Genomic DNA, 63,979 nt, shown 5'->3' with positions numbered 1-63,979 from the left:
CCTGACCTGTCTCAACTCCGCACTCTCTGCAGTACTTCTGGGGGTCACCTGTACCTGAATCTGTGGCTCAGGGGCAGCCCCTGGGGGACCTGGCCTCAGACACCATGTGTGTAAATGCTTCTGCGTGGGTGTGCCTGACCCTATAGCGTGCACATATGGGAGCTTGGGTTCTGACAAAGGGGGAAAGAATTGCCTTTTATGGGACGGTGATATCTCCAGATGTCCAGATGGAAAACGTCAACTTGACTTGACCCCTCCTTTGCATCACACACAAAAGGCAGTTCCAGCTGGATTATGCATCTAAATGTAAGATAATAAAGCTTCAGGAAGGTAGCGATCCCGAGGTAGGAAGATTCTTTCTAAATCAGACATTAAAAAGTACTAGCTAGGGGAAGATCCCACATGCATTGGATCAACTAAGCCCAGATGCCACAACTACTGAGCCCATGAGCCTGGAGCCTGCGCCCTGCAACAGAAGTCAACGCCATGAGAAGTCTGCACCGCAACTAAGAACAGCCCCCGCTCGCTGCAGCTGGAAAAAGCCTGCATGTGGCCAAGAAGACCTCAGTTCAGTTCAGTCGTTCAGTCGTGTCCAGCTCTGCGACACCATGGACTGCAGCACCCAGGCCTCCTCGTCCATCACCAGCTCAAACTCAGGTCCATCATGTCAGTGATGCCATCCTACCATCTCATCCTCTGTCGTCCCCTTCTCCTCCTGCCCTCAATCTTTCCCAGCAGCAGGGTCTTTTCCAATGAGTCAACTCTTCACATCAGGTGGCCAAAGTATTGGAGTTTCAGCTTCAACATCAGGCCTTCCGATGAACATCCAGGGCTGATCTCCTTTAGGATGGACTGGCTGGATCTCCTTGCATCCAAGGGACTCTCCAGAGTCTTCTCCAACACCACAGTTCAAAAGCATCAATTCTTTGGCGCTCAGCTTTCTTTATTGTCCAACTCTCACATCCATACATGACTACTGGAAAAACCATAGCCTTGACTAGATGGACCTTTATGGGCAAAGTAACATCTCTGCTTTTTAATATGCTGTCTAGGTTGGTCATAACTTTTCTTCCAAAGACCTAGTGAAGCCAATAAATAAACAAACACACAGACAATAAATACCACTAGCTAGGAAGGAAAAGATGGGTAAATTGGGCTATTAAAACAAACCCTCTCTTCATCAAAGCAGAGTGGAATTGAAGACTACAGAGACAGGGAAGCTATTTTCAGCACAAAAAAGGCAAAAGCGGGGTCATTTCTACAGGGCACGAAAGAAGCACCAAGCCATAGGGAAAGGCCATTCTGGAGACTAACAGGCAAGAAGCGGAAGGCCCTGCACCAGAGAAATGTAATCGACCAGCGATGTGGGCAGAGCTGCCCTGCCCCCCAGGAGTCTCGGATTCACAAGCTGAAACCCAGAGCTACGGCTCCGTGGCCACAGAATGCCTCCCACTCAAAGCTGACCACATCAAGTGCTGCCGAGGGTGTGAAGCAGCAGGAACCCTTGTACACACAGCGGGGGAGCGCAAGTTAGTAAAACCACTCTGAAAACTTGTACTTCTACCCAAAGGGGATAGCCATGCACCCGATGACCTTGAAGTTTTTACCCCTAGAAATGCACCCAACAGAAACGAATACCCAGTCATCAGAGACACACACTCACACAGACGCTCAGGGCTGCATGGCCTGGGGGTGGGGGTGGGCATGGCCCGCAACTGCAAACAGCCTGGGTGTCCATCACCAGGGGGCCAGAACTCATGGACCTGACTCTCTACAACGATGAGCATCGCTAACTACTGTGGATGAACCTCACAACACAACATTCTGCAAAAGACACCAATGAGGACACGCAGTGGGATCCCATTTGAATAGTGAGAGAAGCAGGCAAAACTCACCTCGAGTGAGTGACACAGACAGAGGAGGTGACACCTCAGACAAAGGGAGGAAGCAGTGACCACAACGTGAGGGGAGGAGGGGGTGTCCAGAGAGGGGCTGCGGGCGTCTGGGGGCCGGCGGGGCTCTGCTCCTGACTCGGGGGTGGGAGGGCGGTGTGGCTTCGCCTTCGGATGGTGCACTCCTCCGCAGGCCTGGGTCCTTTCCTGTCTGTGTCACACTTCACAGGGAAAAAATTTTGAAAAAATTAAAACATTTCAAGCATGTCAGCTCTCCTTTCACACCTTGTGCTTCTTTTAGAAAACATTTACTTGAGAAAACATTTCAAAGAAAATGAAAAAGAAATTATAAAAGAAGACGACATTGAATCCAACAAAGGTGGGCATAACGTGACATGTGGTATGAAAGGAGTTGTGTACAATGACCCGGCACGCTAACAGACAGGGCGATGGGGAGAAGGGTGGGCACATGGGTGTGGGCTGTGTGTGTACACACGTGTGCCCGTGTGTGTATTCACATGTGTGCCGTGTGCATAGTCACATGTGCAGTGAGTGTGCTGTGTGTGCATGCACACGTGCCCATGTGTGTATTCACATGTGTGCATAGTCACGTGTGCTGTGTGTGCTGTGTGTGCATAGTCATGTGTGCAGTGAGTGTGCTGTGTGTGCATACACACGTGCCCGTGTGTGTATTCACGTGGGCCATGTGCATAGTCACATGTGCAGTGAGTGTGCTGTGTGTGCATGCACATGTGCCCGTGTGTGTATTCACGTGGGCCATGTGCATAGTCACATGTGCAGTGAGTGTGCTGTGTGTGCATGCACATGTGCCCGTGTGTGTATTCACGTGGGCCATGTGCATAGTCACATGTGCATAGTGAGTGTGCTGTGTGTGCATGCACATGTGCCCGTGTGTGTATTCACGTGGGCCATGTGCATAGTCACATGTGCAGTGAGTGTGCTGTGTGTGCATGCACACGTGCCCGTGTGTGTATTCACGTGTGTGCCGTGTGCATAGTCACATGTGCAGTGAGTGTGCTGTGTGTGCATGCACACGTGCCCGTGTGTGTATTCACATGTGTGCATAGTCACGTGTGCTGTGAGTGTGTGCTGTGTGTGCATAGTCATGTGTGCAGTGAGTGTGCTGTGTGTGCATGCACACATGCCCGTGTGTGTATTCACGTGGGCCATGTGCATAGTCACATGTGCAGTGAGTGTGCTGTGTGTGCATGCACACGTGCCCGTGTGTGTATTCACGTGTGTGCCGTGTGCATAGTCACATGTGCAGTGAGCACATACTGGTCATCCTGGTTGTGTTTGCCCGGGTTTGGAGGGTTTGGAGGGTTTGCAGGGGGTCAGGGCTGGCCTCTAGCCTCCCCTCGGAACCTGAGAGGTAGAGGGCAGCTGTTGGGAACAGAAAGCTGTGTGTGGTTTGTGACCACCCTCTGAGGAGACGCTGGAAGTCAGAGAGGACTTGGGCGATCAGTGGTGAGGGGTAGGGTGAGGGGCTCCCCCTTGGAGCCCTGGGGGGCCCAGAGTGGGGGTCTCCTTTGAAGTGGGGGGAGGGAATGGGGCAGAGGCTGGGGCTGGCGGGTGTGAGGAGGAGGGTCCATTCCCCCTGGAGGCTCCCTGGCCGGGGGTGTCCCTGGAGGCTGCAGCGGGTCTCGGGCAGGGCTTGGTGACCCCGAGTGGGTAAGGGGACAGCATGTGGCCTGCTCCATCTGCAAGGACGCCTGTGGGGGGCGGTGCTTGCTCCTGGGATTTAGAGAAATGCGTGGCGATAAGGAAGGTGGTGCCCTCCCCTCCCCTCCCCGGGCCCTGCCTGGCACCTGGTCTCCCCTGATGTGGAACTGGGAGTCTGGTCTGCAGTGATGCGGCAAGCATGGGTTCTGGAGGGTTCTCCCTAAGCACCCGCTCTGCTGCGGGGACAGAACTGGCTCTGGGGACACGGCTGGGACTTCAGAGATGTTCACAGTTTGCCTGATCCTGGAGCCAGCCTTCCAAGGTAGGAAGCGGTCGGCATGGGGCTGATTAATGGGACAAGCGGGATGCGGGAGAGGTGGACGGGCTTCCGAGATGGTTTGGGCTTCCTGCTCTCAGGGGTCACAAGTACGCTAAGTGAACAAAGCCACTGACTGTCACGAAGGGTCAGGGTCAGGGTCACTGCTGGAGTCCAGGTGTGGGCGGGGCTGGTTCCGCTGGGGGTCTCCAGGGGAGACCTCGTTGTCAGCTTCCAGAGGCGTCCACAGTCTTCAGCCCCTTCTTCACGTCACCCCGACCTCGCGTCCACTGTCTGACTCTCCTGCCTCTTTCTCTAAGGACCCTGTGGTCTCGTGCCCTGGCCCTGGAAAATCCAGGGTGGCCTCCCATCGCAGCATCTTACATCGGATCACACCTGCAAGCTCCTTTGGGCCAGGTGAGCTGACAAGACAGGTTCCCCGGGGCTATGATGTGGACACTTTGGAGACCACTCCTCAGCCCGTCACGGAGAAGATGGTCAGTAGAAAGAAGCAGACACAGAGCAGCTTGGAGAGCGTCCCGAGAGAAGGGCAGCTTCCACAGAGGCGGGGAAAGCACAGGAGATGGGAGCAGAGCCAGACCCCGAAAGACCCGAAAATCGTGGATCGAGGGCAGGACAGCCACGGGGGCAGCAAGAAGGGGGACCAGCGTCCCGGCCTGCGGGGGAGTGGAGGCGTGGACGGGAGGCGGGAGGCTGCCTGACGCAGACCCGGAGCTGGGCAGTGTTGGCAGGCGGGCCCCAGCCGTTCCCCCAGGTGCCGCCGCCCGAGACTGGGGGAGACGTGCCAGGCCCCCTGCTGTTTCCCTCTCATCTGACCCATTCCAGAACTTCCATCTTTGGTCACTGTGTTCTGGATTCACTAATCCCAGAGAGGGAGGGGAGGAAGATGCCCTGCAGGTCCATAGCTCACAGGAACAACAGCCATCCACCCCCGGAACGCTGGCTCCTGGAGCTCCCGGCCTGGGCCGCACACACTCGGGCAGATGGATGTTTGTCCGGATGCAGCTGCGGCCACAGCTGTCTGCTCCGGCTCAGCCCGGTGCCCTGCAGGAGCCAGTCCCTGGCTCACGTGTGACCCTGTGCGTCCTTTTCCCCTCTGGGCCTCAGTTTTGGCCTCTGTGCAATGGGTTGTTCAAACCAGAGAAGCTGTGATGCCCCCTTCCAGTCCTGTCCATCTAGAGATCCAGGTGTTTGGGTGGGGGAAACCCCGAAGTCAGAAGTGAGGGGCTGCCTTTGACCTTCTGAGAACCTCGTTTGCAGCTCCCAGGACTGCGGGCCCAGCCACCAGGGGCTTGCGTCAGGAGCCTGAGGGTTGCACAACGGCTCAGGCGGCAGCTGGCGGGCTCTGAAAAAGTTGTTTTTCACCAGGAGCTGCTGAAACAGCTGTGCAGAGGCCAGGTCTACCCGGCTGGGGGTGGTTGGGCAGAGTGGCGGGTGGAGGTCAGAGGCCTTGACCCCTAAAGAGCCTGCTGCTGCAGAGCCAGCCCAGGGGCAGGGGAGCGGGCTGCTCCTATCCTCAGATAAGAGGTCTCTCCGCCCCAGAGGTGGTATCCATGGGCCTCCCTGAAGGCTGAAGCACAAAGTCAAGGGCGCCTGCAGAAGTCAGGCAGCAAGGGGCCTGAGCTGAGACCCTCTCATCCCACCCCCCATTTCACATACAGATGGCCTGAGGTCGCAGAGGGCAGGGTAGCCCTGTCCCCCAGGGGCTGGTGCAGGAAATGACCGGATATGAAGTGATATTTTGGGCACTCTGGGGCCAGACTGTGAGTCAGGAACCTCCTTTGTAATCTTTTTTTTTTGATTACACACAGGGCTTGCAGGACCTTAGTTTCCTGACCAAGGACTGGACTCTCACCCCCTGAGTGAAAGCTCTGAGTCCTAACCCCTGGATCACCAGGGAAGCTCCTCCCACTTTGGGCCGTAACCATGACTCCCCTCCAAATATGAGGGTTTCCGGGTGGTGGTGGAAGTGGGGGCGCGATGCTGATGGACTAGTCATCATCAACACCCGCAGAGGCCATGTCAGGGAGCCTGGTCCACCCCAGCGCCAGACCTCAGGGGAAGATGGTTCCAGAAAATGCCTGGAGGGTGCTGGCAACCCATCCTGGGCACTTGCAAGTATGTGACCCTGCTGGACCTCTGGGCAGGTGCTGGGCATCCCGCTGTCTGTCTCTCCAAGTCTCGGGCGGGAGCGGCTGGCCATGTCCCCCCACACCCACACCTCTGAGGACACCTGTAGCTGCAAGGGACAGTTCTGGGCTCAGGGCTCCCTCTAGGCCTGGGGGTCCCCTCTGGGCCCAGGGGACACTAGCTACACCCCCTGGGAGGAGGGCAGGCGGGACCACCACTGCCACCAGCTTTCCACCTCACAGCTCTTCAGAGGGGCTCAGCCGGCTTCGTCATCCCCTGATCCCTCCAGCGCAACACCTGTCGGCTTCTCTCGCTTCCCCCTCTGTTCCTCCCCAACCTGCGCCGCTGTGCTAAGGACTGGATGGTGTCCCCCAATTTCACAAGCGAAGCCCTCCCCTCAGTGTCATGGGAAGTGGAGGCAGGGCCTTGGGGGAGCGAACAGGGTTAGATGGGACGGGGAACTTCACGGTGGGCTTGCCGCCCCTGTAGGAAGGGACTCCAGTCTTCTCCCGCCCCCGCCCCACCCCGACCTCGCCTCCTGGGCATAGAGCCAGCAGCAGCCTCTGCCAGGCCAGAGAGCAGCTCTCACCGGGAATCGAACTGACCCCCTTGACTGCAGACCCCAGAGCCCTCTCAGACGCATGGCCCCGCTCAAGTCCAAGGCTCCGCCCTGAGTGCCCTACTTCCAGCTCATCATCTGCCCAAGCCCAGGCCCCCAGACCAGCGGCCTTGACCCGAACAGCTGCCCCAGCTCCCCGGGGCTCCCTACCCCGGGGAAGGACCACGTGGCCGCTGGGCACACAGTCAGGGGGCCAGAGATGGAGAACAAGGACCATGCTCTGCGCGCTGTCGTGGGTGCGCAAAGCAGGGGCCCGCCCGAGGCGGGTGAGACAGAGACCTCAGCAAGCGGACCAACCCTGGGCATCAGGACTGTTCCAGGTTGGGCAGTGGATGGGCGAAGGGGCAGCGGGGATGAGATGGCACAGGCCTGCTCTCTGGGGATGGTCTGGTCCACCCTGCATGGGCGAGGGGCACGGGGGCTCTCTGCGAGGTGGGCGGTCCCACCGTACTGGCTGGGCCAGGCTCTGGGGCTGTGCTCGGACAGGGACCTCAGGGACCACCGCGTGGTGGAGCTGGGAGGCGCCTTGCAAGGTGGCCTCTGTGCCGGGCCCCTCCTTCCCCAGCAGGGCCTGGACGTGGCCTGGGGGGCGGGTGGGGAGTGTGCTCAGTTCTGTGATCGCCTGAACCCTGGGATCGCAAAACTAGGATGGTGAACCAGATCACGGCATCGTCAGATGGTCTCGGGTTCTTTTATGGCTGTGGGTGCTGAGAGCTCTTCAGTCTGATTCCCTATCCCCCACCCCGACCCCATTCATCCAGCCAGCCCGCGGCCACACAGTCAGCCCCACTCAGCACCTCCAGCCCCCTGCCCTCCCGGCCTGTCTCCTGTGAGTCCCTCTAGGTACTGACCGGGATTCCAGCCACCGCCATGGCCATCCGAGGCTAGCACCTAAAATTAGCCCCCTTGGCGGGTCATTTAAGTCTGGACCTGTCAAATCTCAGGCTCTTGGAGTTGGGAAAGCGTGAAGGCTGTAGTTTCCCCACCCCCATCTCCGAGGGACAAGCTGGCTATGGTCACACAGAGGTCAGCTGGGGGCAGGCCCTGCCGCTCTGAGAGGTTTGGACCAAAGGGGTCTCCATCTTTTCAGGGTGGTGGTCCAGAACTCCGGGCTGGGCTCTCCTTCTCAGCCCGGCTCAGCGCCCCTCACCCTCCCGCTCATGCGACCCTGGAGGCGGGCTCTGGGCGACTTCACAGCTCTCGGTCTCTGCCTGCAGCCCCCGCTGGGGTCCTGGGCAGCTGGCTCTGTCCCGCCCTCCCCGGTTCTGCCTCGAGCACCCTTGCCAGGTGGTCGGCAGTGAGGATGACGCAGCGCGGACACTGGGGGACTTCACCCCACGGCCTGACCGGGCCCGCACTGCACACTCGGTGGGCTCGCCGTTGCCAGCCGGGCACCTCTCCAAGGGCTCTGCCCGACTGCCAGGAGGCGGGTGGTCTCAGGACCCTCCTGTGTCGGGGGAGAGGCTCCTGCAATGGGGAAGGGAGGCACCTTGCTGGGGACCAGGGGCCAGGAGTCAAAGTGGGGATCCTGGGGCTGAGGGCAGGGTGGCTGGGGCGTGGCAATGCCCGGGTGCTGCTCCAGTGGTTGACACCACCCCCCATCTCCGCCTACTGAGGCATGGGTCAGCTCTGGGTCAGGAGGAACTGTGCAGGAGTGGGCAGGGGGCCCCAGATGCGCCCTTGCTGGCCCAGAAACATGTGCTTGTAAACTTTAATTTCCATACAGTAGAGAAACATACAGTACAAGCAACTCGGGGACCGGACTGCACTGGGAAGCTCACGGGGTCACCTGGAAACAGGCTCCCCGCCGAGAGGGGACCACCTGAGCTCCTGGGGACGCCACGAGTCCCCGCTGCCTGCAGAGCGGCTCGGGGGGCCGGCGGCTCAGTCCTCGCCTCCCCTTGCCCACGGTCCCAGCTTCCTCCGCAGCTCCCCACCCCACCCCACCCCACCCCAGGGTCCTCTCCGGGAGGACAGGCCAGCCTCCCGGTGGCGGGGGGCGGGGGGCAGACACTCTCTGCTCCTTCTCTGCTTGCTCCCCTCCCACCTGGGCAGCCCTAGGGCTCAGCTAGGTCGTCAGGGGACGCTTCACGGTGCCAGCTGCCGGCCAGACCCGCCATGCCCGACTCCTCAGTGGGAGTGGGTGAGCCAGGCAGACAGCCCTGGTCATTTAAGGTGATGGGCGCTCTGCTGGGGGTGCAGAGGGGCGCCCCGGGGAGAGGAGGAGGCTGGGGGCCCGAGACCTGGTCAGTGAGAGCTGGGGAGGTGAGGGTGGGGAAGGAACGGCGGGCATCTACAGAGAGGTATCCTACGCTTGGGTGCAAAGGCAGGAAGGCGGGAGAGAGGAGGGGCTTTGCGGGGAATATGAGAGTCTTCTAGATCCGGGAACGTGGAAGGGCCCTCCAGAGCATTTGGTAGAGATGGTGGGCATTGGACTGCCACCCAGGGCACTGTGATGCAGGCTGAGATGCAGGCCCCTGGCCACGCCCAGCCAGCCTGTGGTTCCAGTGCTGGACGCCAGGAAGAGTCCGCTGGCTGTGCTGAGGACCGACCCGGGTCCTTCGTCCTGATCCCGTGGAGGGGCAGCGGCTCTGGAGGGAGCTGGCCCGTGGGCCCCAGTTCTCAGCGATGGGCGGGGTTGGGGGGAGACGGCCCCGCCTTCACAGGACCACCTCGGGCGCGATGCTGAAGAGCAGGTCGTCATTGCCCCGCCGCACCTCCAGCAGCAGAGGGGACTCGGTCAGCACAGCCTCCTGCAGCTCGCTCGAGTCGGCCAGGGGCCGCCCGTTGACCTTGACGATGATGTCGCCATCTTGGATGCCCCCCCTGCCAATGGGGGAGAGAGAGGCGGTCACAGCTCATCCCCGAGAGGCTAGGGCCTGCATGCCTCTAACAGCCGCGGGTTTAAGGAAGGTCACTCAACAGGTGAGAACAGGGTGCTGACCACCAGGCTCTCACCCCAGGCGGAGACCACTGTCTGACCAGCGGCTAGCGCTTTGCTGGTCGGCTTTTCTGTACAGCAGAGGGGCTGGGGTCACGTTCTGGCTGTGGCCTCCCCACCTGGGCCAGGGACACGGCCCCGTGAGCCTCGGTTCCCGCCACTGCAGCCCTGGGTGGGGACACTCTTTGCAAATTACAGTGATGTCCAGGGTATTGATTCCACCACTGCTGCAGTTGCTAAGACCTTCCCGTCAGGGCTGGAGCGAGCAAGGCCAGCGCCCTTCTGCACCTGACTTGCCATGACCTTCCCCTCCATCCAGAGGGCAGGCAGGGTGGCACCGAGGTCAGGTTCACGGGTGACAGGACCCAGATCCACATGCTCGAGCTGCGTGACCTTAGAGGAATGACTGCGTCAAAGCTCAGTCTTCCCATTTGGGCTGAGAGCCCACACCTCACGGGCTCCAGTGAGAAGCCCCTGAGGGGACGCACCTGGAATACCCAGCTCACAGCCCAGCCTGGGTCAGCCATGGTCACTGTCCCCAACGAGCTCCCCTGTCCAGGGTGCCCTGCATGTGGCCACTCTCCCTGACGCCTGCCTGCTGCCCCAGCACCCCCGAACAGAGAGCTTGAGTTGGGGGTGATTATTCTTTGGCATCACAGATCTGTATCTCGACAGTTTTTACTGCAGGCCGGCTGCGCGCTGAGCACGCGGGCCGTGTTCAGGGCAGGAAGACCCCAGGGATCCGCGTCTTCCAGCCCAGCACACAAAACAGAGAAAACGGGTCCTGTTGGGTTGAAGGGGTGGGGGGACCCTCCTGCCTGGCTCCACGTGCCCCCAGAGGAGCCCCAGACCCCACATGGGCTACGTCTTGGTCCCGAAGCTGCAGTGTAGAAGCAGGATCCCAAGGAGCACCCCCCCCACGGCACAGATGGACCCTGGAGGAGGAGGGGTGGGCGCGTGTTCAGAGCCAGCCCAGGGCACAGGCTCACGCGTGCCATCACCCCCGCACGGCCTGCTTAAGCCCACCGTGCTGCAACATTCGACCTTTCTCGCGTATTCAGTGGTTTCCGAGGAAGCAAGCCTTTGTCCCCCATTTGATCTTGACAGTGTCTCGTGGGAGAGGAAGAGTAGGCAGAATCATGCCCATTTCACAGATGTGGAAACTGGCCAGGAAAGACCCAGGCTGACTCGAGAGGCTGGTGAGAGTGAGGCTGGCGTGATGTTCTCAGCTCGGGGAGGGGACCTCCACTACTCTGTCTCTCCAGACCCAAAGGGAAGGACACTCTGGGCCAAGGAGGGGACGGCCTTCACCCTCCAGCCTGAGCCCAGCTTAAAGGACTGGCCAGGATCCCGCCTGCCACTTTCACATTACACCACATTGCCAGGAAGCTCAAAGTCATGCAAGGTCAATCAAGTCCAGCCCAGGCCCCGAGCCCGCCCGCCCAGCCTCCTTGCTTCCTCCGGTGGAGCCTACCTCTGAGAAGGTGAATTCGGAACAACCTCTTGCACATAAATCCCACTGCTGACCGCCGGGAAGTCTGGGTTACTGGCCTTTAGCTCCTCCACCAAACTGAAAAGACAGTCCCACCATTAAGGCACTTCTTCTGGGCCTCTAAGCTGACTCCTTAGTACAAAGCTGCCCCCTCATCCCCTCCTCCACCCAGGATGAGGCGCCTCCTCTGTGCCCCCACGCTGCCTGGTCCTGCCACGGACCACTCTGGGTTGTCACTGGTTCTTGTCTGTGACCCCCACTCAACTCGGGCTCCTCAAGAGAAATCTCAGTGAGGGTGGATGGTAGGAAGTGTGGAGTGGGGAGGGTGATGGACAGATGGGAGGATGAGCGGCAGGAGGGGAAAGGAGGGAAGGAAAGGCAGAGGGATGGGTGATCAGATGGCGGGATGGAGGGAAGGAAAGAGTGACGGATAGATGGGCAGACGGAAGGAGGATGAACAGACAACGGGTGAACATGGAGACACAGAAGCCTGGAAGGATGGTGTGATGGACAGCTGGACGGAAGAGAAAATTAGCACCTTTAGACGGTAAATTGGCACATTGGTCTTGATTCCAAATTGCTTTCAGATTTATTCCCTAGAGGAACGGCTGCCGACATAGGAAGGAATGTCATCTTAGGGACTGTGTGGGTGGGAGGGTCACTCAGGCGAGCTTAGTTCTCCCCAGAGCCCCCCAACGCAGTGACCTCTTCCTTCTCTAAGCCCTTGGACTTTGCAGTTTCTTCCCTTCGGCTTCCTTTCCTTCCTCCCTGTCCCTCCTTTTCCCCTGCCCCTCCCCTATTTCACGCACTCAGAATTTGCAGACACCTGCTCTGTTATAGCCCTGGCCCTGGGGGTGAGCAGGACACAGTCCCGGCTCACAAACAGCTCATGGCCAAGGTTGGGGGTGGGCAGCTCTGACACTGGGGGACCCAGTGCAAGCTGGGGAGGGAAGCACAACTGTGCAAGTGAAGAGGAGACTCTCCTCCCCTTGAAGTAGCCTCCGGGGAGGGAGAAGGGTGTCCCGTTCCCAGAGTTCAAGTCTGCTCAGGCCTCAGAACGTGACCTTGTTTGGACATAGGGACTTGGCTGATGCGGCTGGTTAAGAATCTCGAGATGAGATCAGCCTGACTTAGGGTGGTCCCGAAACCCGATGGCCAGTGTTTTTTATCAGAGAAACAAGAGGAAGAAGGGAGCAGGGGCCACCCTCCTTCGGCCAGCCCAGCTCCTGTGTAATCAGGTGCCCCGAGTCACGTCTCCCCACGTGGCTGCTCTTGAGAGTCTGGGAGATGTCCTGGCTCTAATCTGGGGGCTTTGTGCCCACCATGCGACGAGAAAGGCAGAGCTTGCAGTGATGCAAATACAACCCAAGAAACAATAGGAACCACCAGAAGCTGGGAGATACAAGGAAGGACCCTTCCCTGAAGCATCCAGGGAGCGCAGCCCTGCTGACCCCTTGAGTTTGGACTGCGGGCTTCCAGAACTGTTGACAGAATGAATTTCTGTTGTTTTAAGCCACTAACTCGGGGGTGATTTGTTATGGTGGCCCCAGGAAAACTCATCTGGGAGGCTTCCTGGAGGAGGAGCACCTGAACAGAGTCCTTTGGATCAGGCTGAGGGGGAAAGGTGTTCCAGGCCAAGGGACTGACCTGAGCAAAGGCTCAGAAGCCTGGGTGTGTCTGGTCCATGGGAGCACCTGCCGGTGGCCAGGCATGTCGGGGCCAGGGTCCGGGAGGAGGGTGGGGGTGAGGGGCGAGAATGGAGGGGCGGTGGGCGCCAGCGTCCTTTGGACACTCACCTTGGCGTGATGGTCCGCATCCGGATGCCGATGAAGCGCTTCTTCCAGTCTAGAAACAGAGCATGTCGGGACTCGGTTAGCGCCACCATGAAAGCCTCAGTGCTCCCCGAGGGGCCGGGCTAAGGAGCAGAAGGCAGCAGGGGCCGGGCCAGCCCAGCTCCTGTGTGCTCAGGTGCTCAGAGGCACCTCTCCCCACCTGGCTGCTCCTGAGGGCCTGGGAGAGGTCGTGGTTCTGATCTAGTGGCTTCGGGCCCACCCGCATCGCCAGGCAACATTCACCCACATCGGCTCTGACATCTGCTCCCTTGCTGGGCTCCACTCGACCCCAGTGGACAGGGGAGCTCCCCAACCCAGCCTCCATTCTGAAGGCTCCCCAAGTTGCCTTGCTCTGATCTGAACTGGTCACCTTCTCCTGCCTTCTCCATAAACCAGATATTAATTGATAACACCCAGTGAGCTCTAACGACGCAGCAGGCCCCCTGGCTGGGGCAATACAAACATAGAGGCTGAGGTGGTAGCTCTAGGCCCCCAGCTTCTCCAGTCTGTGATGCAGCAGATGTCTTAGACCCCAAAACAGCCTTCACATAGTCCAAACCTAAACATGGTGAAGGACAGGGAAGCCGGGCGTGCTGCAGTCCATGGGGTCACAAAGAGTCGGACACAACTGAGCGACTGAACAACAACAAACTTAAGCAAGTCTCAGCACATTTTTAAAATATCATGTCATAAAAACACGCTCCCTGGCCACAGTGGAATTAAACTACAAGGTATCTGCAAGAGTCACAATAACTTAGAAAGTAAATATATATACTTCTAAAAAACCCAACTCTAAGGAATAGATCAAAAGAGAAATTAGAAAGCATTTTAAATTGAAAAAACAAAAAAAATACAACATACCAAACTTCGTGGGATGGAGGTAAAGCAGTACTTAGAGGGGAATTAATAGCACTAAAGTACCAATATCAGAAAAGAAGGACGATATCAAATCATTGACTTCAGCCTTCTCCTTAAAACTAGAAAAAGAAGATCAAATGAAATCTAATGTAGGCAGAAGAAAAGAAATAATAAAGAATAGAAATCAAAGAAATAGAAAATGGAAAAAGTGGAAAAAATAAATGAAAACCGAAAGTTGACTTTTTGTAATCAATAAAATTGATAAGTTTTTAGCCAGACTAATTAGGGGTAAAAAGACACAATGATCAATATCAGGAATGGGAGAGGTGACATCACTACAGATTCTATAGGTATTAAGAAGGTAAGAGACTAATATGAACAACTAGATGTCAATAAACTTGACAACAGAGGTAAACTGAATATACCTCTTGAAAATTTCAGACTAGCAAAGTTCACTCAAGAAGAAACAGATACCCTCCATAACCCTGTATGGGCTTCCCTACTGACTCAGACAGTAAGGAGTCTGTGAGGCAGGGGACCTGGTTTCAATCCTCGGGTCGGGAAGATCCCCTGGAGGAGGGACTGGCAACCCACTCAGTATTCTTGCCAGGAGAATCCCCACGGACAGAGGAGCCTGGTGGGCTACAGTCCACGGGATTGCAAAGAGTCAGACAAGACTGAGAGACTCACAGTTTTTATAGCCCCGTGTCTATTAGAGAAATTGAAGTAGTTAAAAATCTTGCCACAAAGTAACTTCAAGCCCAGACGGTCTTACAGGAGAATCTCTAACTGACACCTAAGGAAGACATCATATCAGTTCTAAACAAATGGTTCCAGAAAACTGAAAATGAGTGACTATTTCTGTGATACTGTGACTAATAATAGGAAATGTATATGTAATTTGGTCTTCATCCAGGGTTCCTAACACATAGCTTCTAAAACTTTTGTATTTCCCTAAAGTGATTAGACCTCTAAGGGACATCTTTTTCTCGCAGCTCCTGAAATAGTTCCAGACCTCTAAAGGTGAAATTGTTATTGTTGTTCAGTCGCTAAGTCATGTCCAACTCTTTGCAGCCCCATGGACTGCAGCACGCCAGGCTTCCCTATCCTTCACCATCTCCTGGAGTTTGCTCAAACTCATGTTCATCGAGTCGATGATGCCATCCAACCATCTCATCCTCTGTCATCCCCTTCTCCTCCTGTCCTCAATCTTTCCTAACATCAGAGTCTTTTCCAATGTGACAGCTCTTTGCATCATGTGGCCAAAATACTGGAGCTTCAGCTTCAGCATCAGTCCTTCCAATGAATATTCTATTGTTGATTTCATTTAGGATTGCCTAGTTTGATCTCTTTGCTGTCCATGGGACTCTCAAGAGTCTTATCCAGCACCACAGTTTGAAAGCATCAATTCTTTGGTGCTCAGCCTTCTTTATGGTCTAACTCTCACATGGCTTTTCGTTATTCACAACAAGTCCCTTTCAATCACACTTGACTTTATGTTAATGAGGTAAACTTTGGAAAGTTTGTAAGGGTGTCAGGTTGGTTGCAAGGGGAACCGACCACGTAATTGGAGGATTGGAACGTTCCTCCTCAGCCTTCTCTGCCTTGCTTCGGGGAGAGGAGACGAACTAGAGGTTGAATCAATTGCCAATGGCTAGTAACTTATTCAGAGGCTTCCCTGTGGCTCAGATGGTAGAGTCCGCCTGCAATGCAGGAGACCCAGCTTCAGTCCCTGGGTCGGGGAGATCCCCTGGAGGAGGGCGTGGCAATTCACTCTGGTATTCTTGCCTGGAGAACCCCATGGACGGAGGAGCTATGGTCTGCAGTAGGTAAGCCACAGTCCATGGGGTTGCATAGAGTCCAGCCCAACTGGGAGACTAACACACACACAGTAGCTTAGTCAACCATGCCTATGTCATGAAGCCGCCACAAAACCCCAAAAAGATGGGTCTGAAGAGCTTCTGGGCTGGCGATCGTGTGGAGGGGCACCCAGAGACCGTGGGCTCCCCGCCCCTCCCCCACACCTTGCCCGACGCATCTCTTTCATCAGGCTGTTCCTGGGACGTATGCTTTACAATAAACTGGTTATCTCTCAAGCAAACAGCTTTCCTGCTCTAGTAAACGATCCAACCCCAGAAAGGGGTCATGGGCAATTCTGATTTTATCGTCACAGTGTACAACGGGCATCTGAAGGCAGGGCTGGGGCAGTCATAGGACTGAGCCCTTAACTTGTGGGGTCTGATGCTATCTCTGGGTAGACAGTGTCAGAATTGAGTTAAATTGTAAGACACCCTGCTTGGCAGGGGGAAACCCCACTTTTTGCTGACCAGATGTGTCAGAAGTAAAACAGCATTGCAGTAGAAAATGGAAAGTAGAAGAGGGAGTGTTTTTCCTAAGCCAGTCTGCAACTCATTATCCCAACACCCGAACTGGAAAGAGAACTAGACCCACATTCCTCATGAAGATAGATGTGAAAAGTCTTGAAATGCTTTCAGCAAATCAAACCCAACAATATATCAAAAAGGATAATACATCACCACTAAGTGAGGTTTATTCCAGGAATGCAAGGATAGTTTAATATTTTAAAACCAACCAAAGAAATTTACCATATGAAAAGATGAAGAAAGAAAACCATCATCTCAAAAACTAGATAGATAAAAAGATGCAGGAGGGGTGGATGGATGGATGGATGAACAGAAGGAAGGATGGAAGGAAGGAAAGCAAGAAAAAGAAGGTAGAAAGGAAGGATAGACGGAGGAAGGGATGAGTGGATGGATGGATGAGTTGGTGCATGGGTGGGAGGAAGGATGGATGGATGGGAGGGTTGGTGAGGAGGTGGATAGGTTGGTGGATGGGTAGATGGGTTGGTGGTTGGGAGGGCAGATGGGTTAATGGGATAGAAGGAAGTTCTACCTGGGTTCTGACAACTATGGAGCAGCTCAGACAAGTGAAATTTGGGGGCCACCACCTTAGGAGGTGGGAGGTGAGATAGATGATCCCCAGCCAGAGGGGACAGTCTAGAGGCGTGGGGGTGATCATCGTCATGAGGTGAGGAGAGCATGGGAGAGAGGCTGAGGTGTGGGGGTCTCGGGACATCAGGGCGGAATGGGGAGTGGGTGCCATCACAGAGCACTGCGGGATCGCCTGGCCCTGCTGGAGGCTGTGAGCTCAGCCCTGGGACAGCGTCCCTGACCCCATGTGGGGGCTCCGTACCTTTGCCAGTCTTGTCCTGGAACTCTGAGAGGAAGCGCGTGATGCGGTCCGAGGGGATGGCAAAGGAGATGCCGGCCGCGACCTTGAGCGTGTTGATGCCGATGACCTCGCCGTCCTGGGCGGGAGATCAGAGCGGGCTGTCACTCCGAGAACCCAAGCGGCCACTGGGCTCAGTGGCAGAGCAGCGTGTCCGTGCGACTCGGCTCCCAGACGGGCGGCCCTGGCCGTCAGCGCCGTCCCTGAGAAGCCCCCTAAAGGTGCTCCGGGGTCCAGGTCTGAGTCAGGGGCCCCCACCTCTCCCGCCGTTCGCCTCCACACCTGACCCCCTAGCTCCATCACTGCAGAGTGTTGACCTGGGGAGCTACAGCCTGCCCCCAAGAAGCTGCGCCTACTGACCGAGGATGCTCCCCAGCCAGGCTTCTGAGGGGCTGGAGCCGAGAGGGACGTGGTGAGGACTGGGGGACCCTCTATCCCCTCTTTCGGGAGGCAGGTGGGGGCACCTGGGGCCAGGGCAGCCCCCAGCCTCCTCCACTGTTCGTCCCTTTCGAGCTGGGCTCCCTCCCTGTCCTGCAGCCCCCAGGAGGCGGGTGCAGCTTGGCCTGATCTGCCACCTGAGACCCCACTCCTGGCCACAGCTCCTCCCGGGGTGCCCAGCAGACACCCCTGCCCCAGCGTTCCTGCGGGACCCCCCACCCCCCATGTCCATCCTTACACGGTCGATGTAGGGGCCAGCCCCAGGGAGCCTGGGGGCCGGGGTGCGTGGTAAGCCCAGCCCCTCCCCCGTCAACACGATGACGAGGGGACCGGCCCCCGACCCGTGTCCCCTGCCCCAGGCCCACCACAGGCATGGGTCCTGCTGCTCTCAGACCTCCCTCACTCCTCCAACAGCACCAGCTCCCCTGGGGGCAGCACGTGCTTGGGGTCGCATCCCCCTCCAGGGCCCCCAGACCCTTGGGTGTGAAGGCACGAGGCCCGTGTTCTGGGTCCCAAGCACCCCTCGAGGCTGTGCCGCCCGCCCCAGTGTGAACAGGGCCCCAGAAAACTCAAGGCTTCCACCCTAGGAGACACTCACCAGGTTCACCAGCGGTCCCCCGGAGTTCCCATACTGCAGAGGAGGAAATACCACGTGAGCCGGGCCCCAAATCTCCCCTCCTGGAGGGTTTCTGAAGCTTTTCTTCAGAAATTACCATCCAACTGGCCCAGAAACATGTAATTGAATTTCCTCCCGCAACGGGGTTGAATGGAGAAGGAAAGGGCAGCCCACTCCACTATTCTTGACCCGAAAATTCCATGGATAGAGGAGCCTGGCAGGCTACAGTCCATGGGGTCGCAAAGAGTCGGACACGATGAAGCGACTAAGCACCACAGGCTTGAAAGGCCTCAGCGCCCATTCCACAGACGAGACGGCTGAGGCCCGCGGCGGCCCAGTGCACGGCCGATTCTGACCATCCCAGTCTCAGCTGGCCGGTGCTGTCCGCCCAGACCTCACGGGTTCCCTCCAGCCTCTCATCCGTGTTTCCACCCTCCCCAGCGGATGCAAGACAGGGCACTGCTTCTCATCCCACTGGCATCGAGAAGTCTTTCAAAGACCAGCACTTCCCAGAAGAGGGTCTGAACCATGGTAAAGCAGAGAGGCGGCAGGTGCTGGGTGTCTGGGCAAAGGGCTTTGTGAATGCAAGAGGTGGCATCCAATGGAATAACGATAGTAGCAGTAATAATGACGTTGACGGGGTGTGTGATTTAGGCAAAGATATTTCTGAGGTCTTGGCTGTGTCTCTACGACTCTGAAGGGCTGTCCCAGATCAGGGTTGCAGCCTCTAAGACTGCGAGGACTGGCCTGGTGTCCTGGGAGTCAGAGCTGCACTTAATGTAAGGAAAGAACTTTCCAGCCAGTGGACATGTCAGAGACGGAGGGGCTCTGGGGGGCGGGGCTCTGGGGGCGGGGCCCTGGGGCGGGGCTCTGGGGACCGATCTTGAGGCCGCTGTGCGGACTCACGTTGATGATGGCATCCGTCTGGATGTAGTCCATGTCTGAGTCCCGGAGGCCCAGCTCCCGGCCGTCCCGCTGGGCTGTGCTGACGATGCCGGTGGTCACCGTGTTCTGCAGGGCGAAGGGGCTGCCAATGGCCACCACGAACTCACCAGGCCGCAGGTCTGCCGAGTGGCCCAGCAGCAGCACCGGGAGCTTTTTCTGGGGAGGAGGCAGGGAGGACGTGGGAAAAGAAGCTCAGTGGTGGGCCTTTGGTGGGACCAGAGCCAAATTATGGCCAGGCCCCCGGCAGGGTGGTCCCCAGAGCTCCAGGCCAATGCAAGGCTGGCTGACCCTTGGGGGCCACCAGACCCAGGGCTGGCATTCACAGCGACCACAGGTCTCCCCAAGGCAGGCCACAGGGTCCATGGCAGGGAGGACAGAGAGGTCCGGCTGGGCAGGGCCCGGGGGCACAGCCGCGCCCAGATCCCAGGGGCCTCTGCTGACTCCGGAGGAGGTCAGAGGGCGGGACCCTGCGCCACAGACCCTCAGGACCGTGGGCTCCATCCAGCCAGCCTCTCCTCCCGTGTCAGGAGCGTCCCCTGCGTACTGTCTGCCTCCAAGTCAAGTGAGGAGTTTTCTGGTTTTCCCAGCAGCTCTTGATAAACAGGAAAAACGCTGTTCACACAAGCGAGGGTTAAGCAGGCGTTGAAAGCTGTGGCCACGTGGGAGGCGTGGAGCCTCAGCGCGCCACACTCTATGCTGCTGGGCAGTGAAGCCTCGGCAAGAGGCACACGGCGTCCCAGGTGAGGACCCAGGGAGCGGCATCTGGGACGAGGACCCAGAGGGGACAATGCGGGTCAGCACTTTGCCCAGAGCCCAGTTTAACGCAGGGCTGGGGGCCGGGAGTCAGACCTGCGGTCAGCAGAACCCCTGCAGGCACCGGGAATATCTGGGCACCTGGTCCTACTGACCCTGCCAGCATCTTTGGTGGCTGCTAGGATGCACCCCTCCACTCCCCAGGGGGAGATTCCAGCGCCTGGAAGGGGAGAGACCCAACGACCGCCCACCTGGGGCTCTAAAGGCTCTGCTTCTCCCCACAGGGGTCCTCGGGCAGGGGGTGCACATTGCGGCCCTTGGCCAAATCCAGCCAGATCCAGCAGCCTCTTCTGTAAACACATCTTTCCCTGGACCGCAGCCCAGCCATCTGTCTGGCCTGTGGCTGCCTTCCCAGGACGGTTCAGAGTGGAGAGGTTGCGACAGAGACCACAGGGCCTGTGAAGCCTACATCGTTCGCTGTCCGGCGCTTCACGGAAAACGTCTGCCATCCTCTGACCTTGAGTACGGCCCTCCCATCATCCCCAGTTTCCCCGTCTCCAACATAAAGATGGTGTCCTGGGCTCAGGAACAACTGTGAACGGGCTCTGAAAGTGGGCGAGGGTCTCCGTTAGGATAATTTCGTGGAGCCTCTGAATTCCCTCTCCTGTGACCGGGCAAGGGGAGGCCTCGTTGCAAAGCGCTGGTCATCTCAAATCCTGGCAACTTTTATTCAGAAAGAGCAGAAGCTGGGTGCAAGCTCAACCAAGCTGGACTCCCCGGCCCACGTGGGCCCGTCCCCCCCTGCCATGGACTGCATGGCGTGCTCAGGGCACAGGTCACCCCAGGTGAGCCCACAGTGCCCCAAGGAGCCAGAACCATGATGCTGAACACCAAGAAACATGCAGGAGGGTGTTGCCTCTTCTGTGACCCCCAGGGGGACACTGCATCTCTAGCAATAGGCCCGGGAGGGACAATGGAAGTGTCCCCAGCCCTGGAGATCCTCCACTCTCCGCGTGGGAGCGGCACATTTCCTGGAAGGCAGCCTGCTCTGCCCTGCACGGGCCACTTAGGTCCTGGAGGGCAGTGTCCAGATATTGGGGTTCTAGTCTGACTAGACCCAAGACTAGGACATGTTGCCAGTCCCCAGGGGCCTTGATTCCTCTGAGTGTCTGATGGGAAGTGGGGCTGAGAGGTCTCTGAGCTCCAGGGTCCAGGAAGGTCTCCCCACCCTCGTCACCACCCACTGACCTTGGGGTGAATCTTGATTGTGGCGATGTCCGACTTCTTGTCGATGTCCTTGATGGTGGCCTCGTAGGTGTCACCGTTCTGCAGCTGCACCTTGAGCTGCTGCCGGCCCGAGACGGTGTTGGTGCTGGACACCACGTGAGCGTTGGTGACGATCAAGCCCGCCTCTGACATGATGAAGCCTGAGCCGCTGGACAGGGGCACGTTGCGGCCAAACAGAGGATGTCTGTGGGGGAGGCAGGTGGGTGGGCTGGGTCAGGACTGCGGGTGGGGGCGGCCACAGCCAGGGGCCAAGGGAGACGAGCATCCACCGGGCCTTAGGATTGAATCCTGGCTCTGCCACCTCCTGGCTGTGGCCTTGGCCAGTCGTTAAGTCTGGACTCATTTCACAGCCACAGATAGGGGGATGATGACCTGTGACTTGCTATTTGCAAGGACGAGACATGAGGCCTGTGACTGTCAGCACCATGATGATGCAGCAGGCACTTCCTGCCCTGGAGCCAGACAGACCAGGATTGTAACCTCAGGTCCAGTCCCCACTTACATCTGCCTGGCTGTGGACAGTCAGGAGGCTGACCCCTCTGAGCCTCAGTCTCCACATCTGGGAAATGGGCCAACACCACCTGCTCCAGCAAGCAGGGTGCCCGCCGGCAGGCAGTTGGTCAATAAGCCATAGGGAAGACAGGAGGGTGTGCACACGGCTCCACGGGACTCAGCAGGTCCCTGGGGAACGTCAGTGTCCCAGATCTCCAGCTGCACAGAGAGAAGGTCGTAAACATTGAGGGGCCCATGCTCCCACCTCCCTCCGGAGCCTTGGCTGTCTGCCCTGAAGTCCCGGAAGGCTCAGAGCCTTCCCCGGGGAGGGTCGCCTCTGTCTTTGGGGCCTGGACGGGGCAAGTCATCCATGCCCGAGGCTGCTGGACAGACCCCAGACATAAAGGGTCTAACTGTGTGTGTGTGTGTGTGTTAGGGGGCAGGGATGGGGCAGGGCGGGGAGGAACAGCGGAGCGGATCTCTGGGAAGTGCAGAAACGCCACCTCCCCAGCAGGTCAGGGACAACCAAGGTCACCAAGAGCCCCCACAGAGCCAGAGGCCAAGTCACATCGTGCTCCCAGCCACCCTACAAGAGAGAGAGAGGCCCCCCCAGTTCACAGGTGGGGAAGCAAGGCGGGCAGCCGCCCAGCTCAGGGGAGGCGGTGTCAGCCCATTTCCTAGATGAGGAGACTGAGGCTCAGAGGGGTCAGCCTCGTGCCCACATCAGTTCACAGGTGGGGACCCAGGCCCAGGGACATGAAGCAGCCGCCCGGGTCAGGCCGGGGAAGGGCAGAGCCAGGCTTTGCCCCGGGCAGCCTGGCCACTCAGCCCCTCGGTCGCTCAGGCCTGAGACCAGCTCCTGCCCACACCCTCCGCCCGGTTCCGTGCGGTTCCCTGAGAGGTAACTGCACCCGAGCCCTGCGGGGCCTGCTGGGTGCAGGACTCGCCCCGGGTCTGAGGAAGAGCCCCAAGCGGCCCAGGGCCTCCCCCCGCGCACTCCGGGGTCACAGCCGGAGGTGCCCGTGCAGGAGGACCACGCTGCCCGTGTCTGGGATGACGCCCACCTTGGCATCTCCCCGCCCCCACCCCGGGACGTCAGCCTCCAAGGAAGGCTGGACCCAGCATTGCTGCCTCCCACTGTAGTCAGCAAACTAGCTGGTTCAGGGACTGGTGTCTGGAAGGACGCTGCCCCCCCCCCACAAGCCACCTGCAAGGCCAAGGACGGGCCATTCACATGTTGGGCTGTCGTTTCCCTAAAGACACATTTCAGGGTCTGAGGCCCGTGGAAGGTGCAGTGAGGGGTCAGCATGTTGCAGGAGGATGGGCTCGACTCTGAGATGCCAGAGACCCGGGAGTCAGCCCTGAGCCTGGGGCAGCTGCCTGGGTCTCTGTTTCCACATCCAGAAAATGGGGCCATGGGAGCCTGCCTTCCCAACGTGTGGGAGGGCCTCGGAGTGCGGTGCATGTGCCGTCGGTCAGCACTGAGGGGCGGGCGGCTGGGCCTGGCTGTCTCCTCCGGGAGGTGGCACCAGGCCGGGGGCTGTGGGTCAGTTCGGAAGGGCAGGAAGGGCAGCCCTTGTGGTGACGGGCACAGAGCGGGTTTCGAGGACCCTGCTGAGCTCGCGCCAGGCGTCTGCTCGGCCCCTGGAGCACCGTCGGTGCTGAGAACCGCCCCAGCCCTCCAGAGGTCAGGGGCGGGATGCCGGGAGAGAGGGGCTCCCACTGGCCAAGCTCCACAGCCAGCGGGCAGGGGCCAAATCCTGTTCTGGGGCCAGGAGTCAGGGTGGGAGTGATTCTGCCCTCTCCCGGCCCCCTGCCCAGGATGGGGTGCCGGGCGGGCTGCCTCGTCCCCTGTGCCCTGGGGGGGCTAGATGACGCTGGCTGCCCCCACCGCTCGGGGAAAGTGCTGTGAAGTCAAGTCAAGCCAGGCCCTGGGGTTGTGGCCGAGGCCTTGGTGACGGTCCCCTCGGGCAGCGTGGCACGCAAGGGGCTGACTCCCTCCGACCGCAACAGGTTGGAAGTGGGGGTGGGTCTGACCCTGTGTGTCCTGTCTGGGCCCCTCCCGGCCCCCTCCACACAGAGCAGCCGTGAGGTTAAGACAGCGCTGCAGTGTCTAAGTCGATTTGGGAGGATTCCATGGGAGCCGGGGGTTTGCAGGGAGGCATCAGCTCAGACAGCCCCTGTGAGCCTGCGGCAGCCACTGCAGCTGGGTCACGTGCGAGCTGCTTTATGCCTCTCTAGGCCACGAGGTCAGGATTGGGGAGGGGCATCCTCCCCAGGGCAGCCGCGGTCAGGAGGTCTGATCGAGGTCCGCTGGATTGCACAGCCACTCTGGTCTCTACTGCCCCCCCCAGTGCTAGGATCGAGTCTCGTCTGGGCCCAGGAGATGGTGGGGGCGGGCCACGAGGGGCTCCACGCACCTCAGGAAGAGCTCTATGTGGACCACGGCTGGCGCGATCTTCTCCACCACGTCGGCGATGAAGTTGAATTTGTACCGCGGGCTGGTCAGCTGGTGGAGACCTACACTGGCAGGAAGAATCAGGTGCATTAGTGCGGCCCAGACCGCCAGGATCAGGGTGGTGGACGCCGGGCTTCCCCACCTCACATCGCCAGGCCAGCCGAGAGGCTCAGAGAGGTCAGGACACTTATCTTGGGCCACACAGCACTCTCACAGAGCTCGGGCTGGATCTCTCTGGGCCAGCTGCCAAGGGCCCTTGCCCTTTCTCTCTGAGACAGCAGTGTATTGGCGTGAGGAAACCGTCCCCCACCTCACCCCAGCTTGCAGCTCTGGCCTGTCCCTGCAGGCCCTGGGCCCGTGCAGTGGCTGGACAAGGTCACGGCCGAAGCCCCCTGGGTGGGCGCTCCCTGGCCGTGGGGCGGCCCCCTCCTGGGCCACATCGGGCTGCCGCCGTCTGAGTTGCCAGGGCCCCTCTGTGTGTGTCGAGCTTGGCCCGGCCCCAGGCCGCCTTGCCAGGCAGCTCGCGACCTTCCCCAGAGCCTTCACCGGCTCAGATTTCTGCTGCCGTCAGCAGCCGCCTGCCGGGACCACAGGCCTGAGGCGTGTGGGTGGCACAAGGCCCATAGCCCCTTTGGTCTCCCTGCGGGCGTACGTGCTGGGGTCTCTCAGGGCCCCCACCGGACAGCAGGGTTATCTGGAGCCCACACTGCCCTGCACTGCCTGTAAGCGGCTCCCAGGGCCTGAAAGGAGCGCCAGGCTGGGCTCCAGCTGTGTGGCTTTAGGCAAATCGCTTACAGTCTCTGGGCCTCTCCACCCCTGCCCGCCCCAGAGAGCTGCGGGAACAGGCCGTGACTTGCAAACCTTAAGGCTCCCTGAAGGTGCTGAACGAAGAGGGCTCAGCCCATAGCCCAGCTCCATAGCTGAGGGTCTCTGGGAAGTGACCGGCCACCAGGATCTGGAGAAAATCTGGTTTTCCCGACTGTCCAAGGGGACGGGAAGGAGCGCAGGCCCACGATCGGGGCCTCGGAAGCCTCTGTGGACAAGTGAGGTCCCCACCCACAGCCAGACTCATCTCTCCGGCTGTCCAGGGGGCGGCCAGGGCAGGGGTCATCGGTTCCATCCCGAAGGTGGAAAAACGGAAACTCCGTTGGAGCAGAGCCAGGTTCTGGATGGGGCCACAGGTCTCCCTGTCCTTGGGGCCCTCCCTCGCCCCGGACCACCCCCTCCAAGGCCCTGACTGTGCACTGAAGCCTGACTGGGACTCGGGGCCCAGAACAGAGCTTGCCTTGGGCTCCGTGGTCAGGGGAGGCGAGGAGGGCCCACCCCACCGATCCTGTGATGTCTGCCTCTCAATCAGCCCATGGTCACTGACCGTGGAGGGCCCAGCCTCCCGCGGTCAGCCTGAATCAAAGGCCGCCTGTCCAGGGTGGCCGGAGCCTAGCTGAGATGTGCCCCACTTTTGGCTCCTTGATGATCAAACTGCGGGCCGCCTGGGGCCCCCCTGCAGAGGCAGAGCCCAGTGGAGGGGTGGCGTCTCAGGTTCAGAGGTCATGGTCACAGACTTGGGGCCCACCCTAGGCCAGGGCTCTGCGGCTCCCAGCACACGCAGATGCCCAGCACGTTTATTTCCAGGTGGATGGCTAACAGTCCCCGAAATTCTGAGGGAGAAGCTACTGGCCTGCCAGCCCGTGGGGGCTGAGCCTAGCTCTGCTGCCCCGTCCAAGGGCGCTGGGAACCTGTATTCATGTCTGTCTTCAAGGTGGAGTGGCTATTTCAGGTTCCGTGGTCTCACAAAGTTCTCCCCTACCAGGCAATCCCCATGTCCCTAAGGTTCCTGGAGAACGCAGGCAGGGGAGGGCTTGGCACTAGGCCTAGGCTCGTGCCCACCACCGCTCTGCGCTGGGACAGGCAAGCCCACATGGGCAAGGCCAGGTATCACCCCTCCCAGTGGGGCCACTCACCCCCGGCTCCATCGCCCATCTCTCTGTGCCTCCTCCCATCCGGACCTCTCCCGAATCCCCCCTACCACGACGTTCCGGCCTGTCCCAGGTGCAGCTCAAAGCCTGCCTCCTCTAGGCAGCCCCCTGGCGGTTTCTCCCAGATCCTCCTTGGGGCTCTCGGCATAAGGCCCGGTCCGCCGCGCTCGCTCTCATAGGGATGCCGAGCACCTTCTGGGCGCACACCCCGTGCTGGGAACAGGCCAGTGGCTGGCCAGTCCCAGCACCGTGTGACCAGCGACGGGACAGAGGCAGGCCCAGGGTGCGCTGTGGAGTCCAGTGCCTGGAAGGGCGCGCTGGGTGGGGGGAACAGAGGTGCAAAGACACAGCAGGAGGGCAGCTGCCGCTGGATCCGGCCGACTGCAAACCAGGCCCAGTGTGAGCAAGGCAGAGGAGGGGTGAGAGCATCGGGTCAGAAGAGGCCGTGCTACCACGGGACCCACGTGACCCGACCTCAGGGGCCCCGTCCCCAACCTCAGGGACCTTGTCCCACGACCTCAGGGACCCCGTCCCCCATCTCAGGGACCTCATCCCACGACCTCAGGGCCCCCATCCCCGACCTCAGGGACCTCATCCCACGACCTCAGGGACCCCGTCCCCCACCTCAGGGACCCCGTCCCCCATCTCAGGGACCCCATCCCCAACCTCAGGGACCCTGTCCCCTGACCTCAGGGACCACACCCCCGACCTTAGGGACCCCGTCCCCGACCTCAAGGACCCCATCCCCGACCTCAGGGACCCTGTCCCCTGACCTCAGGGAACCCATCCCCGACCTCAGAGACTTCATCCTCAACCTCAGGGACTCTGACTCCATCCCTGATCCCAAGGACCCCATCCCCCAATCTCAGAGACCCCATCCCCCAACCTCAGGGACCCCATCCCTGACCTCAGGGGCTTCATCCCCGACCTCTGGGACTCTGACTCCATCCCCCATCTCAGGGACTCCACAGAGCTTTAGGCACGTCTGCTCCCTGCCAGCTGATCCAGCCCAGGTCCCGCTGGCCAGCTGAGGGCGCCCCAAGCTGACCAAGCTACTGGGCCACCGACCCGGCCGCCCGCAGATCCGGACCGCCCTGCAGGTGCTGTTCTTTCCAACGCAGCCTCTCCAGAGATGCGTTAAAATTGGCGACACTCAATTTCATGGGATGATTTAAAAACAAAAACCCCCTGTAAAATATTCACGGGCCACAGGCTGGCAGGAAAACACACCGAAAGATTTCACGACGGCCGTTTGGGGCAGAGGTAGGGTGATGGGTGACTTTGTTTGGGTTTCTGGATTTTCTGAAGGTTCTCCCCCAGGCAAGTGAGACAGAGACAGGAGACAGAGAGGCCTGGTTGGGGCGGGGCGTGTGTGTGGGGGGGTGCTGTGAGCTGGACTGGTGAGTGTGAGCCGGAGGCTGCGCTGTGTCTCCGGCGCCCCCGCGGGCAGGTGGCAGGGCCCCAGTGGCTGCAGGAACCCCAGGGAGAAGCCGGGCAAGGCTCACCTCCCACCCGCGCACCAGCCCCTTTGGGACACAGCAGACCTGTCAGGGTGCCCCACAGCCCAGCTGTCACCAGCAGAGGCGACCCCCACGGCGGCCCCTGAGACGGGGAGGGTGGGAAGGATGGAGGGCAGGGATGCTCTGGCAGACCCCCTCTGATCCAGCAGCACACAGTAGGTCTGCAAACATCTCCACAAAGGTTGTTCCTGCTAAGCAGGTCTCGCAGCGGGAGCCGCATGCCAGGAAACGGGCTGAAGGTGAAGACAGTTGAGGGTGGACGCAGGCCTGGTGCCTCCTGAGGCTCTGCCCTCCCTGACTCTGCGCACCCCAAGAGCTCCTGGGTCAGCCGGATGGTTCACAGCCCCCCTACCAGATCCTGTCCCTTTAATCAGTCGGGCGAGGTGGGTGGTGGGGATGGGGTGGGAGGCGGGGCAGGGCGGGCTTCCTGGGACGCCTCCCCACACACGGATGAATCATCCCATGAATCAGTGGGAAAGGAGAGACGCGGTTCCCACCGCCGCGTTCCACTTGAAAACCTCGGGCCCCACGGCTGGGAGGCAGACTCTGTTTATTTGGGGGGTTTGACAACCCCCACCCCGGCCTCACCCTGTCCTGGAGCCAAAGTTCTGAAGTCAACAGTCAGTCTTGACCAGATTCAGCTGTTAGCATTTGTGCGTGTGTGTGTTTTCAAAAATAAGCTGTAGTCCGCAGGCCTTGGGAGTCCTAGTCAGGAAGAACTTGACATCAGAGCAAAGCTCCCAAGGCCAGGGGCCAGCGGCACCTCCCGGGGACGCGAGAAGAGCCGAGTGTGCCCGGGGCCCTCCTCCTGCGTTTCTGGGCGGCAGGGCTTCCGGGAGGGCTGACAGTGGCGGACCCTGAAAGAGGACCTACTGTGTGTGCTGACTCTGGATACTCACGACGGCCAGGGAAATGGATGGGGAAGTCCCGGCCCAGGATGGCAGAGGGACTGGCCCAGACACCCCACCCAGGGCCACTCGTATTGCCGCACAGGTTGTGTACTGCACAACTCTGGGACCATTATTAACAGAGATCACAGCATGACAGCTGCCCTTGGAATTGTGCAGTGCGCAACCTGCCCGGCTGTACACCTTACCCGTCCAGCACACAACAGGCAGAGCCAGGGCTGAGACTCAGTTTTTTTCCTCTAACTCGGAGGTCACTGCCCATTCTTCTATTGCCTCCTGCAATCAGAAGACTCCCCCACTACCCCCACCATCACCCAGCGGTCAGCTAAGAGCTGAGGATGGAGGGGTCATCAGCAGGTGCCCACAAGGTCCCATGCTGGGCCCATCTGTCCACAATGCTGACTACAGCCTGCAGGCCAGATGGCAAGCTCTCACCAGGGCTTGGGGACCGGGGTGTCCAGGTCCCACGCCTGCTGCCTCGCTAGTGCCGCACCAGCCTCCTGGGGCCCTCAGCTGTGGTTCCCCAACCACACATGCTCTGCAGTGCCCCCCGCTTCTCCTGTGGCCCCCCAGGCCCAGGCCAACACACTAACCCTGGGGAGCCCCCCTGCCTGACTCAGTGGGCTCAGGGACCAAGCTCTGTCATCTGGGGCCCAAGGCCCTATGTGACCCCTCCCAGACCTGTCCTTCAAGAATGTCCCCGTGGCCTGGGCACCCCTGACCCACAGCGGGGAGCAGAGAGCCGGGGGAACAGGGGCCCTGTGAGTGGGTGCGCAGTCCCAGGGGCCTCTCCGCGGCCTCTCGCCCACACCCCCAGGCCCCACCCACCACCCACAAGGGGCCGCTTTGTAGCCCCAGGGGCTGCCTTCCGGATCTAATTAGTTCCCAGGATGGCTCCCTGCCTGTGTTTTTCTTTTTCTTGAAAACATGCCTGTCCCGGAGTGAACTGTCTCCCTGCAGCCAAAGACGGTGACTTCAGATCCTGCTGCGGCTCCCGGGGTGGGGTGGTGGGGAGGGGGGACCCCTGCTGTCTGCGACCCCCAGCCTCCCGTCCCTGGAACACAGGGCTGAGGGCTGCAGCCAGACCTCCACTCCACGGGCCACGCCAGCCCAGGCTCCGGGCATTTGGGCTTTGGGGACTTTTCACAGCCGCTCTGCAGGGCAGGGATCGTCACGATTGTACAGACGAGGAAAAAGGCTCAGAGAGGTCAGGGCACCCAGCAAGGCTGGCAGCCAGGCCCCTCGACCCCTGACACGTCTCTTTCTCCTCGTTGGTCCTTGTCCAGGGTGACGGGCTGTCTGGCTCCCAGGAGAGCCTGGCATGGCCCGTCCTCAGCTTGGGGTCAGCCCGGCTCCTCTGGCTGTGAATCCCACTGCGGTTGCGGCCAACGCCACGGAGCAGAGGGCTCTGCCACCAGCCTGTCTGCACTTTATTGAAGGGGCCCACAGGCCAGGGAGGACTCCGGGCCGCCTGCAAGCTAAGGTGGGGTCAACCCCCTGGTCTTCCTCTTACAGGAAGCCCTCCCTGCCCTACTGGCTTAGCAGTTGACTCCTCTGGGCTCAGGGTCCTCAGCTGTGACGTGGGGGTTAAACGAGGCCAGGGGAACCCCCGTGGGTAAGGCCTGGCACGTGGCAGCCTTTCTGCCAACGCTGCCTTCTGGCTCCTTCCCACCCTCAAAGGCTCTGCTTCCCTCTCATAAACTCCATTCATGTCAGAAACGTCCACTTGGCAATGTTTAGGTTTGTTCCCACTAATGCCTGTTAGCCCTTACACTGGGGTAAATTATCTCATCAATTGTCAATGATCCAGGGAGGAGGGTCTGTTGTCCCCCCTTCACAGATGGGGAAGCTAAAGGTGTGGAGAGCCTAGACTTGCAGGGCCTCATCACGGGAAGTGGTGGAGCTGGGGCAGAACTGGGTCTCAGTCCTGGTTCTGCTAGAGGACTAAAGCATACGGTTGGGCAGGTTGTGCACTGCACAATTCTGGGGGGCCCCCTGCTACCCTCTGCAGCAGACCTGGCATTCTATTTGAGAGGCACACACCCACATGTCCTGGCCATGTCTGTGCTACTCTAGGGCAAGGAGTCTGTGCTTTCACTCTTCTTCCAACTATTCAACACCTTCATCAAAACTAAGCTGGGAGGCTACTTCCTCAAGGTGCTGGAGGCCTGCCTGGTGTACAAGGACAGTCAGAGGGACCAGGCTCAGGGCAGAGCTGTCCCTTCCCACCTGATGACCTCGGGCAGGCCACTGTACCTTGCCGGGGTCTTTTCTTATAAAGGCCATGACAAACACATCCAGACACGATGGGCATTTAGCCTGCAGCACAAGGTCTCACCCTTGGCCCTGGTAAAGCCTGCTGGCTTCCCTCCATCAGAGCAGCTCGGGAGGAGGTGGCTTTCAGTCCCTCCGGTGGGACTCAGCCAGCAGCCCACCGCTCCACATCCGGTTCGCACGAACCCCGGGCTTGCAAGGAGGCCACGTGACTCTCTGCTTTTGGCAGCCGAGGGGGCATGTGTCAGGCCAGGTGGACGCCGTCAGCGGTTTGAGCCAGTCACACCTGAGCTCCGGCTTCCCCGGCACAACGGTCGTGGCGTGACGGACTCGGGGCAGTTCATCCCCCAAGTGGCTGGGTGGTCCCTGTCGGGTCCCCTTGGGATGTGGACTTGAAGCCCAGCTCAGACCCAGAATTGGACGGGGTGGGGGTGGGGTTCCATGGGCCCTGCAGGTCATGGAGGGGGCCCCACAGTCTGGAGGGGCAATAAGCCTGCAGCCCTGCCCCAAACACCGACCGTCCCCTCTCAGTGATGCAAATAGAGCAACATGGCACCAATGCAGGGACAGAGCCACTCGCCAGCCAGGCTTTTGCCATGGAAGCCCGTCCCCCACTGGCCACTCTCCCTGCCAGAACCCACGCCAGAACCTAATCAGAGCCCTCCAAACCTGCTCTTTCAGGAAAGGCCTGGCCACCCACCTGCCCTGCCCCTGCCCCCCTCAGTCATGAGCTCCCAGAGCCTCTGGAGCCTGTCCCCCTCGGCTGTCAGCCAAGCTCAGACCCACTCAGGCACCAGACTCCCACAGTCTGGGCCCCTGTACCCTGCTCTGCACACCTATTGCCCATGAGCTTCAGGGGTCTCTCGTTTCCTGAAGATGGGCCACCCTCACGGCTCCTCCAGCCTGTGCTCAGCGTTTCCTGCTATCCTCCTCTGCACGGGCTCTGTTTGCATCTGCCATCTCCATGGCCGTTTAGATGCTGCCTCCTCCAGGAAGCCCTCCCTCATCACTCCCCCTCCCCGTCCCAAAGATGGGTTCTCTCTCCCCCTGAGTTCCACCCATTTGTCCTTTGTCCCTCATGGCACAGATGATCAGGGATTTCACAGGGACTCGGCTGGTGATGGTGGTGGCGGTGGACAGCAAGCAGAGCCCAGGAGGTACTGAGCCGGCAGGCTGCAAGGGAAGTCCTGCTTGGTCCCCAAAGGCAAGTGGGAGTCCCGTGTGGAGGTTCATGGGAAGGGGACAGCCTTGGGGAAGACAGGACCAGATGGAGTGCTGTGGGATCCCAGCGCACCTCCAGAACAGCTTTAGGGAGCACGGTGGGGTGAGGGTGCCATCCAGGCCAAGCCCTGGCCGGGAAAGGATGGCGGCACAGCACTCCAGGCCCTACGCTCCTCCCGGCCGGACCCCTGGCTCCTCACGGGTTCTCAGGAGCCGCCAGAAGCTGCAGTCAGCCCCTGGTCTGGGCGGGGGAGGGGAGAGGTGGAGGCCCTGTGAGTCCCGAGTGCAAGGCCCGGGAAGCCGCTAAGAGGATTAAACACCGAAAGTCAACAAAGCTCTTAAATAAACAGAGCCCAGAGTCTCCACTGGCACCTGCTCTGGGGCTGAACAATAAAAGCCGATGATTAAATGCCACGTTGTGAATTGCCCTCCAGGCTTCTTGCTGGGAAAATCCCACGGACAGAGTTGGACAACGAAGCGACTGAGGACGAATGAACCGCCTCGGGGCTTGAAATTCTGACTTAATTGCAGCCTCGCAGGCCTCCTGGTCTGCAGCTGTGGGCGGAGGCTGTGAAAAGGGACACCTCTGCTCCACGCAGACGCCGCGCTCTTGGATTTACTCTCCCGCTGATGGATACTCATCCCCAACATGTAGCGTCTGCCTAGCACAGACATGGGAAGGTGCACAAGCTCCCCGGGTAGGTAGTGAGCCCACCATCACTGGGGGTATGCAAGGAGGGAACACCCACCACATGGGCTGGCCTTTCATTCCAATGGCACCAAATGAGCCCAGCTGCTGGACCAGGCCCACAGAGAACAAACAGACCAGACGTCCGCAAGATGAAAATAAGGCATTGAGTCAGAGAAGAAATGGGAGGTGGTTCAGAGGAGTCCCCAAGGTGTGCCGTGAGGCTAATGAAGGGGATTACCCAGGCAATCAGGGGGGGCCGCTCATCCAGGCTAAGGCAAGTTAAGGACTCAGTCCCACGAAGGTGAGGGAATGGGAATTTGGTGCAGCCGACATCACACGTGCAAAGACCCTGAGGTGGAAAGGAGACCAGTGTGGCTGGAGCAGGGGAGGAGACGGTGTTGGAGGGGTGGGCAGGCCCAGGCGGCACAGGGGTTTGGGGGTCAGGGTAGGCGTTGGGGAACTGCTGCAGAGGTCCCACCTGTGACGGGCAGCACAGATTCATCCTGGCCGCCGTGTGAAGAAGTGACCAAGGGGAGGATGAGGGAGGCGGCAAAGGTCCGCGGAGGCCAGCGTGGCCTGAGGGACCCTGCGGGGAACATCTCAAGGTCGAGCTGAGGACCCTCCTGCAGACAGGGAGTGAGTAATGGGGGGAAGTAAGGGGTCAAAGGGTGACGAAGGCTTCTGACCTAAACTCCCCAGGGGTGGTCCTGTCGGTTGAGGGTAAGGGCCAGCTGAGACACAGGACTCCGGCTCAGGGAAGGAGGGGGCTGGAGACAGGACCCTGGGTGCATCCAAAGGCAAGTGAGGGTGGAGCTGCAGGACTCACGTCCAGGGGGGAAACGCTGGAGACAGTAGCCCTTTACCTGCCGCTACACGTGGAGGTCACCCGGTGATTTCTGACCAGGCCCCAGGGAGGCTGGGGGGTGGGTAACGCTGCCAGGATGCTCTATAGAGGTTGAGCCTGTTGGTGCTGGAGACCCAGGCCTGACCCTGACCCCAGACCTCAGGGGCCCGCCGCCCTGCCTGCAGAAGAGTGCCAGCCAGACCCGGGCCAGGCCCGCCTCGGTCATTTCCCCGCCGAGTGACCTCAGCCCCATCACTTGGCCCTTCCCAGCCTCTGTGAGCACATCTGGGGTGCATGAGTAAGGAACAGATTCGCCAAGTGAGATGGCGCCGGTCGGAGCCTGGGACCGGCTCCAGTCCCACAGGGGCTGGACTCTGCCCCTGCCTCGCGGGAAGCCGGGTGTCTGAGGTCCCTGTGCTCCGGTGGGCGCCGGGAGCAAGGGCGGGCGGCGCAGGGACCCGCTGTGCAAGGCGCCCAGGGGAGGCTGGGCCCGTCTGGCCCCGCCCACAGAGGCCGCCCCGCCCACCGAGGCCGCCCCTCCCCGCCCTCCGGTGGCCTCAGCCCCTCTGGGTGCCCCCTGCCCCCTGGGGCTCTGAAGGCAGGGCTTGTGGTCTGCGCGCCCGCCTGGTGCGGCCGGTCCCTCTGCCTCTGCCCGGCTCCCCGTCTCCCTGCATCCTCCCCATCCATACGTCCAGAGAGCCCAGGTCACCTCCCAGGCTCAGCACCGGAGCTCCGCCTCTGGGGAGCCTCCCAGGCCTCGCCAGGTGATGGAAAGGGCGGTGGGAGGCGTCAGAAGCATGCTTATCATACACAAAATACACGGACTGTCGGTCCACCGCTCATTAGAGGCACGTGTCTGCTTGCTGGAGCTCATTACTCTCTGCACCAATTCCCCAAAACTGAGCAGTCATCCCACTTTACAGATGAGGAAACTGAGGACAAGGACCTCGCAGGCGGCACCGCGTTAGTAGGAGGGGCAGGGACGGCCCCAGCTGGTGACCTTCACTCAGCCCCTGAGCCCTCTGCGTCTGCCTGTGGTCACCAGGTTACTGTTCTCTGCTCAGCCTCCCGTGTCTCCCCCAGCATCTGAGTTTCTCCAGGACACAGCCAAGCTCTGCCTCATTGCAGGGGCCTTGTTACCACCCCACGGCCAGCAGGAAACACAGAGAAGGGGCTTCGCAAGCCGGGACTCCATCAGCCAAGAAGAAAGGTTTCACGACGTCCCTGGTGGTCCAGTGGCTAAGACTGTGCTCCCAATGTAGGGGGCCCGGGGTTCAATCCCTGGTCCGGGAACTAGGTCCCACTTGGGACAATTAAGAGCTCACCAACCACAACTAAAGATCCCCTGGGCCTCAACTAAGACCCGGTGCAGCCAAGTAAATGAACATTTAAAAAAAGAATACAACACTTAATAGTTATTAAAGAAAATAAAGCCTTCAAAATGCCTAGACCACCTCCAACCCACTCCAGCCCCTGGCGCCCTGGAGCCTGACTCTAAGAGCATCCACTACTTGGGAGAGTTGGCTTTGGGGGGTGCCCACGCCAGGCCCAGACTGAGCCCTCTGCCTGTCTGACCCGCCAGCATAGCCTGAGATGGGCCTGCTGGCTCTGAGCCCCAAAGCAGAGGGTGCGGTGGGCGCACAGTAAATGATAACATCCCCCCCGCCAAGACATTGAGTGGCCCCACGCCCCCAGTCTCCTGGGCACAATCCAAGCACAAGCCTGACCACATTACCCTCACTTCTCTTAAAACCTTTCAAAGGCTGTCCCATATAATCATGGCTAATCCCACATAATGCTTCCCAAACCAGGCTCCCTGGAACCCCGCGTGCCGGGGGGAGGTCCCGTGCATTCTCCCAGGAAGGAGCTCTTTGCTGAAGTTCTCTTGGGAAACCCTGGGTTTTTACCATTTTGGGGTTTTTTTGTTTTTGTTTTTACCTTGGTGCAGGTTTTCTCAGGAGCTCTGATAGACTCAAGTTGAGTGTGACTCCCCACTGCAGGGCTGGAGTTTACTTTCCAGAACTTTTGGGCCCCAGGACACTTGTTTTCAGAATCCCAGACCCGATTTGGGAAGCCTGGTCTAAGGGTGAAGTCTAAGGTACAACCTTCATGGGACATGCGTGGTCCTGTCCCTACCAAGCTGTCCAGCCTTGAGTGTCACACATGCACACACGCATATGCATGCACACATACACACATGCACGCACACACAACCACATGCACACATGCAGACATATGCACACGCACGCATACACACATGCACACGTGCACACACACATAAGTGCACACACACATGCACACACGCATATCCATGCATATACACATGCACACGCACACACCCACGTGCACACACACATACACACAAGTGCACACACACATACACACATGCAGGCACATGCACACACACACAAGTGCACGCACACATGCACACACATGCACACATGCATGCACACACACATCCCCCTGCACACCAGCTGCTCTGGGCTGCATGTTCTCCCCGACCCAGTTCACCACACACGGTAAGGTCTCCATGTGGCGGTTCACACTGCCTTCTCTTCCCAGGAGAGCTAGCGCTTCAGCCCCTCCAGGCTCCCCGGCCCCCCAGGCGGCCCTGTGCCCCATGGCGGAGCCCGTCCTGGGGTTATCGTCGCCCCGGCTGCTGCAGGCTGAGGACACACACAGAGCCTGATTTCTCTCGGTTGCTGTGAACTCAGTGCAGGGTGTGCCCTCAGAGCACTGAGGAACCAACGCTGGAGCCTGCCTTCCCAAGAGATGCCCCAGACGAGCATGGGCACAGCAGGGTTTTCTAGCATTTTCTTTCACAGGGTCAGCCTGTGTGGCGAGAAGCCATCTGGAGCCAACCCAGGCTGGGGGGGCTACTCTAAGGTTGGGCTTCTCCAGTGGCTCAGCAGTAAAGAACTGGTCTGCCAAGGCCAGAGATGAGAGATGTGGCTGCCATCCCTGGGTGGGGAAGACCCCCTGGAGGAGGGCATGGCAACCCACTCCAGAATTCTTGCCTGGAGAATCCCATGGACAGAGGAGCCTGGCGGGCTACAGTCCATGGAGTCACAAAGACACGGCTGAGCCACTTAGCACGCACGCACGCGTGCTCTAAGCTTTGATGGGACTGAGAGATTTCTTACCCCACAGCGTGTCCCCACGGAGCCCCCACACACAGTCCAGAGACCCCACACGCTGGCTCACCATTACTAAATGACCTTCCAGAGACGCATTTTAAATGCAGTACAAAAAAAGAGGAAACACTACACGTGGTTCATCCGCGTTTGAATATTGAGACATCAGGGCCAGGAAAGAGTGCTTTGCATCCAACACCCAGGCAGGGCAGGGATATGGGGGCCAGGGGAAACGAGACACAAGGTGGGTACATTTTAATGAGGCTGGAGAAACGCTGGGCGGACCAGGCCCCTTGGGGTGGTCAGAGAGCCCCTGGTCTCACCACTGTGGGCTACTTCTGTGACCTTGGGGACAGCACTTTACCTCTCCCCGTCTGGGTTCCCCGACCAGAAGACCAGAAGCCTGGTGAGATGATCTCTAAAAGAAAAAGTCACTTGTTCCCTGGGGAGCGCTCCGCTGTGGCTCTGAGCCCCGTTTCCCAGGAGACGCTTCTTCATCCCCCATCCCACCCCCACCAGCGACGCTGGTGCTCCCTCCCCGGCCGGCCGAGCGCTTACCCGATGGGCAGGCGCCCTTCTGCAGCTGGCGCACGGGCGTCCCGGAGAGCTGCAGCGCGCGGCGGCTGGCCGCCTGCAGCGCGCACACGTTGGCATAGGTGTGCCCGTCGGTGCCACACACGGCGTGCGCCCAGCGGCAGCGACACAGCCCGCGCACGCACTCCAGGCTCTCCCCGCACGGCGAGTCGACGGGGCGGCCGCACGGCTCGCCCTCGGTGGCGGCGCAGACGAGGCAGCAGTTGCAGAGATCCGGCACGTAGCCGCCGGGGCAGCGGGGGCTCGGGCACCGCGACACATCGCAGCGCGCGGGGCACGACGCGGCCGGGGGCTCCCGGGCCAGCGCCAAGGCGGCCAGCGCGGCCAGGAGCAGCGCCCGCGCCTGCATGGCGGACCGGCCGGCGGCGGGCGGCAGCGCGGGGGATCGGCCCCGGGAGGGGACGCGCACGGAGGCCGCGGCTCCGAACGCCGACGGAGGGAACGCGGCCACCTGCGCCGGCGGCTCGGGCTTAGGCGAGCGGGCGCCGGGACCGCAGGGACATTCCCGGGGCGCGGGGAACGCGGCGGCGAGGGGGACTGGAGAGGCGCCCCGTGCCGGCCCGGCCGACGGTCTGCGGGGCAGCCGGCCCCCGCCGCGTTTTAAAGCGCCGGCCGCCCGCCCTCGCAGAAATGGGGCGGCCCGGCCCCTCCGCCAGCCCCGCCCAGGCCCAACTGCCGCCCCCCTCCACCCCCGCGCCCGGCCTTCCGGGCCTGGACCCACCCGCGGCCAGAAGCTGGGCCTGCCTGGTCTGGGAAACCGGGTGATGGCTATGCAACGGGCCCCCACCCCCGGGTGTCAGGGGCCTTGCAGGGGAGGAGCCACCCCGCGTGCAGGCAGCGGGCACCACCCCGGGGAATCTGACCCGGCCCAGTTCATGTCCCAGTTCCAGTGACCTCAGCTACTCCCCCTGGTCCCCCCCAGCCCCCCCTTCATAGAATGGGCAAGGCCAGACCGTTAGTCCCCTCCTCCCCAGCCTGTCTCCTCTCCCTCCCCTGGGTCCCAGCGACCCCCACCCCCCATCCCGGGCCTCCTGGGCCTGGGTGCCCTCAGGACACACAGGCCTGGCCCCCTCCCCGCGGGTGGTTGAGGTGGACATCGCCCCTCTTGGGGAGACACTGGGGACAAACCTCCAGGAAGAGCCCACACCCCAATGTCCCAGGTCCTTAGAGCTTGGAGGAGTTGCTCCCCAAGGCTCCGCACGAGGTCTGTCTGGTTCCAGCCGAGCTCTTGGTGCCCTGGGACCCTGGTGTGGTCACCTGAAAGCCCTGTGCCTCAGTTTCCTCTCTGGGAAAGGGGAAGGTGTAGGGCTGTGCCGTATAGGGGGCGTCCTACGCCTTGAGGGGTGGCGCGCAGTCAACCCACAGGTGGCATCCCCCTGATTATTCTGCACACGTTCTCGGGAAAGCCGTTCCAGGCCCGGGGCCCTGCCCCGAGGGCCCAGAGCCTGGTGACCCGGCTGCCTGCAGTGTGACGGGGGCTGTGGGGGGGTGGTGTGGGCCAAGGAGAGAGCGGACACAACCCTCTTTGGAGGTGAGCTTTACGAGGGTGTAGTGGATGCCGTAGTGGGCCTGGGGGCTGCGGGCATCAAGTGGGGAGCTAGTTCTCACCTGGGTGAAGGCTCGGAAGCAAAGCCAGGTCAGAGGGGCGACCTGTCAGGCGGAGAAAGCCTTCGGGTGCAGACCCTGGAGCTGGGGGTCTGCACCCTCTCTGCAGGGCCCTGTGGCCACCTGCTGAGGTCTGGAGAGCCCTGCTCAGAATGACGGCTTTACATGCAAAGAGCAAGCTGCACGGCCTTACTGGGGGAAGCCATGCTGTTATTAACACGGTTGTTAAAGTATATGGTAGAGAACCCGCCTGCCAATGCAGGAGACTCAGGAGATGCGGGTTTGATCCCTGCATCGGGGAGACCCCCTGGAGGAGGAAATGGCAACCCACTCCAGTATTCTTGCCTGGAGAATCCCAGGGACAGAGGAACCTGGTGGGCTATAGGCCATGGGGTGGCAAAGAGTTGGACACGACTGAGCGACTGAACCATGGATGGGGAAACTGAAGCCTTAAGTCAAAGGACCCATTCCTCGCTTTCCTTCTCCCATCTGAAACTGGGGTGCAGGCCCCTGGGGTCGCGTTAGTTTTTGCCTGGAAAGGGCAGGCCCCCGGTCGCAGAAGCTGCCGTGAGCATGGCTGGCTGGAGGCCCCGCGTGCTCTGTTGGTAAAGGGAACCGGGTTCCAGATGACTGGGCAGTGCCCAGGAGCCGGAGGGAGCAGTGCCCCCTGCTGGTCAGAGTCTGTCCTGCCTCCAGGTGCAGACCAGGACACCTTCAGGGCTTCCCCTTGGGCGGCAGGAATCCTCCCCGCCCCCCGCCCCCGCATCTCAGTCTCCCCCACAGACCCGCCCCTCCTGAGGGTCACTTCTGTTCAGCAGTCTCTCAGTCATGTCTGACTCTTTGTGACCCCATGGACTGCAGCACGCCAGGCTTCCCTGTCCATCACCAACTCCCAGGTTTAATCAAGCTCATCTCCATTGAGTCGGTGATGCCATCCAACCATCTCATCCTCTGTTGTCCCCTTCTCCTCCTGCCTTTAATCTTTCCCAGCATCAGGGTCTTTTCCAATGAGTCAGCTCTTAGAGGCCAAAGTATTGAAACTTCAGCTTCGACATCAGTCCTTCCAATGAACACTCAGGACTGATCTCCTTTAGGACGGACTGGTTGTCCTTGCAGTCCAAGGGACTCTTAAGAGTTTTCTCCAACACCACAGTTCAAAAGCATTAATTCTTTGGTGCTCAGCTTTCTTTATGGTCCAATTCTTACATCCATACATGACCACTGGGAAAACCATAGCTCTGACTAGACAAACATTTGTTGGCACAGTAATGTCTCTGCTTTTTAATATGCTGTCTAGGTTGGTCATAGCTTTTCTTCCAAAGAGCAAGTGTCTTTTAATTTCATGGCTGCTGAGGGTGGGCGTCCTCAAAGCCCTAGGATGCTCCTGGGTGGAGCTTCAAGGAAGTTGGAGGTTCCTCCGATTTATTATTCATTTATATTTAATCCCCCAGCCCCCACTGCTGCCCTCAGTACTTAAGCCCCTTTACAAACAAGATCAAGATAAAAAGGAAAGAAGAGAAACTAAATCAAGTCAAAAAGAGTGATAGGAAAAAACCAGGTAGCCAGAGGTAGGGCTGGGACACAAACTGTTGCCCTGAGACGCTGTTTTTTGGTGCAGTGGTCCCCAAACTTTTTGGCACCAGGGACCAATTTCCTTGAAGACAACCTTTCCACCGACCTGGGTTGGAGGGGATGGTTTTGGGATGAGTCAAGTGCATTACATGTTTTGTGCACTTTATTTCTATTACATTAGCTCCACCTCAGAACATCGGGCATCAGATCCCGGGGACTGGGTACCCCTGTTTTGGTGCATGGCCGTAAGTTTGGCTCCCGGCTTCCTAGCAGCGAGGCAAGGATGGAGATGTGATGCCCATGTTGCAGAAACAAACCGTCACTCTGGAGCAGCCTGACTTGTCACTACAGAGAAGAGAGAGCGTCCCCAGGGGACCCTCAGAAAGGACGCTGTGATATGTCCTGGCACCCGCATAGTAGGTCCTGTGTGGTTCCCCAGAAAACAGTTCTCAGTGGGAATGAGGGGCAAGCAGCCTGGGCATGCTTCAAGAAGCGCCATTCGTTAGCAGGTGGGATTCGGACTGGCCCCGGGCGGGCAGGGGAGCTCTGCAGTGGTGCCCAGGCTTGGCAGAACATCCTGGAAGGTCATTTAGGAGCAAGAGCGTGTGATACTGAAATTGATGAGAACCGGCTTCACGGATTCATGAGCATGTCTTCCCTGCACCCGTCCTTGCCTCCACGACACATTAAACCGCAGGGAAAGAGCTGCAGGAACCTTTGTCCAGTGCACGGGCTCGGTCGGCCCATCTAACTAGTGGCCCACAACCCAGCAGGGTGAGAAGGTTCCAGAAGAGGTGGGAGGCCCGCGAGGACTGAAGGCCATCAGAACTGTGTCAGCGAGGGCCCCAACACTGCGCTTCAGGGCCCTCTAACAAAACATAGCCCAGGGGACCAAGGTAATCTCCCTGTAGGCTGGTGCCCAAGGGCCCCAAGGCTTGGCCAGCACGTTCCTGACCACCAGCAGAGCAGCGGCGGGCAGAGGACGGTCCTGCTCCCTGCGCACTCCGCCTCCTTTGTGAGCTGGGGGAGAAGCACCCTGCAGGAAACACTCCTAGATTCTTGGGCCAAGGGGATGCTTTCTGTGGGGCTCGAGGTCTTGCACCTGCAGGTCGGGCTTCCTGCTACAGAAAGTGACCTTGCTCCAGGTCTCCATCATAATACGGTCACTCTCTGGGTCTGGCTCCCCTCTAGATGCCAGCCCCTTACAGATGACGGGGACAGTGTCTCACCTCCGCAGTGCTGGCCAGGCTAGGCATCAGCCAACGTTACTTCCGCTGATGGGAATGGAGTCGGGTCCCTTCGGCTGGGGACCTGAGCGGGGCCAGGGTGTGCGGGCTCCCTGGGGCACCCCCCTCCCATGCCTGCATCTCTGCGCAGAGCTGGACAGCCGGCCGGGCCTGGGTCCCCAGGCTCTGGGCAGCCTCTGCCCTTTGACCTCAGCTTTGTTCACGGCTTCACTCTGGATGAGGTCATGACTCATGTCACTTTGGGGACCTGAAGGCCATCCCGGCCACACCTCGGCCTGCAGTAAGTCAGACTCATCAGCGTGACTCAGAGGGTGGGCCCTGCACAGGGGTGGGGTGGGGAGGGGGGTCGGGGTGGGTGGGACCCACTCTGCCTTCAGCCCCTGCCCCCTGGGCCCTCCCCACACTGAGAGGAAGAAGTCCCTCAGAGAGGGAGACTTCCCTCCCCAGCCCTGCGCCCACCCTGGCCCCTGACCTCAAGGGGGAGGGGCACGGACAGGCACCAGCCAGCCCTCAGGACTGCTCAGGGAAGCAGGGAGATAGAGGATGTCACGATCCCTGCTTCCTGCGATCCCTGATAGCTCAGTTGTTAAAGAAAAGTGAAAGTGAAGTCGCTCAGTTCTGTCCGACTCTTTGCGACCCTGTGGACTTCAGCCCACCAGGTTTCTCCGTCCATGGGATTTTCCAGGCAAGAATACTGCAGTGGGTTGCCATTTCCTTCTCCAGGAGATCTTCCCAACCCAGGGATTGAACCCGGGTCTCCCACATTGTAGGCAGATGCTTTACCATCTGAGCCACCAGGGAAGTTGGTAAAGAATCTGCCTGCAATGCAGGAGACCCTGGTTCAATCCCTGGGTCAGGAAGATCCCCTGGAAAAGGGATAGGCTACCCTCTCCAGTATTCTGGTCTGGGGAATTCCATGGACTGTATTGGGTTGCAAAGAGTTGGACAGGACTGAAGGACTTTCAAAAAAAAAGATCCCTGCAAGTGAGGCAGCTAAGGCTCAGAGAGGTGGAGTAACATGCCCGAAGGCACACAGCCTGCCCGAGACAAAGCCAGCTGTGGACTCGGGCAGTCTGGCTCCAGAGCACATGCCCACGGTCAGTCCACGCTCTGTCTCGGGGCGACCACACCATGACTGCACACCCAGGAGATGCCGGGCCGGAGGGAAGTCCAGGGGACCAGGAGGAAAGAGGGCCTTCCCTGAGCGGGCTCTGAAGGCAGGAGGGGCTTGCCAGGCAGAGCAAGAAGACAGGGAGCAGGGGTGCAAAGGGGGGTCAGCGGGGCTCAGGAAGACAGGCCTTCTCTCTAGGGTGGCAAGGACCCCTGGAGGAGGGGAAGTAGCAGCGTGACGTGGGGTTACCTGAGGGTCCAGGCGGGCCAGAGCAGGGTGTATCAGGGGCCCAGGGGCAGGCTGATGCTTTGGCCCCAAGTTGTATGCAAAAAAATGAAAGAAAGCCTGGCTTCAGCTGAAGAGGGCATATGCGTGCAGCTTCCCCATGGGTGCCGGTGGGCTAGCGTCAGGTGTGGCTTGATCCAGGAGCTCCCGGTCGGCTGTGCTCCCCGCAGCGCTGGTTTCATTCTCAGGCCCTGGGGGTTGCAGGACAGCTGTCAGAGCCAGACCCACATCCTCTGAGGGTCCCTTTCCCTCCCAGTCCCAGAAAAATCTAGTGTGTCTTAGGGTGGTTCTCACGTCCATCCCTGACTCAGCCACGAAGGCAGCAGAGCTGGGGGCTGCCCCCAGTCCAGCTCTGATCACCTCCTGCTGGGCTCGGCATTTCGCAGCCAGATGACCGTCCCAGATGGTAGGAAGGTACACCTCAGAGGCCGAGCTGAGAGAAGCTGCCCCGTGACTGACCCTTCACAGGCTTGCACACTCTGCTTGCACACCCCTGGTGCTGGGGCGCTCACTGCCCACCACGGCACTCTCTTCTGTTGTTAGAACGCTCCTTCTCTGATTTGGTTAGGTGCTCCTCCTGCAACTCCCACCTGCCGGCTTTGCTGGACCCGAGGAGGCTGGGGAGGAAATGCTGATTCCTCATCTCCAGAAGAAGACTGCAAATATCAGAGGCTGGACCTCATGCGCTTTCTTCTCTTATTAGTTCCCATGTGACCCTGGGCCTCAGTTTTCTCTCTGTCTGGAGAATGAAAAGAAGGAAACCCTCCTGGGGTTCCTAAGGACCATCAGAGGCAGCAGGTAGAGCTGTAAGATGGTCCCCAACACTCCTGCCTGGGTGTACACATCCCTCACACTCTCCTTGAGTGTGGGTGGGCCTGGCCTAATCAGGTGAGCTCTTAAAAGGCCCTGGGCCCTTCCTGAAGTCAGACACACAAGTGTAGAGAGATCGGAAGTGTGAGGGACCCATGGAGGGGGCTGCAAGGCAAGGATCTGGAGTGACCTTTAGGAGCTAAGTGGTCCCTGGCCAACAGCCTGCAAGATAGTGGGGATCTCAGCCCTACCCACAAGGAGATGAATTCTACCAGCAATCTGAAGGGCCTGAAGATATTTCTCCTGCTGAGCCTGCAGCCGGGGGTGGGGGCAGCTGACTGAGGACCGGCTGAAACGTGCTGGGGTCTTGACCCACAGACACCACGAGATAATAAATGTGCACGGTTTCCAGCCACTAGGTGTGTGGTGAGCATAGACAATGAACATAGGTGGTGAGGACTGAGTAGGTGGGTGGTTAACTCAGAGGAGCAGAGGGAGCGAGTCAGGGGAGCAGCTGGAGGGCTGGGGGGGACAACGGCCTGGAGGAGGGGAGGCACCCCCCTGCACCCTGGGGCCGGGTCCCAGCCCGGGAGACAGCCACTCCTGAGCCCTGCCTGCTGGGCCAGGTCTGCCCTTTCTTGCGAGCTTTTTAAGTTCCAGGGAGGGCACAATGAGGTGGGCACTACTTATACCCACCAAATGGGAGCAGAAAACCAAGGCGGGAGAGGCTGTGGTTTTTCAAGGCCCCAAAGGCATTAGGTGATGGACCCAGGGTTAGAACACAGGTGGGTCTGACCCCAAAGCTCATGCTGTTACCTCAGCCCCACACTTCTGTTCTACGTCCATTTTATGGAAGGGAAAACTGAGGCCCAGGAAGGGGAGGTGGGTTGCAGAGACTCCAGGCTAATTGATAACAGGAGGTCACACGGACTGAGCCCAAACCATCTGTATCTGATCCTGACCCCGTGCTCCCGCTGACATGCGCATTTCACAGATGAAGAGGGAGGGAACCGAGAGGTTCAATAACTTGTCCAAGGTCACAGAGCAAGTGAGGGAGCTATAAAGTCGGGAGCCAACGTGCCTCTCCTACAAAAGCTGGTTCAGAACCAGTGGACACTGAGGATTGGGTAAGGAAAGCTGGTAGGAAGGAGCAGACAGACGTCGGAAAGGGGCCCCAGCTGAATGGAATGACGAAATCAGGGCCACCCGGCCAGCAGGGCTTGGTCCTTTTCCCTTCTTTTAAGACAACAGCTTTTAGCTTTGACTGTCTGCAGCCCAAGACTTTCTTGGAAATCACCCTGCCCGCCCCACCCCAGAGCTGATAGGAGTTGGACGTGAAGCTTCCCCTGGACCAGACTGCCTCCCCACACTGGGAAGGTACATGCTGTCCATCCTCTCCAGAAAGGCAGCCCTCCCTGGACTGCCGGCTCACCCCCCTCCCACCCCAGCTGACGGCGCAGCTGTCCTGGAAGCTGCTCGGCCCCTGGCCACCCTCTGAAGAGCCCGAGACCGTCCTCCATCCTCCCCAGGGCTGGGGTCAAGCGGATGCCCAGAGACTGGCTCTGGCCCCGCAGGGTGTCAGGCCGGCCGGCTGGGTGGGAGTGCTGGGAGGGCATCTCGAGCCGCTTTCCCCTGGCCCCCAGGCTATGCTGCCCTCCGGGACCCCTGAGCGGTGTCCACACGTTCCTGGCAGCCTGCTGTGCCGCAGACGAGCCAGAGAGGAAGGGCTGCAGTGTTGAAGGCGAGGAGGCCGCCTCTGGCCCTCCGGGGGCTCCCCTCCAAGCTTTCAAGCTGCTAAACGGGGTCCAGGTGCTGCCCAGGCCCGCGCCCCCTCAACGGTCCTCATTCACGCCCTTCCCCAGGGTGTTCCGCGCCCAGGTGTACCCCTCACAGGGTCCCTGCGGAGAAACTCCTACCATCCCTGTGTTACAGGTTCAGAGAAGGGGAAGTGACTCCTCCAGGGTCACACGGCCAGGGCACGGAAGAGCAGGGTGCTGGCCGGCGGGTTTCAGGGCTGGGCCCTGGTTTGTGCGGTGGCCAGCTGGAGACTGAGGTCACACAGTGGCCAAGATGAGGTGGTCCGGGCCTGCGGGAGCCCCTTGAGAGGCTAGAGGCCCCTCCGGGCAACCTCCTGATGACCTGCACCCCCGGCAGGAAGGGGAACCCCTCCGGCACACCTCCAGGGCAGCCCACCCCGCTTTGTTCCTGGGCCCGGGAGACCCTCACACCCACGTCTCTCCAGCCAGGCTGGGCTCCCCTCTGCCTCTCAGCCCACCTTGTGACGTACAAGCTCTGGAGGCAGACCCCGGTGCCTTTCTGGAACTGCTTATCGTTTATTCATCACGCGGAGCCTGGTTTCCTGACCTTCGTGAAACTCAGATGGGTCTGAACCCAGTGCCTTCAGGGGTGAGCCCTGATTGGCTGAGCTCATCAGCATACCCTGCCCCGCTTCCATGGTGATTGGCTCAGGGGCGAGTCCTTTAGCCAATGAGAGCCAATCTGCATGACGGATCAATCATTCACGAGCACTGTCAGGAAGAAACGTTTCTTTCTACACAGACTCTTTTCCTGGGTGTGGGAACCATGAAAAAAGTGACCGGCCACCATCTGATGGTCTTGAGGGAAGAGTCTGCCTTGGAATGGAGCCGCTTGAGGAGTGGAAGCGAGCGGAGGAGAGAAAGCAAGCTGGTCTTGAGCCTGGATCGTGCCATGCCTGAAGCTGTTGTTTCTCGGCTGTCAGATGACTGAGCCTCCGTAATGCTGAGGTCAGCTTCATTGAGTTTCCTGTGATACCTGCAGCTCAGATTGTTGTTCAGGGGCTGTGCCCAGCCAACCCTGACAATAAACATGGATCCCCGAGAACTCAGCCCCTTGGTGGGGGTTACGCCACTTAGCGGACTGCCTGCCACGTGCCGGGAGCTGTCTATTTTACGTCCCCACGGCGAGGTTCCGTTTGCGTGGGCGAGGATCTGAGACCGATAGATCACCGAGCCTTACCCAAGGCTAGGATTTGAACTTGGGCTTGTCCGAGTCCAGAGCCCGTGTGGGTTCTCTGCCCCTGGGCAGTCGCTCCCACAGGGAGGGTGCTCACAGGGGAAGCGCCTGTGAGCTGGAGCCCAGGGCCTGGCCACACTGGACATCTGGGGAGGCTCTCCTGTGTGGACCCCATCCTGCCAGCCAGCCTGCAAGTCCACTGGCACTCCTTGGACCACACATGTCATGGAGTGTTGGTTGGTTGGGGGAATCCCTGCAGGGGTCCTGGGCGTGGGAGGGAGCACAGTGTTGGCCTGAGCCAGCTCCAGGGTGCAGGCGGCTCCTAGCTCAAGTTGTAGGTTCTGCCACGTCCTTACCTCACCCCTCCCAAAACCTGAATGTCAGTCCGCATCCCACCCAGTAACTGAGTGGACGTGTATTCTGTGGGCTCTTCCCAGGACCTCTCACCGCAGGGGCTTCCTCTTCCACCCTTCCTTGGACCCCATGCCACATCCTGGATCTCATATCACCAGAAATCTCAATTTCTGAAATCTCGCTCACCTCTGAAATCTCAATTTCTAACCATCCTCCTTGGTTTTATTTATTTTTTTTTAGCTGTGGGATCTTAGTTCCCCATCAGAGATTGAATCCATGCCCCCCTGCAGGGGAAGCTCAGAGACTTAACCACTGGACTGCCAGGGAATTTCCCCTGACCTTGGTTTGAAAAAATATATAACAACTTTGTTGGGATGTGATTCATATGCCATACAATTCACCCTTCTATGGAGTACAATTCAGTATTTTGTTTTTTTTTTTTAGCATATTCACTATGTACAACCATCACTAGACAGCGTATTAAAAAGCAGAGACATCACTTTGCCAACAAAGATCCATCTATGGTTTTTCTAGTAGTCATGTATGTATGTGAGAGTTGGATCATAAAGAAAGCTGAGCGCTGAAGAACTGACACTTTTGAACTGTGGTGTTGGAGAAGACTCTTGAGAGTCCCTTGGACTGCAAGGAGATCCAACCAGTCATACTAAAGGAGGGCAGTCCTGCATGTTCATTGGAAGGACTGATGCTGAAGCTGAAATTCCAATACTTTGGCCACCTGATGCGAAGTGCTGACTCATTGGAAAAGACCCTGATGCTGGGAAAGATTGAAAGCGGGAGGAGAAGGGGATGACAGAGGATGAGATGGTTGAATGGCACCCCCGACTCAATGGACATGGGTTTGAGTAAAGTCCGGGAGATGGTGATGGACAGGGAAGTGTACTGTAGTCCATGAGGTCGCAGAAAAGAGTCAGACATGACTGAGAGACTGAATGACAAAAACAACTCTCACTACAATTAATTTTACAACATCTCCCACTCTGAAAAGAAACCCTGTGCCCGTCAGCCGTCACTCCCCACCTTCCCTCACCGCGGCCCCTGACAACCGCTGGTCTAGTTTCTGTCTCTGTGGGTTTGCCTAGTCTGGGCGTTTCACAAACGGACTCACACGACACATGGTCCTGTTGGGACTGGCTTCTTTCACTCAGTGTGAGGTTTTCAGGGTTCATCAGGTGGTCATTATGTAACAGTATTTCATTTCTTTCCATGGCTAGGTACTGTTCCATTCTATGGCTATGCCACCTGTTGTACGTCCATTTATAATCCATTGTTATCCGTTAGTGGATGTTTGGATTGTGCTCAGTTTTTTGGTTCTTAGGGAAAATACTGTGGACATTCATATATGCTTATGTGGAGATAACTTTACAATTCTCTTCGATATGTACCTGGGAGTGGAATTGCCGGGTCATATGGTAAAGAAAGTGTTAGTTGCTCAGGTTGTGTCCGACTCTTTGTGACCCCATGGACTGTAGCCCGACAGGCTCCTCTGTCCATGAAATCCTTCAGGCAAGAATACTGGAGTGGGTTGCCATTTCCTTCTGCAGGGGATCTTCCCGACCCAGGGGTCAAACCCAGGTCTCCCACATTGCAGGCAGATTCTTTACCATCTGAGCCCCCGGGGCAGGATGGTAACTCTATGCTTAACCATTTGAGGAACCGCCAGCCTGTTTTCCCAAGAGACTGCACCATTTTACATTCCCACCAGCGGTGAAGCTCTGATGTCTCCACATCCTTGCCCATCCTTGTTATTTTCTGTCTTTTAAAAAATTCGTATAGTTATCCTACTCGATATGAGGTGGTATTCCACTGTGGTTTGGATTTGCATTTCCCTTGATGTTGAGCATCTTTCATGTGCTTATTGGCCTTTTGCATATTTCCTTTGGAGAAATGTCTATTCAGATCCTTTGTCCATCTTTAAATTGGGTTACATGCCATTTTTAATACTGAGTTGTAAGAGTTCTTTATACATTCTGGATAAAAGCCCTTTATCAAATACATGGTTTATAAATATTTTTTCCCATTCCATGGGCTTTTTACTGGTATCTTTTGCGGGCTTCCCGGGTGGTTCAGATGGTAAAGAATCTGCAATGTGGGAGACCTGGGTTTGACCCCTGGGTCGGGAAGATGCCCTGGAGAAGGGCACGGCAACCTACTCCAGTATTCTTGCCTAGAGAATTCCATGGACAGAGGAGCCTGTTGGGCTACAGTCTATGGGAATTGCAAAGGGCTGGACATGACTGAGCGACTAACACTTGAAGCACGAAAATTTCGAGTGTTTTTATTTTTATTTTTTAAGCTATATGGCTTGGGGATCTTAGTTCCCCAACCAAGGATCTAATCCAGGCCCTTGTCGTGAGAGCACAGAGTCCTAACCACTGGACCGCCAGGGAATTCCCCAGAGGTTTGGCTTGGATGAAGTCCAATTTGTCTGTTTTTTCTTTGGTTTCTTGTGTTTTTGGTGACCTATCTAAGAAGCCTTTGTCTAACCCAAGGTCACGAACATTTATTTCTATATTTTCTTCTAGGAGTTCTGTAGATTTAGCTCTTCTGTTTGGGTCTACGATCCATTCTGAGTTAATTTTTGTGTTTGGTGAGCAGTAGGGACCCGGCTTCGCTCATCTGCGTATGGGAGGCTGGGGTCTCAGCGCCCTTTGCCCACCCCCTGAGTCCTGCTCACATGCCCTCTGAGACAGCTCTGACCCCCTGGAGACCACCAGGACCCTTCCCCCTCTCTGGAGTCAGTCATTCCGGGGAGCCTGAAGTTGGCTCTCTGTGGCCAGAGTGTGGGCAGGGGACATGCGGGGAAAGGCGGAGATGGAGAGGAGGGCTCGGGCTAGAGATTCCAAGCTGGGATGCCAGGGGGCGGGAGGGTGGGCTGACGTGTCCTTGAGGGTGGCAAGGACTGCGTGGTGGAGGGGAGGGGCGAAGTAGCTGAGAGAGCATGGTGCCCGCCTGGGCTGGCCCAGGGTGTCCAGCGCTGGACCCGGCACTTCTGTGGCACTTTCAGCTGCCAGCACGATGCCTCTTTAACCCAAGCCCCAGAGTGGATGTGTTCCTTGCCAACTCCGCCACGCTGTTCCCTGTAATTTCCCTGCGGGTGGGTCGGGAGCTTCAGCCCCGAGGCCTGCGGTTCCCTGCCCCCGAGAGGCCTCAGGGCCCACCCCGCCCTCGGCCGGCTCTGGTCACCCCCAGCCCTCCCTGAGTCTGTGCAGACGCAGCGCATGGGCTCCTGCTCCGCCGGCCCAGCCGGCCCGAGTGACCTCAGCCCCAAGGCATGGCCCCTGCCCACACCCCGCTCCCCTCCCGGCTCCAGGCCTGGCGCTCTGGAGCGCGGGCTGGGCTCTGGGCCGCCCCCGGGGAGCAGTTCAGGGTCCTCCTCTCCACTTCCTGGGCCCCCAGCTCCCAGTTCCCTACCTCCCAGCCTGGCCAGGTCCCCGCAGTGACGCTTCTGTCTGGAGGGGGATGGTGCCGACGGCTGTGTGTTGTGAATGTATTTAATGCCCCTGAACTGTACACCTGGAAATGATCTAAAAGGTAAGTTTTATGCTATATCTGTTTTACTACAGTTAAAAAGAAAAAGTCTACACCTCCTTTACCAGCAATGAGGGGCCTCCTATAGTGGAAGTCAGCCCGCCGGCCCACTTCCATCCCCTCTGCAGCACCTGGGGAGATTTCAGCTTCGGTGCCCACCTCCAGGCCTCTGCCTGCGCCGCTTTCCAACCAAGTGGAATGCCCACTTCACCTGGGGGCACCCTCGGTGTTCTCCCCCTGTGCTGGGCGCCTGTGGGGGGCCGGGGACTCCTGGACAGACGGGCGGACAGGGACTGATTCTTGCATACGTAAAATGCTGCTCACGACGGGCTCGTGGGAATTTATCAATAAACAATCGAGGCTTGGCTGTGATGTCTCCCACAGCGCTATTTATGACCCTGAAGATTGGTGTGACATTTGGTGGCCTCCTAGGAGGCCACGTTGGTAAAAATTAGCCTGGGTCTATGCCTATACATTTTTCTATCAAAATCTGGAAGGAAACTCTCCATGTGAACCATGGTGAAGGGGCCCTGGGTGAATTTTTCCTTTGTTGATTGCCTCTTTCTCCGTTGACACGTATGGAGGTTTTTAAGAGATGTGTGTGCACGCACGTGTGCACATATGCATGTGCCCACGTGTATATGTGTGTGCAATGTGTGTGTATGTGGTGTGTGTGTGTGCTAATGTGGTGTGTATGACTTTGGGTGTGCAGTGCATGTCCATGTATGCTCAGGGGTGTGGTGTGTATGTGTGGGTGCGTGTGTGTGCAGTGTGAGTGTGGTGGGTGCAGTGTGTGCACGCTCTCCCTTGGTGTGTGTCGGCATCTACACTCCAGCCACTGTCCTGCCCAGCAGACAGTCCTGGTCCCTGAGGGAGCCTGTTCCCAGGGCCTGGAGAGAGTTCTCCCCTGACTTCCTGTCCTGGGACTCCTTCTGGAGGGGAGGAGGGGGAGGGAGGAGGAGGGGAGGGAGGAGGGACGAGGAGGAGCGGGGGGGGAGGAGGGGAGGAGGGGGGAGGGGAGGAGGGGAGGGTGACGGGGGAGGCCAGCACCTCCAGCTGGCCCTGGCAGGGCCAGGATGACTGACAGCGCAGTGCTGAGCGTGGGTTCTGGGAGGGCCAGGCTCCCGGGACACACCTTGCTCTTCCCTTTGCCACCACAGATGGAGGAGCCGAGCTTGAGTCCGGGTCTCAGGTGAGGACGCCGAGGCAGGGAGCATTGCTGAGCGAAGAGAGAGTGGGGTGGGGGGTTCGGGAGCTCCACGGCCCAGCCCCAGGGCTTCGCCTCTCCAGCTGGCCACCGGCTACACGGGATGGCGTCAGACATGACGTGACCCTCCAGCAGGCGGTCCAGAGAGCATCGTACAACCACCAACTGCACACACCAGCAGGCCAGGGACCAAGGTCCGGTCTAACTTGGCCAGAGTCTGTGTTAGGAAAGCATCCTGGAGCCTGGTGCCCGGGCCAAAGTCACAGCCCCGCCGCTCACTGGCCCTCAGCCACCGAGCAGCCACGCACCCACGAGACGCGTTCCTCACCATCCAACGTGGCTTCGCCGCCTGACCTCACAGTGGTCACGGCTGAACGCCGAGGCCGACCCCCAGGTGCCGCCCGCACGGGCTCAGTACACGTCAGGCTCCCGTCCGCTGCCCTGACATCCCGCCTCACCTCCACCATGGCTCCGTCCTCTCGGGCCGTGGGACCCCCACCCTGGCCCTGCACGCCCCAGAAATGCCTGTGTGATGATGCCACCAGCAAACGGGCACGTCTGTGCCCCCAGGAGTCTGGCCCTCTGCCCACCGTGTTCCTCAGCTATCTCCCTGTTTCCATCTCTCTCTCAAGTTGGGGAAAATAACCACTATTATTGTGCAACTCATTTCCCATAGTATTATTAATCCTCCTGGCTGCTTCCAATAATAAAATATTATTGTGGGTCATCTAGAAAGTAGCAAAGAATAGACACAAAGTTTTTAGAGTCACCCCCTCACAGTAAGTTGGATGGTGGGGCCCTGAAAACGATGGATCCAAGTTCTTTTTTTTTTTTTTGAATCCAAGTTCTTAAGCCCCAGACCGGGAGGGATAACATTAGAAGTCGGGGATGGACATGTATACACACTGCTATATTTAAACTAGATAACCAACAAGGGCCTGCTGCGTAGCACAGGGAATGATGCTGTGTGGTCTGTAATAACCTAAACAGGAAAAGGTCTTGAAAAAGAACAGATACATGTGTACGTATAATGGAGTCACTTTGATGTACACCTGACGCTAACACAACATGGTCATTCAACTGTTGTTTTTCAGTCGCTCAGTCGTGTCCGACTGCGACCCCGTGGACCGCAGCACGCCAGGCCTCCCTGTCCATCGCCAACTCCCGGAGTTTACTGAAACTCGTGTCCATCGAGTCGGTGATGCCACCCAGCCATCTCGTCCTCTGCCGCCCCCTTCTCCTCCTGACCTCAATCTTTCCCAGCATCAGGGTCTTTTTCAGTGAGTCGGCTCTTCATATCAGGTGGCCAAATCGGAGCTTCAGCTTCAGCATCGGTCCTTCCAACGAATATTCAATTATGCTTCGATATAAAATAAAACTTAAAAAAAAAAGGCAAACCAGACTCCGTGAATGTGAACTTCCTTATTTGGAAATAGGGTCCTTACAAATGTAATTAAGTTAAAGGTCTTGGGATGGGACCCCCCTGGGTTCCCTGGGAGGGTCCTAAATCCAGGGACGGGAATCCTTGTAAGACACAGACAGAGGAGGAGACACGGTCCGTGTGATGATGGAGGCAGAGACTGGGTGATGCGGCCATAAGCCCAGGAACGCCTGGAGCCCCCAGGAGATGAAGGAGGCAGGAGGTCTCCTTCCCGAGAGCCTCGGGAGGGACCCGGCCCTGCAGAACCTTTATTTGGAGTTTTGGCCTCTGAGACGGTAAGAAAATCAATGTCTATCGTTCTGTGCTCACTGCTTAGTCGTGTCTGACTCTGCGACCCCATGAACTGTAGCGCCCCAGGCTCCTCTGTCCATGGGATTTTCTAGGCAAGGATACTGGAGTGGGTTGCCATGCCCTCCTCCAGGGGATCTTCCTGACCCAGGGCTGGAACCTGTGTCTCTTGCATTGGCCGGTGGCTCCTTTACCTGGGAAGCCCTTCTACTTTGAAGTCACTCCATTTGTGGTAGTCATGGCAGGTCCAGGAAGAGTAGTGACCCCAACCCCAGCCGTCAGGGTGGGTCCTTGTTGACATGTGGGGTGCCATCCTCTGGCCTTGAGTCTTGGGGCCTGTGTATGTGTCTGTTTTATAGTTTAGATTTTACTGAGAGACCTTGTGGTATCTTCATTTATTAAAAAAGAAAACACGATTTCACGAACATTTTCTAATTTTATAAAGTATTTTCATGAATGCATCTTTTGATGACAAAAATTTATACTAGAAAATGCACCTGTATCTCATAAAACTTAGAAGATATGGGAATATACACAGAAGGAATAAACCTTATCCTGGACGATGGCAACCACAGATAACCATCGTTACTGCTTTTCTCCGAGGCATGCAGCGTGGTCAAAGTCTTGCCAAGACGTGTACAATGGTGCGGCCACTCTGGAATATTTTCTGGTAGCTTCTTAAAAAAAATCCACTAAAGTAAACATCTATGTATGACCTAGCTTTCACATTCCTGGGCATTCATTCCAGAGACAGGAAGACTCACGTTCACGTGAGACCTGCAGGTCATCCTCCAGAGAGATTTTCTGGGTTGTGGCCCAGAGCGGGGGCGACCCGGTGTCCGATGTGGGTGGTGAAGCCAACCGTGTGTGTCCGTCCATCTCATCTGCACTGGGGACGCCTCTCCCAACGCCAGGGAAAGAGCTATTGGTACACAGCAACCTGGGCGGCCCCCAGGGCATCACGTGGAGGGGACAAGGTCTCTGTCACAGCTTCACACACCGTGTGATTCCTTCATGTCACCTTCCTGGAAGGACAGAGTCACAGGGATGGAGAACAGGGGCGTGGGTGCCTGGGGTTAGAGGCGGGAGGTGGGTGAGCCGTAGGGAAGTGGTCGTGGGGTGGGGGGGAGACAAGCTCTGTGTCCTCACCGCAGGGCGCTTGTCGGGATCTACACCTGTGCTGAAGGCACACAGACTCACACGCGCGCGCACACACGCATTCCTTCTGCGAAGCGGTTACCTAAGGTGCAACCGGGTGCAGGGTACACGGGAGGTCTCTGCATGTACTCTCTTTGCAACTTCCTGCAAATCAAAAGTCATTTCACAATAGAAAGTTAAAAAACGTCCTGCTGGGAAGACAGAAAGCACTCCGGGCACTTCAGACTGGTGACGGGTACCAGGGTGGTGACGGAGCTACAGAAGAGCTGCTGCCGGGCATGAAGCTGCCACCACCCCGGGGGGCAGGGGGCGGGCGGTTCCTGGGATCGCCTGGCCAGGCGTGCCTCCCGTACCCATCACCCGTCCCTAACGCCTCTGCTCTCCTGAGCTCAGCTGGAAGCTGGCCGGCGGCCTGGAAGGGGTCTTCTCCCCGCAGACACAGGGCAGAGCGGGGAAGACAAAGCTGGTGCTGGGGGAGCGGGGGCCAGCGAGTAGCAGGGTGTGTACAGCGGGTGCTCCCATGGTGACGTGGTCGTGTTTACTGAGTCACATCCCGGAGCGACCCCTTTCTGCTTCGTTAAACGTTTTCAAAAGCCTGCTTCTGGAGGCCACGTGTCACCCAGCCTGTCAGTCAATCCCACCTCCTCGCGCGGGGCGCTGCCCCTGTTAAGGCCGGGTGAAAGCTCCTGGGCGTGAATGTTGGCAGGCATCGTGCTGGCTTCTTTGGGAAGGGGTCCCACCTGAGCAGCTGCAGGGCCATGGCTATAAATGCCTTTGAGATCTGGCACTGGGGGCCACCTTGCCTTCCAGAAAGGTTCTGCTGGTTTTGTTCTCCTCCAGTCGGAGCACTTGGCCTGGTGCACCTCTGCCATCGTGGAGTCTCATCTCCAGAATTATTTGCCGCTCACTACCACCCGCAGCCCAGTGCCAGCTGCTGGGTGAGCATCCGTGGAAGCCATCGCTGGGAGGGGTGTCCAGGATGGAAGGCCAGCAGGTCATAGGGCTCTAGGGGATGCCTGGGGTCTGGTCCACAGCTGCTCACCCCCAAACCCTCCCCTGGAGGCTGCTGGAGGGGCTGGCCTCAGCCTCGGCCACACCCGCCAGCTCCTGGACCTGGTCCGGGGCCTCTCCCAGGCCAGGCTCTGCCTGGAATTGCCCCGGATGCCCCTCCACCTGCTGCCCCCATGTCCGTCCACACATGGCGCCCGTGAGCCTCAGGGACACATGGGCAGCGCCGAGATTGCGGTCAGGAGCTGGAGACGTCGCTGTCACACGGAGCCAGGCACCAGACAGCCCCCCTCGGCGGAAGCCTGCCCAGCCCCCGGTGGGATCTCCAGCCCCTTCTCTGTCCCTTCCCTCCTTTGTCTCCTGGCCTGAGGGCAGAGATAGGGCCACCCGCCTCTGCCCCCCGCAGACGGTTGCCCTGTTCTTCCGGGTTACCCCAGCACCCACCCCGGGCCCCGCCGGCTGGAGGAGGGCGTGATTCTGTGCAGGGACACTGGGCTGGGTGTCCCTGGACCACAAGAGCCCCCATGCAAGTGGGGGAGGCCGGGCTTTGAGCCAGAGGGTGTTGGAGCTTAGGGGTATCCACGACAGGTGATTCACAAAACCCTAGTTCCGAGTGAGGTCATGACCTGAGGGTGAACCTGAGTTTGGGGGCTGCTGTTCAACACCCCACCACTGCCCTCAGGGCCTTCCAGCCTCCTGGAGATCAGAGCTAGATTCTCAGCCTGCTCAGTAGGCAAATAACACCTGCCATTAATTTTTCATCCCAGATCGCAGCGACATTTTCTTCCCCCTAGCTGTGGGCCCAGGGTCCCCGGGCAACAGTTAAATGAATATACCGTTAATGAGACAAGCAAAGCATTGGGGGTGACTCAGGTGCGGGGGAGACTTGAGTGACATCCCAGCCCCTGCTGGACACGGGCCAGGCTCCAGCCCGCCTCCCGTAGGGTGCGTCCGCTCCAGGCCCTGACCAGCCCAGGGTTACCGGGACAAACCACCCTGGGTGCAGGTTGGGGCCCCGGGGGCTGCAGGCTGCTTTGCACATGCGTGCTGCCTCCTCTGCCCAGCGGGCTCCTATTCACCCCTCAGGACCCACTGTGAATGGCCCCTTCTCTAAAGCCTTTTCTGGATGCAAGGCCTCCCCGCTGGGACTCCAGCTTGCTCTCTACACTCCTTGTGCAGCACTCTTCGCGGGAGACGGTCGCCGCCTGGGGTCTGGGCTCCGTCCTTCTCAACCCTGGGCCTCAGCTTCCAGGAGGGGCCATGTCCACACGGTCTCTGCAGGTACTTCGTCCTGAAAAAGCCTCGGCTCCCACCGTCCACCCGGCACACGTGCGGTGGGTCAGGGCGGGAGTTTCCACGAGGGTGCTCGTCTGACGCGTACTTCACAGCAGCCTGGAAAAGCGCTGCAGCAGGATATCCAGCAGCGGCCCGCCTGGCCCATCCTCCAGTGGAAAAAATACACGACAATAACTCACGGTGAAAAATACGGCCCGGGAAAGAGGCGCTTCAGGGATTTCTGAGAAAAGAACTTTCTGTTCTGTGCAGGAATCCGCCAAGTCTCCCTCTGTGTGGCTTCAAAGCCTGTTCTTAGCTGTGCAAGACACACCTGCTGCTGGGGCCCAGGGAGGCTGGCAGGGCGCCCCGAGGGCCCCCACCGGGGCCCCAACCCCTGGGGTGACTCCCGCCTGCTTCCCAGCCAACCTCACGGAAGCGGGCTGACTCCTCGCGGACCCGCCTTGCATCAGGAGGCCTTGCCCCCTGGGCCTTCTGCCTGAGCTTCCTAGGGGCTGGCCCAGAGCTGGGCTGGCATAGACGGTGGATGGACCCACCCTGGACCTCACAGCGAGCAGGACCCCGGCAGCCAAACAGGTGGCGACCGTCTCCGACGAAAAGTGCTGCACAGTGAGGTATAGACAGCAAGGTGGAGTCCCAGCGGGGAGGCCTTGCATCCAGAAAAGGCTTTAGAGAAGGGGCCATTCACAGTGGGTCCTGAGGGGTGAATAGGAGCCCGCTGGGCAGAGGAGGCAGCGAGCACGTGCAACGGGGATGTGATGGGTGGTTAAAGCCCAGTGCACATAAGTAATCCTTCTGTTCTTTTCTCAAGCCTTTTCCCAGAAAAAGATAAGAACCGTGCCATTTACTGAGGGTTTAACAAACACACCCTCACATGATCCTCGCAGTAATCCCTGAAATCAACATCACTATCACCATGGTACTGAGGAGAAAAACAAGAGTCCAAAGGGGGGTGACTTGCTCACAGATGCCTAGCTCTGAGCATCAGAGTGGGGACCCTTCTGATCTTGGACACGCCCCGCCGGCCTCTGACACGCCCCTCCGACCTTGGACACGCCCCATCACCGTCCTCAGTCCCTCATGTGCCTGGTGGGGGTGTCAAAAGTGTCTGACACTCCTGAACAGCTCCCTTCTGGGGTCTGTCTGGCCCCTCAGGCAGGCATTTCTTGAGGATGCTACTTCCTAGGTCAGAGGCAAGGTCAGTGCCCTCCAGGAAGGTAAGGGGCCAGGCAGACACGGGTGGGAATATGTCTTCGCTACAATCTGTCCCCCCATCAATTCCTGTCCACCTTCATTCCTCCACCTGCTCTCTCTGACACACACACACATACACACACACACACAGACCTCCCGAAGGGAAAGAAACCAGCTCTCAGAGTCCAGACCCCAGACCCAGAGGGCAGCAGCTGTCAAGGATGCTCACAGCAGCTGGAGGGCCTGAGGTTTCCCAGAGGAAACCCGCCTGCCCTCCTGTCTCCTGCCTCCTGCCTCCTGCAGGGCCGGTGGCCCCCACCGAGGACCCGCGTTCCCAGGCTCTAGGCCACACCCTTCCTTCCCACCCAGGGAGGGCGGCGGGATGGGACTCAGACTGCCTGCCTGTCCCAGGCTGCTGGTATGGATGGACCGACCCCTCCCCGCCCGCTTCCCTGTGGCCCTTGGTGGGATCCACACCTCCTCTACCCAGCCCTATAAATCCACCTGTAGCGTTTGAGTTGCCCTTCATGGATGTAAGAGGCAGGATGTGTGTGTTAATCGCTCAGTCATGTCCGACTCTTTGCAACCCCAGCCAGGCTCCTCCGTCCATATGGGATTCTCCAGGCAGGAATACTGGAGAGGGTGGCCATTGCCTTTTCCAGGGAGAGGTAGGATGGTAGCCTCCAAAACGTCCACTCCCAAAACCTTGGATCCTGTGACCTTTTATGGCAATGTGGTTAAATCAAGGGTCCTGAAATGTGGTTAAATCAAGAGCCTCCTGCTTATCTGGGTGACCCTGCGTGCATTCACAAGTGTCCTTCAGTGGGGGAGGCAGAGAGGCGGGGGTGTGGAGATGGAGCAGGGAGATCTGAGGATGTGATGCTGCCCTTGAAGGCTGGCATGGCGTGGCCACAAGCCAAGCACGCTGGCGGCCCCCACTGTTGGAACAGGCATGGAGCCTTCCTGCCTGAGGGCCTCCGGAGGCGAGGCCAGACTGCCAGCCTCCAGAAACCAGAGGGTAGCATTCTGTAGTCCTAAAGCCACCCCGTCTGTGGGCCTCTGTTACAGCTTCCACAGGAAACGATGAGGTTCTTGTATACGAGTGAAAGGTTTTAAAAAAGGACTGACTGCCATTCAGACACGTATGTGTACCTATCTTGTCCCCTGTTTTCCCGAAAGGGTCCCCCACCAGCAGGGGAAGCCTGAAGAGGAGAAGGACTTGCTTTGGACCAATGCTTACAGCCTTCCCCAGGCACCCAGGAGCCCTGGAAAAGCTGTGCTGGGGTGAGGGTGAGGAGGGGAGTGCAGGCATCACACTTCTGAGCCCCTAAGTTGGGGGCATGGCCCAGGACGGCCAGAACGATTGGGGTTCTCACTCTGCCTACTCTCAGAGTCATCTGGGGAGCTTTACTTTTTTTTTTTTTTGGACTGTGCTGCAAGGCATGCTGGATCTTAGTTCCCTGACCAGGGGTGGAACCTGGGGCCCCTGCAGTGGAAGTAGGGAGTCCTAACCACTGCGCCTCTAGGGAAGTCCCAGCTTTAACTGGTTCTGATGCCAGGTCCCCACGTCCAACTGCTTTACGAGAAACTTGGGGCCGGGACCGTGCTCACCTGATTCTCATGACCACGCTCAGTTCAGCTCAGTTCAGTCACTCAGTCGTGTCTCGCTCTTTGCAACCCCATGGACCATGACCGTGTTACTCTCGGCTTTAGACGTGGCAGCCTTAGGATCTGAACTCAGCCACCCTGAGCGGCTTTCCTGCCTGGCCCCTCAGACGGCTCTGCTATCAGGGAAGACCTCACCCCCGCCCCCCCAGACCTAGGTGCCACTCTGCTGGCGGCCATGGTCCTGCCGGGGTCTCCCTACATGGAGGCCCCCACTCACGTCCCCCAGGGGGTCCTGCAAGCCTCGGGCCTCCCAGAGCCGTCTCGACGTTTCCTTGTCCCCAGACTGGGGTCGGGGTCGCCCTGGCCAGCCGTCGCCGCAGCCCCTGCACCCGGAGAGCCACACTGAGCCTCGTTCCTCTCTCCGCCCCCTTCCAGTTTCCCAAAGGGAGTTTGGGGGGTTTTAATTACCAGAGGGCCAGGGGTTCCCTGGCGGTCCCGTGGTTAGGACGGGGAGCTTTCTTAGTCATGACCCAGGTTCAGTCTCTGGTCAGGGAACTAAGACCCCAAAAGCTACGAAGCCTGGCAAAAAACAAAACAAGGCAGCCCCGGGGCCCCCCCCAGAGTTCAGTCACCCCGCTTGATTCACTGCCCCACACTGCTGGCCTTCAGGGGACCCTTAGTCCATTTTTTTTTAAGAGCAGTTTTACATTCATGGAAAAATTGAGGGGAAGGCACTGAGAGTTCCCATGTACCTCTCCCCACCGGCACGCGCACAGACCCCCACCCTGCCATGAACATCCCCCACCAGAGTGGTACCTTTGTTACGATCGGTGAATTACACGGGGACATCACCGTCATCAAAGGCCGCGGTTTACTTTGGGGGTCACTCTTGGTGTTGCCAGTTCCGGAGATTTGGACAAATCTGATATGACACATACTCGTCATTGGAGTCATCCTGAGGAGTCTCCCTCCCTGAAAACGCGTGTTCCACCTTTTCATCCCGTCACCCACCGCCCTTGGCAATGCCTGCTCTTTTTCAGTTCAGTTCAGTTGCTCAGTTGTGTCTGACTCTTTGTGACCCCATGAACCGCAGCACGCCAGGCCTCCCTGTCCATCACCAACCCCCAGAGTCCACCAAAACCCATATTCATCAAGTCGGTGATGCCATCCAACCATCTCATCCTCTATCGTCCCCTTCTCCTCCCGCCTTCAATCTTTCCCAGCATCAGGGTCTTTTCCAATGAGTCAACTCCTTGCATCAGATGGCCGAAGTATTGGAGCTTCAGCTTCGGCATCAGTCCTTTCAATGAATATTCAGGACTGATTTCCTTTAGGACTGAGGGGTTGGATCACTTTGCAGTCCAAGGGACTCTCAGGAGTCTCCTCCAACCCCGCAGTTGCCTTTTCCAGAATGTCAGATAGCTAGGCTCATACAGTCTGGGGCCTTTTGAGAGTGGCTTCTGTCACTTAGAGACATGTGATTAAGTCACCACCCCCCCCCCCATGTTTTTCAGTGGCTTGATAGCTTGTCTCTTTTGAGCTCTGAATGGTAGCTATTTATCTATCCATCATCACCTACTGAAGGCCATCTTGGTTGTTTCCAAGTTTCGCCAGTTATGAATAAAGCTGCTATTAACATGCATCTGTGGGTTTTTGTGGGGGTATAAGTTTTCAATTCCTTTGGGTAAATACCAAGGAAGCCTGGCTGCTGGATGTTGAGATTCATAAGAAACTGCTTTCCCCCATGGCTGCACCGTTCCGCATTCCCACCAGCGGCGAGCCGGAGCTCCCCGTCCACGTCCGCACGAGCCTTGGATGTTGGTGTTCCGGACTGCAGCGCTCGGATGGGTCTGTAACGTGGCACCCTTTCCCATCTGCTAATCCAGGCTCCTAATCATAAAACGTTTCATCCGCCTGGCTTTTACTCTGAACTGTCCAAGCCAAGCCCTTCTGGGATTCAAAACAAAGCCCTTTCAATGTCAAGTGCCGCTGAAACACAGCCAGGCGCTCTTGGTTTTACTGTTTACTAATCACTGTGAGGCTTCTTGAGCTTCCCAGGTGGCGCTAGAGGTCAAGAATCCGCTTGCCAATGCAGGCAACTGCAGGAGACTTGGGTTTGATCCTTGGGTCAAGAAGATTCCCTGGAGGAGGAGATGGCAACCGACTCAGTATTCTTGCTGGGAGAATCCCACGGACAGAGGAGCCTGGTGGGCTACAGTCCATGGCGTTGCAGAGTCGGCCATGACTGAAGCGACCAAGTGTACAAGCATGTTAGGCTTCTTAATCAGATCTGATGAATTCTTGAGCCTTCCTATACTCCTAAACACACACACACACACACACACACACTGCTTTGGATACACGCTTTTCAAACATCATCTCCAAACTTGTGGCTTTTTTGCCCTGAGCTTCCCTGATAGCTTAGTTTGTAAAGAATCCGCCTGCAATGCAGGAGACCCTGGTTCAATTCCTGGGTCAGGAAGATCTGTTGGAGAAGGGATAGGCTACCCACTCCAGTGTTCTGACCTGGAAAATTCCATGGTCTGTATAGACCATGGGGTCACAAAGAGTCAGACACGACTGAGCGGCTCTCACTGTCTTTTCCGGCACAGTGGTTTACAATTTTAATGGTAAACAAGTGTTCATCTTTTCCTCTTGTGCTATTTGTGTCTTTCTGGAGACATTCTTCCCCATGCTGGCTCAGGAAAATTTCCTTTTTTTTTTTTCTTTAGAAGTTCACAGCAGTTCTTCTTTCCATCCTGTGGTCTTTAATCTGACGGGAGTGGGTATGAGGAGGCTGTGAGGTCAGGATGCTGTTTCACCAGTGGGCAGCTCAGCGTCCCTCTGCAGAAGCTACAACATCCGACTTCTCCCTGCAGGTCTGCATGCTTTCTATTGAGTCCGCACGTGGGATAGTTCAACACTAGGCTTTGGATTTTTTCACAGTTATTTATTTATTTCTGTCCTGTATCCATGAAATGGGTCTTCCCAGGTGGCTCAGTAGTAAAGAATCTGCCTCCAGTGCAGGAGATGTGGGTTTGATCCCTGGGTTAGGAAGATCCCCTGAAGAAGGAAATGACAACCCTCTCCAGTGTTCTTGCCTGGGAAATCCCATGGACAGAGGAGGCTGGTGGGCTACAGTCCATGGGGTCGCAGAGTTGGACACGACTGAGCAAATACCCACACACACATGCACACCTACACACATACACACGTGCACGTACACACACATATACACATGCACGCATCCATGAAATAACTTCGTATTAATAACAAACCATGGGACCTGGTGGGGCAAGGAGTCTGAACCGCACAACTTTTCAGAGCATTTCATAACTCATGGGTGCTGGTTCTATAGGAACAGAGTTGACTTCTGGTCACTTTTCCCTGCAGACTTGGCTTCTTGTTAATTCCAAAGCTGTCCGAGCCTCTCTTGGGGTTTTTGTGTAAACCACCGTCATCGGTGAATAATGTCTATTTGTTCCTTCTTTAACAACCCCTGAACCTGTATCTTTTTCCTTGGCTTGCTGCATTTTCTGGGACCTTCACTGTGATGTTGACGAGAAGGGGCGGTGGGGGCCGCCCGGCCTCACCCTTGACTTTTGGGGACCACGTCTCAGACTCCACTAGATATGGTGGAGACCCCTTCCCAGGTTGGGGGTCTGCTCCTCATTTGTGAGAGGGCTCATCACGGGTTGGGTGACAGGACCCGGAATGCGTCCACTGCACCCACTGAGGTGGTTCTAGAGGTCTTCGTCTACTGTGCCCGTGGTGTTGGCTGGGGACCCGGGGAGACGTGGAGGCTGGTGGAGAGTCGCAGGGGGGCAGCTGAGCTCAGGGCGGCCCCGGCCTCCTTCCAGCCAGGGCCCATCCCGGCATGTAGGGGCCCTTCCATGTCGGTCGCCCCGTTCTAGGTGGGACCCTCAGGGCGCATCCAGGAGAGCGGACATCCAGACTCGCCTGTCTTCCCCCTTGGCTCTGGGATCCAGGCCGTGTCGGGAACGGGTGTGTCTGCTCGTGCTGGACAGCAAAGCCTGCCGTCCATGACCATGACCGCACTCCGTGAGGTCC

At 58.6% G+C, this 63,979-nt stretch overlaps 1 protein-coding gene across 1 annotated transcript; it reads right to left on the bottom strand.

Moving 5' to 3' along the window:
* Positions 1-8,358: 8,358 nt before the first annotated feature.
* HTRA3 (HtrA serine peptidase 3) lies at positions 8,359-37,882 on the bottom strand. Its single transcript, XM_043448135.1, has 9 exons — positions 37,149-37,882; positions 23,985-24,084; positions 21,034-21,256; positions 18,994-19,188; positions 18,070-18,102; positions 16,998-17,112; positions 12,891-12,939; positions 11,077-11,172; positions 8,359-9,487 (listed from the first exon to the last, which is right to left on the bottom strand). The coding sequence occupies exons 1-9, from the start codon at positions 37,531-37,533 to the stop codon at positions 9,322-9,324; spliced, it is 1,362 nt and encodes a 453-aa protein (XP_043304070.1). The 5' UTR covers positions 37,534-37,882; the 3' UTR covers positions 8,359-9,321.
* Positions 37,883-63,979: the final 26,097 nt, after the last annotated feature.

The sequence above is a fragment of the Cervus canadensis genome, chromosome 26 (assembly GCF_019320065.1).
Source record: "Cervus canadensis isolate Bull #8, Minnesota chromosome 26, ASM1932006v1, whole genome shotgun sequence".
NCBI classification, from domain to species: Eukaryota; Metazoa; Chordata; class Mammalia; order Artiodactyla; family Cervidae; genus Cervus; species Cervus canadensis.
The sequence above is the reverse complement of the archived record's forward strand: the minus strand, read 5'-3'. Positions and strand labels throughout refer to the sequence as shown.

Bases quoted from the DNA above. Each gene is read 5' to 3' on its own strand.
- HTRA3 (XM_043448135.1), bottom strand. From the start codon at position 37,533: ATGCAGGCGCGGGCGCTGCTCCTGGCCGCGCTGGCCGCCTTGGCGCTG. The intron at 21,257-23,984 runs GTGCGTGGAGCC...CCTCCCCCACAG, and splicing joins CACATAGAGCTCTTCCTGAG to ACATCCTCTGTTTGGCCGCA. The intron at 19,189-21,033 runs GTCAGTGGGTGG...CCTCCTCCCCAG, and splicing joins CAATCAAGATTCACCCCAAG to AAAAAGCTCCCGGTGCTGCT.